This window comes from Anopheles marshallii, chromosome 2 (assembly GCF_943734725.1).
Source record: "Anopheles marshallii chromosome 2, idAnoMarsDA_429_01, whole genome shotgun sequence".
Taxonomy (NCBI): domain Eukaryota; kingdom Metazoa; phylum Arthropoda; class Insecta; order Diptera; family Culicidae; genus Anopheles; species Anopheles marshallii.
In genome coordinates, this window is record NC_071326.1 from 64,341,698 (window position 1) to 64,405,438 (window position 63,741).

At 40.7% G+C, this 63,741-nt stretch overlaps 4 protein-coding genes across 4 annotated transcripts; 3 read left to right on the plus strand and 1 right to left on the minus strand.

The window, feature by feature from the left end:
• The first annotated feature begins 1,000 nt into the window (after positions 1-1,000).
• On the plus strand, positions 1,001-2,244 carry LOC128707007 (probable rRNA-processing protein EBP2 homolog). The gene is made up of 3 exons (XM_053801951.1): positions 1,001-1,027; positions 1,117-1,224; positions 1,324-2,244. The coding sequence occupies exons 1-3, from the start codon at positions 1,001-1,003 to the stop codon at positions 2,242-2,244; spliced, it is 1,056 nt and encodes a 351-aa protein (XP_053657926.1).
• A 4,201-nt stretch (positions 2,245-6,445) lies between these two features.
• On the plus strand, positions 6,446-7,018 carry LOC128718398 (uncharacterized protein K02A2.6-like). Its single transcript, XM_053812025.1, has one exon. The coding sequence runs from the start codon at positions 6,446-6,448 to the stop codon at positions 7,016-7,018; it is 573 nt and encodes a 190-aa protein (XP_053668000.1).
• A 9,450-nt stretch (positions 7,019-16,468) lies between these two features.
• On the minus strand, positions 16,469-31,816 carry LOC128718399 (uncharacterized). The gene has a single exon (XM_053812026.1). The coding sequence runs from the start codon at positions 31,814-31,816 to the stop codon at positions 16,469-16,471; it is 15,348 nt and encodes a 5,115-aa protein (XP_053668001.1).
• Positions 31,817-43,545: 11,729 nt separating this feature from the next.
• LOC128718400 (uncharacterized) lies at positions 43,546-57,089 on the plus strand. The gene is given in 3 exon segments (XM_053812027.1): positions 43,546-51,477; positions 51,479-55,066; positions 55,068-57,089. Coding segments are annotated over 3 exon segments (13,542 nt in total).
• Positions 57,090-63,741: the final 6,652 nt, after the last annotated feature.

The following is a 63,741-nucleotide window of genomic DNA, read 5'->3' on the forward strand; positions in this document are numbered from 1 at the left end:
CCCGTGGTCACATCGATTCGCTCACACCGGGTTTGTCCCATCTTACGAGTTTTCCAACCGCATGCAGCACCGACAATCGATGTTGCGGCCAGCGGTAGCATGGTAATTGGAAAATTATGCAGATTCAAAGCTATTCCGAAGCGTTTTGGGTCTGCTACCGTTTGTTTTGCGACGCAGTCAAATGCTGGACGAGTGAGTACCGACTTTCCTCGGCCGATCAGATTAATACGATCTGGTTCTCGTTCGATATTGGTGTAGGCGATGGTCACCAGGATGGATGAAATACGAGCACTGCACGAATATGACTGCAATTAATTCTGTTACACACTCCATTTGAATCAATTCCTCAAGGAAACTGTACACCTAATCAATCGGGATAGCCGTCGACAGTTTTATGTTTTCATTGGTAGAAAAGGAAGTTGTCGTCAATTAAAATTCTCCTAAATAAAAAAAAAAATATCAAAAAATTTTAAAGATTTTTCGAAATGGTGAAGTTAATTCCACCTTAAACTTTTCTTACACGTTATTAATGATTTATAAATAGTTTGTGATTCTATCTAACTCACATTTCACTTTAAATTAATTTTTTGTTTGAAATAATGGTTTTTGGGGTAATTTCATACGTGTTATTAAATTTATTTGCTTTGTTCTTGGTTTAATTGTACTGATTTATTAATGTAAAATACCCGTGATTGTGTCTTAAATCAATTTTCCAAAGCGGAACATTTTTTTTCCTCCAACAATTTCCCGTTCATTGCAAAGCCCTACAACAGTCGCCGCTCTTTGACGTTGTAAGGCTTCCAAACGTCATTCGCTCGCTAAGCCGAAACGTCAAACCATTGTTTACATCGTTCTCAAAATAAACGTGCTCGCGTGGTGTAGCGTGCCGGTCGAATCGAATTTGTTGGATATTGTGTTAAAAAGCGAGTAATTTATCCGTCTCTTTAAAGCTGTGCTGCTGTGACACAATATTGAAGTCTTTAAATTGATTGGAAACAAAATGTTGCTCGCAGATCAACCAGTGGAAGTGAGTGTTACTGATAGATTGTCGTGGTAGAGGAATGCATTATTATTGTGTTTCTTTCGTTTATTTTACCATTTTTTTTCATCTATTAGCGCGTGGAACCTTCGAAGAATGGTGTACATGAAAAAATTAGGGCGGAATTTGCCGACAGTAGCGAAAGTGAATCAAGCTTCACAGATGAGGATGATTCCGATGAGGAGGTAAGGTTCGCCGTTGGGAGGGGAATCACATCAGAGTTGCTTTATTTGGCATTTTTCTTTCCTTTATTTGTTGCCTTTCGTTATGGTGCGGTACGGCAGTTACGACAAGCGTTTCTTCGCAACGAATTGAAGCCCGGTTTGAACGTGATAGTGCAGAATGAACGCGCCCCGCTGTATGATACGGTCAAGCTAAAGACTTCGCTAGAAGCATGCACCCTGAAAGCGCCCTGGTTGGAGCGTCTGGAGCTGGTGAACGATTTGGCCCCGCTCACACCGGAGCTGGCAATACAGATCGAAAAGCACGAGCAAAAGCGTGCCAACCAGTTCAAGGGCAACCGCAAGATACCGTACGTCGCGCCGGAAACCGACACTGTGCTGAACGACTTCAAGCGGGAGATACTTTTTCACCGGCAGGCCCAGGCCGCCACCATCGAGGGCATCCGGAAGCTGCACGAGCTCGGCATCGCGACCAAGCGCCCGGATGACTACTTTGCCGAGATGGCCAAAACGGACGAGCACATGCAACGCATCCGGAAGGTGTTGCTCGACAAGCAGGAAGGTATTGCCAAGTCGGAGCGCATTCGGCAGCTGAGGGAGCAACGCCGCATGGGCAAGCTGATACAGCGCCAGGCGACGGAGAAGCGAGACGAAGAGCGAAGAAAAATGCTGGGCGATATTAAGAAGTTCCGCAAGGGTAAACTGTCCAATCTTGACTTCCTGGACGATGACGACGGACCGCGGGGTGAGTTCCGCAAGTCGGGAAAAGAACCGGGTAAGGGGAAAAATGGGAAGCGGGCTGTCAGTGGTAAGCGGAAGGCACGCGATGCAAAGTTTGGGTTCGGCGGACGGAAGAAGGGCAAGAAGCAAAACACCCGCGAGTCGTGCATGAATGATGGTCCGCCCCGCAGCAAAGGTGGTGCGGGAAGGAGGGGAGTGAAAGGAGCGGGAGCGAAAACTCGGCCAGGAAAATCGCGCCGGGCACAGGCGAAGGGTGGTAAGGGCGGTGGTCGCAAGAAGTGAACACTTCCACCCGCCCGCTTAGGCGCTCGCCATTGTGTGCAACCTAAATATCGTTAATGGTGGCAAACACTTGACGATAATGTACATTTAACGTATTCCATAAGCCTTTTTTTGCTCGTATCTTACGTTATTTCTTCCTTTCGCATACAAAATAAAGCATAAATGCATGGTGTCCATCATGCGCTATGTAAAAAAACGGAATTGGTGTGTTAGTTAGGATGTGCTATGTGTTGTGAATATTGAGAATTTTAAAATTTACATTGTTTTTAAGCTATAAATTGATTAACAAATACTTATCAGAAATGGAAACAATTTCCTTGTAAACATGTTGGTCACGTGCTTTGCTTGTCTGTGCAAGGTTTTAACAATTAATTAAAATTTTAATCAAATAACCTCCTTGGGTTGCCGCTAAGCCTTACCTTGGTTGCCGCTAAGCCTTACCTTGGTTGCCGCTAAGCCTTACCAAAGACAGGTTATGCGTATACAAAAAGTTAACATTCTCCTAATCAATATCGGTAATGCTCTCCATCTTCATATATTTCTACTACGTCCCCCGAGGGAGTTTAACTTTCCCTTTGATGTTAAAGAACGACCATAGGGAGCATCATTTCAGCAGATGAATGAGTAGTGAATTTAAATATGTACCGCCACTAACTGGTTTGACACGAACTGCAACCGTTGACTTTAAAGTAGATTTTCGTTAAACGAAGTGTAAATCATAAGTATTGATTAAAGATACAAGACAAGCTTTCTAGATGGATTACGCTGAGGAGGCTGTTGAAGAAGTCCCTTTGCGATGTATAACAGATGTTCGCCGTGCTACGCGGAATCGAAAGCAAAAGGAAATGTAACTTCAAAATTCAACTGGTTGCGCTGACGCCTTGCAGGATGGGGAACTGAATTCAGGGAATTGCTGCTCGGATGGCTATTGATGCGCTGGTGAATTTCCTACGAAGACGCTGTGTTGTTGCTGTTGACTCTGAAGCCGTGTGTGGTAGTGTTTGTGGTCGGTTCGCCACAGATGTTTTGATTTTCCGGAATGATGATCGCCCTTCCGAACATCTCCTACGTTATCGCTTGAAAAATGGGTGGCCAGATTGAACCAAAATGCATTTTTCTGCTGCAAAGAGACCATTAGCTAGAACAAGTTTCTTCAAACTACCCTGTCGGCCAGATTGTACGAATAGGCGAGCTGTCAAACCGATTCAGCCTATGCTACCCTTGAGTAGATATGTGCGTGTCCGGGAGCGTGTGTGTAGTATATTATATCTTTATTTCAATACCTTGACGTACCATTTCAATAAACCTTGTATGATTGTTAATTGGGCTGTCAAACCTACACACACACGCAATTGACATGTGACCTGACAGGGCCGGAAAAGACATGGGGATTCACATACAGACTATCGACAGCGACGGGCACGTTACTACAATTGGCGACGAGGATTTTGGATTCGGAAGAACTAAAGGTGATTTCTTATATTAAATTCTTATTTGTTAGTTATTTCAACAGTGAGGAGGCATTTAGAAAAAAAAAATATATTTAAATTTCTGTGTATAAGCCGGTAAACGTGACACACATACAACAAAGGAAGTGAGGTTATGAGAAGCGTCAGTTTCGGGAACACGCCGATGCTTAAGAATGGGTGTTATAATGTGATAGTGAACTGAATTTTTCATGTAGGGACAGTTAGCTGGAACAGTTAAATGTGGATAGCGAAGTTAGTTTGTTGTTCGGTTGGCGTCTCTGGACACCATTCGTCACTTATGAAAAAGGAAGGCTGAATGGCGTAGTTCGTCAACGCGTTTCCAGTTAATCGGAGAATGGCAGAAACTATGGGAGGTTTTCTCAGAAGAAGTGCGAGGATTGTTTTGGAATCCTCCGGATCTGTACAAATGGATTGGCGGAATAGAGTTTCCCCAGAAGAAGCGCGAGGATTGTGTTAGAATCCTCCGGATCTGTACAATGAATCGGCGGAACTAAGGTTTCCCAGAAAAAGTGCGAGGATTGTGTTGGAATCCTCCGGATCTGTACAAATGGATTGGCGGATTAGAGTTTCCCCAGAAGAAGCGCGAGGATTGTGTTAGAATCCTCCGGATCTGTACAATTAATCGGCGGAACTAAGGTTTCCCAGAAGAAGTGCGAGGATTGTGTTGGAATCCTCCGGATCTGTAAAAATGGATTGGCGGAATAGAGTTTCCCCAGAAGAAGCGCGAGGATTGTGTTAGAATCCTCCGGATCTGTACAATTAATCGGCGGAACTAAGGTTTCCCAGAAGAAGTGCGAGGATTGTGTTGGAATCCTCCGGATCTGTAAAAATGGATTGGCGGAATAGAGTTTCCCCAGAAGAAGCGCGAGGATTGTGTTAGAATCCTCCGGGTCTGTAAAACGAATCGGCGGAACTAAGGTTTCCCAGAAGAAGTGCGAGGATTGTGTTGGAATCCTCCGGATCTGTAAAAATGGATTGGCGGAATAGAGTTTCCCCAGAAGAAGCGCGAGGATTGTGTTAGAATCCTCCGGGTCTGTAAAACGAATCGGCGGAACTAAGGTTCCCGAGGAAGTGCGAGAATTATAGTAGAATTCTCCACCTGTGTGTAAAAGTGAATTGGTGGAAATAAGGTGTTCTCTTATTTTCCCAGGAAAGGCGAGGGTTGTAGTAGAATCCTCCAGGTTGGCGTAGATTATTCGAAGGAAATGTACGGGTTTTATTTTACCCTAGTTAAAAAAAAAATGAAGAAGAAGAAAACTAGAGGAGTACGAAGTGGTTGTATTGTTTGGTTGCAAGTTGAAATAAGGTTGATTTTCACATTAGAAATGGCTGTACTGCAATATGAAGCTATTCCTGTAATCAAAATATGAGCTTATTGGGGTTGTTCTTGGTTGTTTTACTTTGTAGATGCAAGAAATACGACTAGTGCTAGTGTTTCAATGTGATAAAATCGAAGCCGGTAAACTGGCAATCGAATGGAAAGTATGGAAGGAAGCGTTACAATATTACTTTGAGGCTTTTAATGTGACGGATGAAAAGGAAAAAAGGCAAAACTTCTGCACTTCGGAGGACCGGCATTGCAGCGAGTGTTTAAGAACTTGAACGATCCCGATCATGTTCCGTTGGTGGTGTTGGAGCCGCGGTGGTATGATCAAGCAGTGGAGAAATTGGACCAGTTTTTCGGAGCACAGTATCAAGCCACAACGGAGAGACAGAATCTGCGTAAGGTAAGACAAAAACCTGGGGAACGATTTGCGGATTTCATAATTAGATTAAAACAGCAAGTGGATCAATGCGGATTTGATAAGTATAGCACGGAGGTTAGCGCAACACTCCGAGAAATCTATTTGACTGATGCAGTAGTTGAAGGATGTTCTTCAAAGGAAGTTCGTCGCAGAATTTTGTTGAAAGATTTGCCTTTTACGGATATCGAAGACTTGGGAGTGGCGCAAGAAAACGTGGACCAACAAATAGAGGAAATGTCAACCGGACTACCAACTGAAAAGGTTTTCAAAATAGAAAAAGAATGGAAGAGAGAGAAACCCAGAAGAGAAAATACAGTGTCGACAGGATCAAGACAAGCAGAAGGCAAGCGAAATGAAAGGGCTTGTTTCAATTGTGGCCGAGAGGGGCATTTAGCTGCGTCTCTTAAATGTCCAGCTCGTGGGAAAGAATGCCAAAACTGCAAGAAATTTGGACATTTCGAACAAATGTGTCGAAAGACGACTGGAAAAGATTCAAAGAAGCGCCATATCCGGGCAATTGAGAAGTCAATTGAAGAGAAACAACCTGAATCGGGCCTGGATACAATCGAAACAAAAGCATATTACGCGTTTTATTCGGGAAATGAAACAAACGTAATAACATGCACGCTTGGTGGAGTCTCATTAGATATGATGGTAGATTCCGGTGCAGACGCTAATTTGATCCCCGGTGAAACGTGGATTAGATTAAAAGCAGAAAAGGCCGTGGTAGTATCATCAAAGAAAGGAAGCTCTAAAATTTTGCGCGCATATGGAAGCCAAAACCCGTTAACCGTTTTAGGCATTTTTGTTGCGGAGATTGCAGTAGAGGACAAACGAATGCAAGCGGAGTTCTTTGTAGTGGAAGGAGGACAACGTTGTCTACTAGGTGACAAAACAGCTAAACAGCTGGGTGTTTTGAAAGTTGGGATTAACATTAACGACGTACGAGTAGACCCGTTCCCGAAAATGAAAGGCATAACAGCAAAGATTCAGATGGACCCGCAGATCATCCCAGTATATCAGCCGATGCGACGAATTCCGATACCATTAGAGGAAGCGGTTGATCGGAAGATGGATGTATTGCTAAAGCGGGACATAATTGAGATAAAGACAGGACCTACTACATGGGTTTCACCGTTGGTTGTAGTCGGGAAATCAAATGGTGAGCCTCGTTTGTGTATCGACCTGCGAAGAGTCAACGAAGCGGTGTTAAGAGAACATCATCCGATGCCTTCAGTGGATGATTACTTGGCCAAGCTAGGACGTGGGCGACTGTGGAGCAAACTCGACATCAAGGAAGCATTCCTTCAGATCGAGCTAGACGAGGACTCGCGGGACGTGACAACCTTCATAACTCGACGGGGTTTGTATCGTTTCAAACGTCTGCCATTCGGTTTGGTAACAGCTCCAGAGTTGTTTCAAAAGGCAATGGATGAGACCCTATCCGGCTGCGAAGGAACCGTTTGGTATCTTGATGATGTGCTCGTTGAAGGTCGAAATTTGCAGGAGCACGATGAACGGTTGAATAAGGTAATGTAATTATTTTGATTGATGTTGAATTAATAAATCTGTAGAATGAATTGTTATCTCTCTGTTGTAGGTTCTTAGCCGATTGAAAAACCGGGGAATTCAATTAAATTGGGAGAAATGTCAGTTTCGAGTATTAGAACTAGATTTTTTAGGACATAATCTTGGTCAAATGGGAATTATGCCGGCAAGAAGCAAAATTCAAATGATTTTATCTTTTCGGGAGCCACAATGTGAAGCGGAAGTACGCAGTTTCCTAGGGTTGGCGAATTACTTGAATAAGTTTGTACCTATGCTAGCTACTTTGGATGAACCCTTACGGCGATTGCTACATAAGGATACCAAATTTGAATGGACAACGGAACATACAAGGGCTTTTAATGCTATAAAAGAAGCTATGGGGAAAATTGACAATTTGGGATTTCATCGAGTTGAGGACCGAACTGCCATAATCACCGATGCTAGCCCGCATGGTTTAGGCGCTATTCTTATCCAGTTTGATGAAACTGACAAACATCGGGTTATCAGTTTTGCTTCTAAAGCATTAATTGACACAGAGCAGCGTTATTGTCAGACTGAGAAGGAAGCACTGGGCATTGTTTGGGGCGTGGAGCGTTTCCAATATTGGGGTAGATCACGGGATAAGTCAGTTTTTTGTATGCGTTTTGACGTTTTCAGGCTTATAAGCTTACAGCTTCCCATACAAACTGCCAAGCCAGATAAGCCTGGGAATCGATGGTTAGATTGTTTTGCTTATGAAAGTGCTCGACAGCTGCTCGACAAATATCAAAACAAAGCATTTTTCTAGCAGGTTTAAACTATGTTAGGCCATATTTCCCATAGGCTTAGGATGTTAAAAAAGGAAAAAAAAAATACATAAATACGCATAATTAATAATTTTTTTTTAATTTCTGGTGTTCTGGTGTTTAACAATAATTATTTTTATAAAAAAATCAGTTAAAAAAAATTTATCAAAAAAGGTAAATTATTATTTCAATTTACTTGCAGTTTTCCAGTTCACAGTTTATAAAGTCTAAACATCACTTAAATATTGCCTTGAAAATAACACGAAACATAAATTATGCTTTGAAACTGAACCGAAGTTTGCGTCCTCCGATTATTTCTCTCGATTATAGCATACAGATGAACATACCGTTTGTTGTTGCGTTGTGATGCGCAAGCTCATTTAATTTAGCTCACCCTCGTAGCTTCTATCCTTTTAAAAAATATGGTGATGTATTACTTTCTACTTCATGGAACTGTTTCGTGAATTTATACATTTTTACCGTTTGATGTCAAACTTCAACAACACGGAACCCAAACTAAGCGATCTAGAGTAACTAAAATTTTGTAGTCCTTTACTTTAATTAAACCCGTTGCGGTTTACCGTTGTACATGGAATTTTATATAAAAGACCCTGGCATTCTGTTAGATTCGAGATTCACCGACTGCTTTAAAATTAAGCATGTGCTGTTAAGAATAAACAGAGATCTTAATTACCTGCACCATTTGGAATGTCAGTTTTGGAAAATGGGATGCTTGAGAGTGCTATGTATCAACGCTATGTGATGCTATGCTATGTAATGTATCAATTATCGAAAATTTCAAATCTATGCTTAACACGTTAGTTGCCGGGTATTTTCTTGAAAGTCAGTCATTTGATTTACATATAACTTATATACTTTTGGCTATCAAACATAATAGCCATAGCTACCAACGTGTTTAACAATACATTAACAACCTAATTGCTTTTACTTACATGTTGTCGCTAGGATCACAAAAAGGATGTTTCTTTAATCACAGTATTTAAACGAATGAGAACGAAAGAGCGAATGAGATATAATCCTTTGATTTTTTTTTAACATGTGGCGTGACGGGTGACGGGTTAGTTGTCAGCATCGGATTGAATTCTTGAGTTCTTCGCTCGACTCAACAATTGATAATTTTTTTAGTTGAATGTTTTTTTTAATGTTGAAATAAAGGAATTTCATCCTTTATAAATCACATAAAATTGTTTTTGACTCACGATACTTGAGGAAATTTCTTAGCTTGTATTTACGTATTCCCATAAGTATGAGTATAAAAAAACGGTTTGAACATGCTTGAACCAATCTTTTGAAAGACATGTAAATACCGAGTAGGATTAATATGCTCATAAAGGTTTTTGAACCGGCTTTTCTTGTTGAGACGGCTCAATTGACTGAGATATAAATAAGGTTAATTATTATAAGTATCTATGTATATAAAAATTGTAGATACAATTTTAAACTAAAATAAAAAAAAAATATCCTGAAAATCTCGGTACAGAATACCTAATGTCATTCTTTATGTCAAAAATCTATGTCCGTATGTGATTGATGCAACCCGTTACCGATTCGCCGCTCGAAATCTGCTCGATTATTTGACACATACCGGCTTAAGCTTAAGCTTTCTAACTTTTGGGATGATCTACCTCATTATTTACTAGGAAAACGATTCGACATATTCACGGACTGTAAAGCGCTGAGCTTCCTTTTCTCAACAAGATCGAGGCTGTGCGCGCGCATAGAAAGGTGGGTTTTGCGTTTGCAAGCCTTTGATTATAGGATTGTATTTATGTCGGGGAAAAACAATGTGGCTGATGCACTTTCTCGTTTACCGGTACAAGAAGCGACACCATTTGATCCATCAGAAGAAATATTTGTTAGGGAAGTTGCTACTCATGCTGCAAACTCTTCAGCGTTGAGCTGGCGTGACATCCAAGAGGAAACCAAGTTAGATACGGAAATACAAGAAGTATTATCATTATTGACTACCGGAGCAATACAAAAGCTACCGACCGTGTGATTGCCAATGAACTATGTGAATTAGAAGGAGTACTTCTTCGTGGAGATCGAATTGTTGTTCCTGCAGCTCTAAGAATCAATGTTTTAAAAACTGGTCATGACGGACATCCAGGCATTACAATGATGAAAATCCACCTGAGATCTCATGTATGGTGGCCAAAGATGGATGGTCAAGTGGAGCAATTTGTAAAAAAACTGCCGTGGTTGTACATTGGTAGGGGCTCCAGCACCCCCGGAACCATTACAGCGAAGTCAACTGCCTGTCTGTCCTTGGCACACAATTGCATTGGATTTCCTTGGGCCGCTACCTGAAGGACAGCATCTGTTGGTAGTAATAGATTGCTACAGTCGTTTTATGGAAGTGTGTGAAATGGATACGACAACTACGAGTGATATCATAAGAGAGCTTTCAATAATGTTTAGTCGATACGGAATCCCGGTTACAATGAAAGCTGACAACGCGCCCCAACTAAGTGGAGAATGTACTGAGTGGAAAGAGTTTTGCTAGGCAAATGGGATCAAACTCCTGAATACCATTCCGTATTGGCTTCAATCAAATGGAGAGGTAGAACGACAAAACCGTTCAATTTTGAAACGGCTGCGCATATCACAAGAACTTGGACGAGATTGGCGACAGGAATTATACCTGTATCTAATATCTTATCATTCAACCAAACATCCTACAACTGGAAAATCTCCAGGGGAATTAATGTTTGGTCGGCGGATTAAAAGTAAATTGCCTACGATATCATCGTTTCAAGAAGACGCGGAAGTAAGGGATAGAGATGTTTTGGTAAAAGAAAAAGGGAAGCAATATACTGATAAACGACGAGGCGCGCAGGAAAGTTCTATCAAAGAAGGAGACCAAGTGTTGGCTAAAAGAAAACGAAAAACGAACAAACTTGATACGGAGTTCAGCAACGAAGAATTTATCGTCCGTCGTAAAACAGGTACAGACACCATTATACAATCAAAGGAAACCGGCAAGGAGTATAGAAGAAGCTCAGCACACCTTAAAAAAATAGAAGATGCCCCTGAAGCCGAATTAGTACGAACGGATTCGACTGCCAATAATATTCCCGATTCTATCAACAATCCTATTAAGTTGTTATCGAAACCAGGGTCATCTAAAAGGTTGACACAACCACCTTTAAAGCATCGGGATTATGTATCCCATTATTCAACAATAAGTTAAGTTTCATGTAGGGACGAATCGGGTAATTAAAGAGATTTCCACACGATAATATCACACTCAATGGGTAGCTTAAAACACAAATAAAAGTATTTATGGAAAGGGGGGGATTGTAGTATATTATATCTTTATTTCAATACCTTGACGTACCATTTCAATAAACCTTGTATGATTGTTAATTGGGTTGTCAAACCCACACACACACGCAATTGACATGTGACCTGACAGGGCCGGAAAAGACATGGGGATTCACATGCAGACTATCGACAGCGACGGGCACGTTACTATAGTGTGTGTCACCCAGTTCGTCATCGTATCTTTACCTTGTGTGGTTTTGTACCTAGCGTTGTTTGGCGTCAGTGGTGACTCTATGTTCGTGCCAAGTAGTTGCAGATTGTGAAAAGTTTATCAGGGAAAGGAGATCAACTGAACATAGATTGTACAACGAATATGCACCAAAAAGTAAGTACATATCACATACATTAGCTGTAACTGTAGAGAAAGTCATAATTTCTATTAAACATGTATCATAACTACATTTCCAGGTGGTACAGAAGAGAGCTCCACTGCAGGAACCAGCACCAGCCGCAGGAAGGCTATATCGACATTTTTGACGAATATCGAGGCCGAGGACAATCCAACATGGATCCTGGAAAAAGATGATTCTGCTGCGATGATCATTCCGGTGGGCATCATCATCATCATGATAGCAAGCATGGACTGCGTTCGTCGTGGCTGGAAGCTCCGGTCGTATGTTCCAGTTTCGTTTGAAAAGCGTCGCTAGACCTTTTTTGAATATTGTGCGGTAATGTATTGTAATCTTAAAATATTAAAGTGAAATAAAATAATGTTTACAAAAAAAAACAAACTAATTTTATTAATATTTAATAACCTTGAGAAATAATAATTATTATGTACCTTGGGAGAAGCATCAGAGCTGTCAATCTGAATTGTACTGATAGATCTTCTTCTCCATACGCCTAATCGTGCACTTTGTAATTGTTCTAATCGGTGTACTTTTAGCGATTTTGTGCCGCCAGGGTACGACCTACGGGTTGCATGCGGCTTTTGGGAGTGTTCAGTGCACCTAGCGACGCTATTGCTTTAATTTTGATTACAGTCATTTCCCGAGTTAGACGGCACTCGAGTTACATGAAGTTGAGATGAGCGAATCTCAAAATTTTGACAATGCGTGTCATTTTGCATGGCGAAATACAGTTTTTCCCGAGTTACGCGAATAATGCGTGCCAGAAAAGTCTGCGTACCTCAAATTTTCGCGTAACTCCCCAAATAGCCAGATTTGCTTAAGCAGCCAATTTGGAAACGCTAAAGATCGTTCTTTAAATAGGTCGTTTGCAGTAGATAACCAGCCTTAGAGTTCCGCGAACTTTTAAGTAACCTTTAAGCAGCCCTCGACCAAAACGTCAAAAAAAAACTCAATGCCTGATTACACGGTGGAATTGTTGATATTTGTGGTTTATGTTTTTTATTTCTTATTTATTAATCATCATTTATTGAGATTCGAACCTAGGATTTTGAGAAACAACAGAACAACTACTTTGTTAATTCGGCCTTTTAGCTTTATTACGTCATACCTTGCAAAATGCATATATGAATGATACCAATCGTATTGAAAAAAAAATCGTAAACATATTCGTCTACTATATTGCATGCTATGTTTATTCCGATATAAATTGATGTTTCAGATGTTCTTTAAATTATTTCAAAATTGCATATATGTATTTCAAAAACGTTGGATTCATATTATATTATTATTATTTTTTATTCAATAAGGACGGGCCTGGCCGTATTGCTTACAACTAACGGGGTAGCTTAATTTAAGATACAATTCACAATCGTTTGAAGACATTTCCTTCTCCAAACAGTGAAAGGTCACCTTATTCCGGGTGTACTCGGCCATATTTTATTATTTTATAACACAAAAACACACACCTAACATGAATGCCACTTGTTGCCACCTTTGTTGCCGGGTGCTACGAACTAACTTTGGCTGTGTGTATGAGCCTTAATTGCGGAGGAGGCGCATACACCACGAACTACGGTTGCCGGAACAGACAACCTCGCTATCGGAAGGATAAGATGATTGGAGCAAATGAGGAGAAACCTCGTCCTCCATCGTACATGAAGCCGTATGTTGCCGCACCATAAACCCTACCTTGGGCGCATTGCGCAAAGTAACTTAACAAGCTATATTAACCGGGGCTCAGCATGCCAAAGATCGGACGCAAGTGTGCATTGATTGATGATTGCCTTGTATAAAGTTTCCCGAGCACATAAAGATGATCCGTTCATGGCAGCAGTCTGAAAAATGTTAACTTGAATCATAACACATATAAACAAGCTTTTGTGTATTGCTACTCACCTTCGATATAATTATTATGTTGTCCTCTTAAGTATTAATGATTATATGCAGCACGTTTCCTATTGGATTTACCTGTACTATGATTAAAAACCTTTATTTTCACTTATAACTACCCGAAAGTGTTGAACGATAACTAGCAGAAGAACTTCCTCGTCGGAGAGCGGAGCGAAAACTAATTTTTGGTGCGGACATGGTGCCGTTTTTATACCAATTTTCGTCTGTATGTTTTGGTATGCGTTCTTTTCGTTTTTCTTGTCATATTCGTTTCGATTCCCTGTCCTATTGTCCTAGTGTTACCGGTTGTCTAGTTTGGGTTTACCTAGGAACAAAGGACTGATTGTATTCGTCGTGTCCAGGCAAAACTTCCCATCTAGCAATTTGTTTAGTACCCTCTTTTTTGCCTAGGTGGCGATTTTTTGTGTCTTGGCTAATTACAACGCTCTGGTCGCCACAGTTCCATCGCGAACCACTAAGCAACCAATAACAAGCCCTGTAATCCCATTGAGTACCGCGTGCGGTTTAAATGGCTGCAAGGGTCACAAAAGGTTCGATTTTTAGCTAAGCAACCTGTAAGCAGCGTCACAGTACGATTTCGAAAATTTTGCTTTTTGCGAAAAAAAAAAACTTTTTGATAGAATACATTAAAATAAACTAGAAGCTAATTTTTTATATGACAAAGGAAGCAATTTCAGACCAATTTAAAACCTTTTTGCTAAGATTTTGTGCTATAAACTAACTCAGCTGTCAAATTTCCAAAATCCGTGTATCTCCTAATCCGCGTATCTCCTAATCCGCGTATAAGAGGATCTGCATATTTCGGGGACTGGCTGTATATCGTGCAGCAATGAAATCATCAATTTGACCAACATCTGTGTAGGAATGCGGTCGAGTAATATGAAGCGATTTGGCAAGTAGCCACAAGTTCGTTGGACGTGATTTGACGTTTGGACGCCCTTTTCCATTCAATTGTTTTATGTGTAGTTGTGTTGATTAAACGGGCCAGCCATAGTAAGAAGATTATTACTGTTTTGGATTTGGTTTGAAATTGATGAAGCAGAATCTTTAAAACACCATTAACTGTTTTCCTTTTGATCTTGAAATACAATCAAAATGAAGGAAAACTTTAACGACCTAGCACAACTTGATACTGCACTATATATAAAGAAGCCTACTAGTAGCAAGGAAAAGGTGTCCCTAATACATTGAAACACCAAGTGTGGGGAAGCAGATCATGCATCTTCCATAGACGACCAAACGTCAAATGAAATTCAAAATGGCGAAACCCTACCATAGCTAATATTTGACCTCGTTCCTTGACCTTAACCTCGTCCTTGAATTTGAAGATAAAGATTGTTTACTATACGTCTTATCTAAAATTGTGACGTTTCAGATACGTCAAAACCATCCAACTGTCGTTACCTAGGTCTGTGTAGGAACGAGTTCAAGAGAACGAGTTAGAAAGCTTAAGCTTTAAGCCTGTATCTGCCAAATAATCCAGGTACCGGGCTGTATCATTCTGTACAGATTCGTAAAGGACATAGCATTTTGTCATAAAGAATGACACAAGGGATCATTTTTGTAAACTACAATTTGAGGAAAATCGATTTAAGTTCAGTAAATTAATTTTAATTTCAATGCAATGAAATAATATACAAGTCTGATTATTTAAATAATCTTTTTTTAGTTATTTTCGTTAAAAAAAATTTGTTTACCTTTTTCGCACAAGGGAAACATGGCCAGCAAGAAAAATTCTTTGTTTTGACATTTGTCGAGTTTGGGTTTTGGGTACTTGGGTACTTTCATTGAGAAACCAATCTAATCCTTCTTTCCTAGACTTTACTTGGCTTGCCATTTGTACGGCGAGCTGTAAGCGGATAAGCCTGGAAACGTCAAAACGCATACAAAAAACTGGCTTAGAGCGTGATCTACCCCATTATTGTTGAATTTTAACAGGTATTAAAACGGTCGTTTTGAATTTGGTTCAAGAATTGAAATTACTACATGTTGGCAGCACTGGCAGTGACAGCGCGAATGTTGTAAGTCAGTCTCGTGCAAGGAGGCTTAGGGTTTACTTTAAACGTTTTTTTCTACCTTAGTTTTTACCTCAGCGGCAACACGCGGTGCGAAGTGGTATGGACAATAGTAGCGGCGAGCTCAAACGTTGGAAGAAGCAGAGAGAGTATGGTTGAGCACGCCAACGCTTTTATACGCACAGTGCAACGTGCACCCCCTAGCTGTACTCCTGCTGTCCCTGTTTCCTAACTCCCCAAGGATCTTATTTCCCTGCTACGCGTGTTTTGCGCCAGGTGGCGTCCTGGTCGCTATGGAGGCATAGAGAAAGGGCGTATACATAAGCTTGAAGTTAATGTTTGAAGAAAAGAAATAAATACACAATGTAGGGCAACATTCAGATGAAAGAACGCGACAATTATTATTATTATCCCGTTACATTCTTTATTTATTTTCCTTTACTGGGTATACGAATTAAAAAAATTAACAACTATTCTAATCCGTTGAACTAACTAACTTTAACAACTAATCTTAGCTTAACTCTTAATAAACTAAAATTAACAGGACTACAGCAGAAACAGATGAACAATAATCAATCAAATTGGCATAACAATTATGCAAAGTGCCACATCTGCCAAACTGCGTGCCGCGTTTAGGAGTAAGGTTAAGGCAGGACGGGATCGGAGTATACGGGAAGCATCGAGCAGGATTGAGGTGATGAAAAGAGCTTAAATTCAAGCATCTACAAGTGGGACAGAAAGCGACCATACAAAACTATAATTTTCTAATATCGGATATAATATAAAGTCCTTAAACATTAGAGATCTGAGGAGCCAGAGGCTTTGCGGCGTTCAATTCTACGAACCCCAAACAATCTACTGCTTCTTGTAAATCTCAATCAGTTTATTAGTGTGTTAACTGTTATTTGTATGTTTATGTGTTTTTATATAATTTCTTTTCTGTTTAATGTCTTGTTCCATCAGTTTATTGTAAGCCAAATCTGAATACGACTTTCCTCCCAATTTGACTGCGGGGCAAAAAATAACCCGCAGTTATTGTCTCATTTTCTCAATCACTAGATTAATCTTTTTTTGTTTACGATCCTCATCCTGATCGAAATCAACGTAGTTAAAAACATCATAACCATTTCGTTGGTTAACTTCCGATGGATCAAATCCTTTGGCAATCAAACAGCGCATCATGAAGAAACATCCATTTTGAGCCGCCATATGAAGAAGGTTGCGACCCTGGTCGTCGGTACTATGCCGATCGGTCGTTTTTTCGAGAAGATATGAGAATGCATCCATCGACTTCTCATGACAAACATCATCCTGCTTCGGTAACAATCTCATGACCATCACAATGATTCTGTTGGAAATGGCCATGTCGATCTTCTGCACAATGTATTTGACCATCTGCAAGTTCCCCTCATGCACTGCTGTAGCGAGAAGAGCTTCGATAACGTAGCCTTCGTTCAGGATATCTTTCTCATCATATTCAGGCAACGACATTCCAACGTGCGCGGCACTTAGCACACAACAAGGTTTTGGATAGTGTTCTTCACGCAACGGTGGTATGCTGTCATCGTCTGGAGCATAATCACCTACTACAATGTCGGTATCGTCAACCATACGAAAGTTGAGAAGGAGGCACAGTGTGTGAAAAATGTCCTTGAATGAGCTCATTTGATTGCGATTGATACAAGACTTAAGGGCAGAGATGAGCTCAGCAACAGTTTTCATTTGGGGAAGAAGCGTATTGTTTTCATCCACAAAATATGCTTTAATATCATGTGCTTTTTGCTTCGATGCTATTTGAAACAACTTTCTCGAAAGATCGGTTGATATTCTTGCCCGAATGCTCGATTGGGACACAAGATGTTTGAATACACCGATCATATTATGCTGCGAGCAGAGCTCTAAGACTGTTAAAGATCCGAGTTCCTTATGGCGAGCAAACACGTCAAGGTGTTTTTCGTACAGCAAATATTGTACTGATCGATCGTGTAGTCGATTCGCAATCATCTTGGAGCTCTCATGAGAGTTTAAATAGTTTCCATAGTAATGTGCATTCCAAATTAAACTCCGTAAATTGTTTGACAATATCTGTTGGAGCAAGTTGTCCTCATCCACCACTGCTCCAACAGTTAGCAGGCGTTGTACTGTATGTTTGTAACGGTTTGCAAACGCGTAGTCCAAAGCGGTCCACTGGAAAAGTTCATCTTTTGTATTTACTGCCTGAAGAGGCATTTTTTCTATCAGCATATTTACTATTTGTTCCGATGGATATGTCACTGCTAAGTGAAGCGGTAATCGACCAACGGGATCCTTCTCGTGTGCAACCGTAGGATCCTCGGAGAGTAACTTACGAACTTCTGCTTCTAATTGATTGATTACGGCCATGTGAAGGTCACACCTCTTATTATTTTTTACTATCAAACGATTGAGAAAATCGCGAGTTTGGTATTTACTGCTTCCAAATGTCCAAAATGTCCACGATCGGAAAAAGCTCTCACTTCTCATGCGATGTTTATTGTCGTATATCCAGCAGGCTGCGAAATACTGTGCATATGTAGCTTGAGCAAATTTGGGAATACCATCTCGAACTTGTTGAATAATACCAGTCTTCTCATTACCCTGAATCGCTTTCTGCAAGCATTGCGTAGCTTCCTGTTGTTCCTGATCGGACAACAGCTTAGCTATGTCCTCTTGACTGAATATGGCGAACATCGCTATCAGAGCGTACTGTTGTTTGTTGAGCTTTTCTGAACTTTGTGTGTTTTGATGCGTAAATGCGTCTTGCAAATGGCTATCTGATCCGACCATACGGTCTAAATCATCATACCAATTCATGTAGCAGTTAATCAACAAGAATTTCAATATTTTATCAGTACGATCACCATCCTGATTGAAAGCAACGTAGTGAAACACGTTCCAACCGTTGCTTATGTTAGCCATTGCTGGATCAAATCCTTTGGCAATCAAACAGCGCATCATGAAGAAACATCCATTTTGAGCCGCCATATGAAGAAGGTTGCGACCCTGGTCGTCGGTACTATCCCGATCGGTCGTTTTTTCGAGAAGATATGAGAATGCATCCATCGACTTCTCATGACAAACATCATCCTGCTTCGGTAACAATCTCATGACCATCACAATGATTCTGTTGGAAATGGCCATGTCGATCTTCTGCACAATGTATTTGACCATCTGCAAGTTCCCCTCATGCACTGCTGTAGCGAGAAGAGCTTCGATAACGTAGCCTTCGTTCAGGATATCTTTCTCATCATATTCAGGCAACGACATTCCAACGTGCGCGGCACTTAGCACACAACAAGGTTTTGGATAGTGTTCTTCACGCAACGGTGGTATGCTGTCATCGTCTGGAGCATAATCACCTACTACACTGTCGGTATCGTCAACCATACGAATGTTGAGACGGAGGCACAGTGCGTGAAAAATGTCCTTGAATGAGCTCATTTGATTGCGATTGATACAAGACTTAAGGGCAGAGATGAGCTCAGCAACAGTTTTCATTTGGGGAAGAAGCGTATTGTTTTCATCCACAAAATATGCTTTAATATCATGTGCTTTGTTCTCCGAAGCTATTTGAAACAACTTTCTCGAAAGATCGGTTGATATTCTTGCCCGAATGCTCGATTGGGACACAACATGTTTGAATACACCGATCATATTATGCTGCGAGCAGTACTCTAAGACTGTTAAAGATCCGAGTTCCTTATGGCGAGCAAACACGTCAAGGTGTTTTTCGTACAGCAAATATTGTACTGATCGATCGTGTAGTCGATTCGCAATCATCTTGGAGCTCTCATGAGATTTTAAAAAGTTTCCATAGTAATGTGCAATCCAAATTAAACTCCGTAAATTGTTTGACAATATCTGTTGGAGCAAGTTGTCCTCATCCACCACTGCTCCAACAGTTAGCAGGCGTTGTACTGTATGTTTGTAACGGTTTGCAAACGCGTAGTCCAAAGCGGTCCACTGGAAAAGTTCATCTTTTGTATTTACTGCCTGAAGAGGCATTTTTTCTATCAGCATATTTACTATTTGTAGCGATGGATATGTCACTGCTAAGTGAAGCGGTAATCGACCAACGGGATCCTTCTCGTGTGCAACCGTAGGATCCTCGGAGAGTAACTTACGAACTTCTGCTTCTAATTGATTGATTACGGCCATGTGAAGGTCACACCTCTTATTATTTTTTACTATCAAACGATTGAGAAAATCGCGAGTTTGGTATTTACTGCTTCCAAATGTCCAAAATGTCCACGATCGGAAAAAGCTCTCACTTCTCATGCGATGTTTATTGTCGTATATCCAGCAGGCTGCGAAATACTGTGCATATGTAGCTTGAGCAAATTTGGGAATACCATCTCGAACTTGTTGAATAATACCAGTCTTCTCATTACCCTGAATCGCTTTCTGCAAGCATTGCGTAGCTTCCTGTTGTTCCTGATCGGACAACAGCTTAGCTATGTCCTCTTGACTGAATATGGCGAACATCGCAATCAGAGCGTACTGTCGTTTGTTGAGCTTTTCTGAACTTTGTGTGTTTTGATGCGTAAATGCGTCTTGCAAATTGCTATCTGATCCGACCATACGGTCCAAATCATCATACCAATGCATGTAGCAGTTAATCAACAAGAATTTCAATATTTTATCAGTACGATCACCATCCTGATTGAAAGCAACGTAGTGAAACACGTTCCAACCGTTGCTTATGTTAGCCATTGCTGGATCAAATCCTTTGGCAATCAAACAGCGCATCATGAAGAAACATCCATTTTGAGCCGCCATATGAAGAAGGTTGCGACCCTGGTCGTCGGTACTATCCCGATCGGTCGTTTTTTCGAGAAGATATGAGAATGCATCCATCGACTTCTCATGACAAACATCATCCTGCTTCGGTAACAATCTCATGACCATCACAATGATTCTGTTGGAAATGGCCATGTCGATCTTCTGCACAATGTATTTGACCATCTGCAAGTTCCCCTCATGCACTGCTGTAGCGAGAAGAGCTTTGATAACGTAGCCTTCGTTCAGGATATCTTTCTCATCATATTCAGGCAACGACATTCCAACGTGCGCGGCACTTAGCACACAACAAGGTTTTGGATAGTGTTCTTCATGCAACGGTGGTATGCTGCCATCGTCTGGAGCATAATCACCTACTACAATGTCGGTATCGTCAACCATACGAATGTTGAGACGGAGGCACACTGCGTGAAAAATGTCCTTGAATGAGCTCATTTGATCGCGATTGATACAAGACTTAAGGGCAGAGATGAGCTCAGTAACAGTTTTCATTTGGGGAAGAAGCGTATTGTTTTCATCCACAAAATATGCTTTAATATCATGTGCTTTGTTCTCCGAAGCTATTTGAAACAACTTTCTCGAAAGATCGGTTGATATTCTTGCCCGAATGCTCGATTGGGACACAACATGTTTGAATACACCGATCATATTATGCTGCGAGCAGTACTCTAAGACTGTTAAAGATCCGAGTTCCTTATGGCGAGCAAACACGTCAAGGTGTTTTTCGTACAGCAAATATTGTACTGATCGATCGTGTAGTCGATTCGCAATCATCTTGGAGCTCTCATGAGATTTTAAAAAGTTTCCATAGTAATGTGCAATCCTAATTAAACTCCGTAAATTGTTTGACAATATCTGTTGGAGCAAGTTGTCCTCATCCACCACTGCTCCAACAGTTAGCAGGCGTTGTACTGTATGTTTGTAACGGTTTGCAAACGCGTAGTCCAAAGCGGTCCACTGGAAAAGTTCATCTTTTGTATTTACTGCCTGAAGAGGCATTTTTTCTATCAGCATATTTACTATTTGTAGCGATGGATATGTCACTGCTAAGTGAAGCGGTAATCGACCAACGGGATCCTTCTCGTGTGCAACCGTAGGATCTTCGGAGAGTAACTTACGAACTTCTGCTTTTAATTGATTGATTACGGCCATGTGAAGGTCACACCTCTTATTATTTTTTACTATCAAACGATTGAGAAAATCGCGAGTTTGGTATTTACTGCTTCCAAATGTCCAAAATGTCCACGATCGGAAAAAGCTCTCACTTCTCATGCGATGTTTATTGTCGTATATCCAGCAGGCTGCGAAATACTGTGCATATGTAGCTTGAGCAAATTTGGGAATACCATCTCGAACTTGTTGAATAATACCAGTCTTCTCATTACCCTGAATCGCTTTCTGCAAGCATTGCGTAGCTTCCTGTTGTTCCTGATCGGACAACAGCTTAGCTATGTCCTCTTGACTGAATATGGCGAACATCGCTATCAGAGCGTACTGTTGTTTGTTGAGCTTTACTGAACTTTGTGTGTTTTGATGCGTAAATGCGTCTTGCAAATTGCTATCTGATCCAACCATACGGTCCAAATCATCATACCAATTCATGTAGCAGTTAATCAACAAGAATTTCAATATTTTATCAGTACGATCACCATCCTGATTGAAAGCAACGTAGTGAAACACGTTCCAACCGTTGCTTATGTTAGCCATTGCTGGATCAAATCCTTTGGCAATCAAACAGCGCATCATGAAGAAACATCCATTTTGAGCCGCCATATGAAGAAGGTTGCGACCCTGGTCGTCGGTACTATCCCGATCGGTCGTTTTTTCGAGAAGATATGAGAATGCATCCATCGACTTCTCATGACAAACATCATCCTGCTTCGGTAACAATCTCATGACCATCACAATGATTCTGTTGGAAATGGCCATGTCGATCTTCTGCACAATGTATTTGACCATCTGCAAGTTTCCCTCATGCACTGCTGCAGCGAGAAGAGCTTCGATAACGTAGCCTTCGTTCAGGATATCTTTCTCATCATATTCAGGCAACGACATTCCAACGTGCGCGGCACTTAGCACACAACAAGGTTTTGGATAGTGTTCTTCATGCAACGGTGGTATGCTGTCATCGTCTGGAGCATAATCACCTACTACAATGTCGGTATCGTCAACCATACGAATGTTGAGACGGAGGCACAGTGCGTGAAAAATGTCCTTGAATGAGCTCATTTGATCGCGATTGATACAAGACTTAAGGGCAGAGATGAGCTCAGCAACAGTTTTCATTTGGGGAAGAAGCGTATTGTTTTCATCCACAAAATATGCTTTAATATCATGTGCTTTGTTCTCCGAAGCTATTTGAAACAACTTTCTCGAAAGATCGGTTGATATTCTTGCCCGAATGCTCGATTGGGACACAACATGTTTGAATACACCGATCATATTATGCTGCGAGCAGTACTCTAAGACTGTTAAAGATCCGAGTTCCTTATGGCGAGCAAACACGTCAAGGTGTTTTTCGTACAGCAAATATTGTACTGATCGATCGTGTAGTCGATTCGCAATCATCTTGGAGCTCTCATGAGATTTTAAAAAGTTTCCATAGTAATGTGCAATCCTAATTAAACTCCGTAAATTGTTTGACAATATCTGTTGGAGCAAGTTGTCCTCATCCACCACTGCTCCAACAGTTAGCAGGCGTTGTACTCTACGTTCGTAACGGTTTGCAAACGCGTAGTCCAAAGCGGTCCACTGGAAAAGTTCATCTTTTGTATTTACTGCCTGAAGAGGCATTTTTTCTATCAGCATATTTACTATTTGTAGCGATGGATATGTCACTGCTAAGTGAAGCGGTAATCGACCAACGGGATCCTTCTCGTGTGCAACCGAAGAATCCTCGGAGAGTAACTTATGAACTTCTGCTTTTAATTGATTGATTACGGCCATGTGAAGGTCACACCTCTTATTATTTTTTACTATCAAACGATTGAGAAAATCGCGAGTTCGGTCTTCCCTGCTTCCGGTGCTTCCAACCCAAAATGTCCACGATCGGAAAAAGCTCTCACTTCTCATGCGATGTTTATTGTCGTATATCCAGCAGGCTGCGAAATACTGTGCATATGTAGCTTGAGCAAATTTGGGAATACCATCTCGAACTTGTTGAATAATACCAGTCTTCTCATTACCCTGAATCGCTTTCTGCAAGCATTGCGTAGCTTCCTGTTGTTCCTGATCGGACAACAGCTTAGCTATGTCCTCTTGACTGAATATGGCGAACATCGCAATCAGAGCGTACTGTCGTTTGTTGAGCTTTTCTGAACTTTGTGTGTTTTGATGCGTAAATGCGTCTTGCAAATTGCTATCTGATCCGACCATACGGTCCAAATCATCATACCAATGCATGTAGCAGTTAATCAACAAGAATTTCAATATTTTATCAGTACGATCACCATCCTGATTGAAAGCAACGTAGTGAAACACGTTCCAACCGTTGCTTATGTTAGCCATTGCTGGATTAAATCCTTTGGCAATCAAACAGCGCATCATGAAGAAACATCCATTTTGAGCCGCCATATGAAGAAGGTTGCGACCCTGGTCGTCGGTACTATGCCGATCGGTCGTTTTTTCGAGAAGATATGAGAATGCATCCATCGACTTCTCATGACAAACATCATCCTGCTTCGGTAACAATCTCATGACCATCACAATGATTCTGTTGGAAATGGCCATGTCGATCTTCTGCACAATGTATTTGACCATCTGCAAGTTCCCCTCATGCACTGCTGTAGCGAGAAGAGCTTTGATAACGTAGCCTTCGTTCAGGATATCTTTCTCATCATATTCAGGCAACGACATTCCAACGTGCGCGGCACTTAGCACACAACAAGGTTTTGGATAGTGTTCTTCACGCAACGGTGGTATGCTGTCATCGTCTGGAGCATAATCACCTACTACAATGTCGGTATTGTCAACCATACGAATGTTGAGACGGAGGCACAGTGCGTGAAAAATGTCCTTGAATGAGCTCATTTGATCGCGATTGATACAAGACTTAAGGGCAGAGATGAGCTCAGCAACAGTTTTCATTTGGGGAAGAAGCGTATTGTTTTCATCCACAAAATATGCTTTAATATCATGTGCTTTTTGCTTCGATGCTATTTGAAACAACTTTCTCGAAAGATCGGTTGATATTCTTGCCCGAATGCTCGATTGGGACACAAGATGTTTGAATACACCGATCATATTATGCTGCGAGCAGAGCTCTAAGACTGTTAAAGATCCGAGTTCCTTATGGCGAGCAAACACGTCAAGGTGTTTTTCGTACAGCAAATATTGTACTGATCGATCGTGTAGTCGATTCGCAATCATCTTGGAGCTCTCATGAGAGTTTAAATAGTTTCCATAGTAATGTGCATTCCAAATTAAACTCCGTAAATTGTTTGACAATATCTGTTGGAGCAAGTTGTCCTCATCCACCACTGCTCCAACAGTTAGCAGGCGTTGTACTGTATGTTTGTAACGGTTTGCAAACGCGTAGTCCAAAGCGGTCCACTGGAAAAGTTCATCTTTTGTATTTACTGCCTGAAGAGGCATTTTTTCTATCAGCATATTTACTATTTGTAGCGATGGATATGTCACTGCTAAGTGAAGCGGTAATCGACCAACGGGATCCTTCTCGTGTGCAACCGTAGGATCCTCGGAGAGTAACTTACGAACTTCTGCTTTTAATTGATTGATTACGGCCATGTGAAGGTCACACCTCTTATTATTTTTTACTATCAAACGATTGAGAAAATCGCGAGTTTGGTATTTACTGCTTCCAAATGTCCAAAATGTCCACGATCGGAAAAAGCTCTCACTTCTCATGCGATGTTTATTGTCGTATATCCAGCAGGCTGCGAAATACTGTGCATATGTAGCTTGAGCAAATTTGGGAATACCATCTCGAACTTGTTGAATAATACCAGTCTTCTCATTACCCTGAATCGCTTTCTGCAAGCATTGCGTAGCATCCTGTTGTTCCTGATCGGACAACAGCTTAGCTATGTCCTCTTGACTGAATATGGCGAACATCGCTATCAGAGCGTACTGTTGTTTGTTGAGCTTTTCTGAACTTTGTGTGTTTTGATGCGTAAATGCGTCTTGCAAATGGCTATCTGATCCGACCATACGGTCTAAATCATCATACCAATTCATGTAGCAGTTAATCAACAAGAATTTCAATATTTTATCAGTACGATCACCATCCTGATTGAAAGCAATGTAGTGAAACACGTTCCAACCGTTGCTTATGTTAGCCATTGCTGGATCAAATCCTTTGGCAATCAAACAGCGCATCATGAAGAAACATCCATTTTGAGCCGCCATATGAAGAAGGTTGCGACCCTGGTCGTCGGTACTATCCCGATCGGTCGTTTTTTCGAGAAGATATGAGAATGCATCCATCGACTTCTCATGACAAACATCATCCTGCTTCGGTAACAATCTCATGACCATCACAATGATTCTGTTGGAAATGGCCATGTCGATCTTCTGCACAATGTATTTGACCATCTGCAAGTTCCCCTCATGCACTGCTGTAGCGAGAAGAGCTTCGATAACGTAGCCTTCGTTCAGGATATCTTTCTCATCATATTCAGGCAACGACATTCCAACGTGCGCGGCACTTAGCACACAACAAGGTTTTGGATAGTGTTCTTCACGCAACGGTGGTATGCTGTCATCGTCTGGAGCATAATCACCTACTACAATGTCGGTATCGTCAACCATACGAATGTTGAGACGGAGGCACAGTGTGTGAAAAATGTCCTTGAATGAGCTCATTTGATTGCGATTGATACAAGACTTAAGGGCAGAGATGAGCTCAGCAACAGTTTTCATTTGGGGAAGAAGCGTATTGTTTTCATCCACAAAATATGCTTTAATATCATGTGCTTTTTGCTTCGATGCTATTTGAAACAACTTTCTCGAAAGATCGGTTGATATTCTTGCCCGAATGCTCGATTGGGACACAAGATGTTTGAATACACCGATCATATTATGCTTCGAGCAGAGCTCTAAGACTGTTAAAGATCCGAGTTCCTTATGGCGAGCAAACACGTCAAGGTGTTTTTCGTACAGCAAATATTGTACTGATCGATCGTGTAGTCGATTCGCAATCATCTTGGAGCTCTCATGAGAGTTTAAATAGTTTCCATAGTAATGTGCATTCCAAATTAAACTCCGTAAATTGTTTGACAATATCTGTTGGAGCAAGCTGTCCTCATCCACCACTGCTCCAACAGTTAGCAGGCGTTGTACTCGATGTTCGTAACGGTTTGCAAACGCATAGTCCAAAGCGGTCCACTGGAAAAGTTCATCTTTTGTATTTACTGCCTGAAGAGGCATTTTTTCTATCAGCATATTTACTATTTGTTCCGATGGATATGCCACTGCTAAGTGAAGCGGTAATCGACCAACGGGATCCTTCTCGTGTGCAACCGAAGGATCCTCGGAGAGTAACTTATGAACTTCTGCTTTTAATTGATTGATTACGGCCATGTGAAGGTCACACCTCTTATTATTTTTTACTATCAAACGATTGAGAAAATCGCGAGTTCGGTCTTCCCTGCTTCCGGTGCTTCCAACCCAAAATGTCCACGATCGGAAAAAGCTCTCACTTCTCATGCGATGTTTATTGTCGTATATCCAGCAGGCTGCGAAATACTGTGCATATGTAGCTTGAGCAAATTTGGGAATACCATCTCGAACTTGTTGAATAATACCAGTCTTCTCATTACCCTGAATCGCTTTCTGCAAGCATTGCGTAGCTTCCTGTTGTTCCTGATCGGACAACAGCTTAGCTATGTCCTCTTGACTGAATATGGCGAACATCGCAATCAGAGCGTACTGTTGTTTGTTCAGCTTTTCTGAACTTTGTGTGTTTTGATGCGTAAATGCGTCTTGCAAATTGCTATCTGATCCGACCATACGGTCCAAATCATCATACCAATGCATGTAGCAGTTAATCAACAAGAATTTCAATATTTTATCAGTACGATCACCATCCTGATTGAAAGCAATGTAGTGGAACACGTTCCAACCGTTGCTTATGTTAGCCATTGCTGGATTAAATCCTTTGGCAATCAAACAGCGCATCATGAAGAAACATCCATTTTGAGCCGCCATATGAAGAAGGTTACGACCCTGGTCGTCGGTACTCTCCCGATCGGTCGTTTTTTCGAGAAGATATGAGAATGCATCCATCGACTTCTCATGACAAACATCATCCTGCTTCGGTAACAATCTCATGACCATCACAATGATTCTGTTGGAAATGGCCATGTCGATCTTCTGCACAATGTATTTGACCATCTGCAAGTTCCCCTCATGCACTGCTGTAGCGAGAAGAGCTTCGATAACGTAGCCTTCGTTCAGGATATCTTTCTCATCATATTCAGGCAACGACATTCCAACGTGCGCGGCACTTAGCACACAACAAGGTTTTGGATAGTGTTCTTCACGCAACGGTGGTATGCTGTCATCGTCTGGAGCATAATCACTTACTACAATGTCAACCATACGAATGTTGAGACGGAGGCACAGTGCGTTAAAAATGTGTTCAAATATATAATTGTAATTTTCATGGATAGAATTTCGTACAGCAAAGATGAGTCCAGGAATACTTTCCAATTGAGGAAGAAGCGTATAAATTTGTTCAGTTAAATATACAACTATATCATGTGCTTTGTTCTCCGAGGCTATTTGATACAATTGATTGATTTCGTTCGTTGAAATCATTCTTTGTTTGTGTACACGTGATAGAAATTGCTCCAACAATCCAATCATATTGTATTTAGAGCAGAATTGTAAGATCGTAAAATTTTCAAACTCCTTATGATTTACAAGTATGTTAAGATTTTTTTCAGTTATCAAATTTTCAATTAGGTCGAAGAGAAATTGTTTTACAAATATATTGAAATGATCATGGAAATTTGGAATTTGGAAAATTACTATAACTTCGTGTGCATGGAATAAAATATTTTTTAGTTTGTTTGACAATGTCTGTTTAAGCAGTGTGCCCCCATTCACATCAGCTCCAACAGTTAGTAGAGCATTGACGGCTGCACTGGATCTTATCGCAAATGCGTAATCTAAAGCGGTCCACTCTAATAGTTCATCTTTTGTATTAATTGACTGAGGAGACATCTTTTCTATCAGTAATTTCTGTATTTTGAATGACGGGTACATCACTGCTAAGTGAAGCGGTAATCGACCAATGGCATCTTTCATGAATGCAACCGAAGAATCATTGGACAGCAGTTCACGAACCTGATGCTCCGATTGATTGATTACAGCGATGTGAATATCACTTCGCTCACTCGCACAATCTCTTACTATCAAACGATTGAGAAAATCGCGAGTGCGGTACGCCTCGAGACCCCAATATTCCCACGATCGGAAAAAGATCTCACTTCTTATGCGTTGTTTATTGTCGTATATCCAGCAGGCTGCGAAATATTCGGCGAAAATGCGATGACTAAATTTGGGTTCGCCATCTCGAATTTCTCGAATAAAACCAGCCTTTTCTTCGCTTTCTATCACTTCCTGCATAAACTCGACAGCTTGTTTGCTTTCTTCTTTGGAGAATAAGTCGTCGTTAACTTTTTTATTGAAAATTACCGACATGGCCAGCAGAGCATGACGGCTTTTTAATAGATTGTTTGTTTTATTATTCCGCGTTATTTGAATGGGAGTTGTAGATGCAAATTCTATGTTTCCCGCCTTTTCGTTATTTAGTATTCTCAATTTTTCGTCTACGAAATAGCTTATAATTTGAAACTGATCAAACTTTGTTTCTTCGAACAGTTCGGTAGATAATGTATGCTCTTGAACGTTTTGACGAGTTTTTACTTCCGATAGGGTGATATTGGCGGCCATATGGAGATAAAGTGGTATAATTTTCAAGTCTGGTATACTGTTGATTGCAAACGTGTACATATTTTTCAAAATCTGTAACTGAAGGTCTTCACTGGCTGTTTTGTACTCTTCCATTTCACGCTCCAGATGGTTGATCATAAATAGTATTCGATCGGTCTGAGAAAAGGGTACAAGTCGCCACATTTTACAACCAGAGAAAGTGTGCTTAAATTCGTATCTAAAATTGTATGGTCTAGTCGAGAGACACAAATTTCGAATGCCACGAAGAGTAGCCAATCTTGCAAAATATGCCATAACAAAATCCTTGTAATGGGGTGCTATTTCGTCAACCCCATCTAATAAACAAACTAACTGTTTCCTGTTAAACTTGCTTTGAAACAATCGCAACTGTAGCAGTTGTTCGAAAGACAGTTGTGGTTCTTTATTTCCTCCCTCATCAATTACAATTGTTCCTTTTGAAATGTTTAAATGTTGTGCTGTATTACCTACTTTCTTTCCCTCCTGCTTGGTTTCATTCATTGATAGATAATTGATGTTAGCTATGATGAGAGTCATATGCCAAAGACGATAGAAGATCCTGATTATTTCTGTATCATCGAGGGTTTTAGGGTTTAAATGCTGTAAACAATTGAAATCAGAAGCATATTGTAAAGCATTCATTCGAATGACACATAACGAAGCATTGCCTTTCGATAAAGCAGATGCCAGCCACGTGAAATAGGTGGACTTTCCATAACCGGCTTCATTAAAAAAAATATGAATTTTATCACTATTAAAAGCTTCAGGAAATCGACTAGCTTCATGTTTTCGGGATATGATTGACTGTAGCATTACTGCAGTGATTTCCTGCTCGACCAAATACGGTTCTGATTCTTGTTTGCCCTCAGAGTATGGTGCAGAGCAGCGTGGAATGTACCAAGATTGAATTTTTTCGAAGTTCTTTACGTTCAAATTTTCCGCCATTTCGGTTTTGTCACATTTATCTAAAACACAGAACAATAAGCTCAAACTATCATTATCTCGCACAAATACGTCTAGTGCAGAAGTCGTTCCAAAAAGGTTGAAGTGATCATGTTGCTGATACAACTGCGCCCTGGCTTCCTCGGTAAGATCACTAACGAGTAAACGACCTTTCGACAGGTCGTCTTCGGTTGATTCTTCTACTATGATTATTTTCGTCTTGTACAACTTTGTGCACTGCCTAATTGCTCCAAGCACAGCGCCTTCTTGCTGACCAAGAATTGTTATAATGTATTTACTGGATAGATCAACAGCTGCAAAGAACTCCATCAGTTCATAAATGACATCAAACATTTTGTTAAACTTGGATGAAGTGATGTCCATAAAAAGACACCGATCCAAACCTAAGGTTTGTGCAACAATTAAACAGTTCACTTGCATGTTCATCGTGTGACGGTAACGATAAACATCATAACGCGATGTATCATTCACGAAATCATGCAGTGCAGTATTGTTTAAACGATTTGGTTCTACATTGATATCAGAATATGAAACATGCATTGAACGAAGATAGTCATGTGTAAATGATTGAACCATGGCTAAAGATTCGTTGGTTTTGGAATCAACAAAATGTTGTTTCAAGTCCTGCCAATTTATGTCAGTTGATTTATTCATACTGTTAAATAACAAATTGTGCAGACTGCTGTATGTGCTTTCACGATTGCTCATCCACGGTGGCATTATATTGATAATCTTCGTGAAAAGTTGCGTATCATCCATGGATCCACAAACGAACATGAACTTATCAAAGAATTGTTGAATAATTACGTCAACTGTTTCATAATATTGCGCATAGCCGTATAATGAATTCTTGTTAGTGTTTCGAATGGATTCGGAAAATGATCCATCTACCATAATACTAACATTTTCCCAATTTATTTCGTTTTTCCTCGTAAGTTTTATGTACTCCTGCTCAAAACTGGATCTTAACCTTCCTATAACTGTTGATTCGTCTGCAGCACGAAACTCCTTATTGAATTGAAATGTTCCTGAACCAAGAATGTCCACACATTTAGCAATTAAATTAACGTTCATGTTAAACAAATAAATGCTTGATTGCATATGCCTTTTCTTGAAGACATGAAACGCGATCATGCATCCTAACTTTTCCAAACTAGCCATTCTTAGCTCATCCTTCAAACTTTCGATTTCTGTTTCACTATCAAAACTGTAACACGTTGCTCCTATGTCGTTGCAGAATGATAGAATGTGGTCGGTGTTAGGCTCTCGGGGAATAAAATTAGCACGAAGATTTTTATCAAATGATTGGTTGGTGCACAAAATGTATGTATGGGAACCCTTTAAAGATGGATCATATCCGTGCAAATACGACGTAAAATACTTAGGTATTGAAAATTGAGCGCTAGTGTTCCATTTCGTGAGCAAAGCATCTTTTGTAATAGATGTTTTTTTAACTTGCTTATGTTTTGCCTGAATGTAAACAGAAGCGAATTCTTTCGGTGTCGATGACAAAGGGTAGCGAAACACGACGTCATCAAATTTGCCAGCGTTAGGATCTTCCATGGAGAGCGTAAAATCGAAAAATTTACCTTCTCGACGAAGGTTGATGGCACGAAGCAATATCACCATTGCCATGCGCAGATGGTAGGAGTTCCCGTGCATGCCAGTATTTCCTCGTGTAACTTCGTTCGCTGGAGATTTGGAAACATCACTGGACGATGACTGGCCAGAAATATCCTTTCGGACGGCTGTCCTGGAGCAAGAAGCATTTCCATGCTTTGTATGTGATGGTTCCATTGTTATGCTAATAATGTAAACAGAAGAACGAAACATTAAGCGTATATTCAAATGTCATATTAAATATCAAACGTCATATCCAATGATTTTTACTATTACAGAGATGACTTAGTTCATTTCCATTACTCCAACTGTCTAAATATGGCTCAAGTATTCTTAATTTCTTCAACAATGTTCTAGCAATAATGCCTACTCTCAAATTTGGGATTGTATATCTACAATATACCTGGCTCCGATCAGATCTAGTGATCTCTGTTGCTCTCTGATCGGATGTGATGGTCCCGGATCAGAAGGGATCGTCATCGCCATGTAGTGATGATTGCGGTATAGATGAGATCGAGGTACATATGAGATCGCGATCAAATAAAAATAGAAAGCGTTGTGTTAAAAATAATAGCTGTCGCCACACTAAAAAAAACCCTTATGTTAAAGAAGTAATGTCAATCGTTGGAAGTGCTGCGCTATCCAGAAAAGGGTACGGGAGAAAACTAAATTTCTTTCTAGGATTGCTAAGCAACATGAACACATATATTCATGAAATGCATGAATGAATATAGCAACATAAAGGTCTATAGCTTTTAACTTACCCAATGAGTTAGCAAACCAAAGTTGAACTGTAAATATGTCCGAACAGGTATAACTTCGTTGGCATACACGTCAAGGCTCAAACAACTGTAGATACTTCATTTTCTTCTTCGTGGAGAGGGATGTATTCTTCAAGATGGTGCTTCAAATTTCAAACCCTTGGGAGTGGAAAAGGACAAAGAAAAAATTTTAATTCTTAATGTCACATGTCACACGAAATATTTGCACTGACTTTAAGACGTTTAACGTTTCGTTTTGCTTAACAACACTCGCTCCAATCCACGCCATTTGATTAGCAGCTGAACTGATTTAATAATGATGCACTGACGTTTGCTTGTCTTGGCAAAATCCTGATGAAAACAAAAAAACCTGATGAAAAGGTTTGGTTTATGTTGTTCGCTTGATCTTTAATTTGAAATTATTGGAGTATATATTTTCACAGTAACTGGAAATCTCCAGCCAGTCAATATGTATAATAACGTAGCCATATAATTGGCACAATTGACCTAACAACGGTTAACTGGAAAAATGCATGTATCCATGTTCTCAATGACCGCACATCCTGAACGAGAGAATATTTTTAATTCGCTGATCGTCAATCGCAAAAACGAAGTTCACCACCTAGAATTCATGCCAACCGCAGTCGTCTACTAAGAACAAGACATCATACTTGCGGCAACAAGACATCATAATCGCATCATGAGCCATCAGTCATTCTTTTGGGAGGGTTTCTACTGTTTAGATTCGGCCAGGCCAGGCCAGACTTGGACATTCGTCTATTTTGTTCAATTGGTCTTTCTTCACCGATTGCTCCGTCCTGCCGGGAGAATGGTTAGGTCATTTTACCGCTAGTGTGGATGCATATTTACGAACATTATTTTTTCCAATACATTTTATGTCTCTCAAAGCTGCAAAGTCTCCCTAACATGGCATTTTCTAAGCTGCACATGAAGTTTATACACCAATGTCTCTCTAAGGTAGCCGTGTTTTGGTGTTTGCCAATGACAGCTCGTGATGGCTGTATTTACAGAGTATGGTTGAAGACTTTTGCTATACATAAATGGTACACCAACCAAGTGTGTTTGTTTCCCAGAGCTGTAAGTCTCTCTAAGATAGCGGTCCTTTCAGCTTGCAGGCTAGAGAGACTTGACTGACGGGGTGGCCCGGTGGCATTATGTTAGCGGCACCGGTCTTCACACGAACGGACCGGACCAACAACACATCCGGACCAATCCCCCGTAGCAAGAACTGACTATCCGGCTCCGTAGTAAAAATAAGTCGATACGGCTAGGCCGTTCTAACTGAACAAAAAAAAGGCAACTTTATTCTACTAACGCCACTATTAGTACTAGCAGCACCTTTGGTACACTTACCCTACACACATGCAAACCGCAGTCACACATTTAGAGCAAGACGTCGAGCTTCGTTTACGATTATTTTTCTTAAAGTCCATTTACCGTTCTATTGGATGTATGTTACTTAGACTCGGCCGCTTGGATTTGGATCAATTAAAGTCCAACAGCGAAAAGGATTTTTTAACCGTTTGACGATTACACCAGCCTTTCGATAGAACGGTAGTCACCGCAATGCCGTAATGTCGTACTTTACGCTTATTAATGCTATCAAGTAGCTGAAACTATGTTTCTTTTCAACGCTCTCTCTTCACCAGATAAGAGACGATATTTAAAAAGCATATCACGAAAACCATATCGAATCATGAACACTAGTTGACAGAGAACTCGCACAATGCGAGTGGATCAAGACTTATTATTAGCAAAGTAAGAGAAACTTGGGTTTGCCAGACAAATTCTGTTCTGGATTTGGATTGGGCGTTCTGGATTATGCCCGCGTTCTACTCAGATATTCCGTCCCGGTGGCCTTACATTCTCTCCGCTGTCGAATGTTAGATTTAATCGGCACAGTCCTACTTCATTGCCTGTGACTTTTCCTTTGACTTCTTTTCTCACTTCTTTGTTCATTAACGCTGGCGTCGATTTCAGACAGACCTTTCATCTTTATTAGCCGTTCGGTTTTCGGCCAGAATGATTCCAGGTTAAGGACATGTTCAAAATTCAACAGGGATCATCAACGGTGTGATTTTAACCTTCCCATTTCCAACTTCCGCTCTCGGTGGTTGCATTCCACGAACCAATCCTCTTAACCATCTTCGCAAACCCCTACACCATAGCACTTTTCCTCCTTTCTTAGCATTTAAGAATACATTGTGTAACCTTTAGTTGTAGACAATTAGACGAAATAAGTCAATAAAGCGAAGCGGCCCGGTGTTGTATTGTTAGCGACACTGGTTTTTACACGACAAGATCAATCCAAAATCCAATCCCGACCAATCGCCCGTAGCATGGGCTGACTGTCAATCCGGCTACGTGGTAAAATAAGTCTACGCCTGTGTGGCAGTATATTTCATGCTGCGAGATTGGCTCAGAACTTATCACAAAAGTATATTTCGTAAAGCCATTTGACTGATATGGTCCGGTCAAAAATTCGTTTACACTCGAAGCAACATTCTTATCATCAACTGATAACGCTATAAAAGAGGGAATGAATTTCTCGGAACTATGGTACAGCTTATTTCGCCAAATATACTAAAGAGATGTAGAGCTATGTGTTTGTCACACCTCTTTACTTTTCAGGTACTTCGTTGAGCAATGTTTCCAAATATTCGAAACGGATTTATCGATTGAGAATTTCAATCATTGAATTCTGTACCAAAACTAAAAATCAATTTGCAAACTTTGTTGAGCAATATCTTTGGGCATAATCCTATGCTCCCAGCTTAACATTAACTAACAAACTAATGAACGTACCTATTCGGTAGTGAAGCCAAAGCCACGTCGTAAAACATCTGTGCACTATATTTTACTTCTACACTCGAAAACACTTTGGATCAACACTTAGGGCTGTAGGTACCTCATTGTTTATCTGTAGAGAGTGAAATGAGCTCTTTAAGTTAAACACTAGCATTTGCAAAGAACAAAACAAATGCCTTAATGCTAATGTCTCATATTACACGAAAAGGTTGGATAAATTTCACAAATCATTACTATGATACACAACCCTAGTTCCAATTAGCTGATTTTAGTTTGCAATCGTTTCGAGCAGTATTGCAAGGAACTTACGTACTTTTAACAATGTGTATCGTACACCGAATGCTCCAAGCTGATAGGTTGGGTCGAAACTGACCGTAAGTGCTTTACCGTTTTTAGCTTGATTTCAGTGTAGAAAATCCAGCCGCCTTTCTGGGGCTTATCTTATCTTTAGGAGATATATGAGAGATTGTCAAAGCTTTGCCGTTTTTAGCTTGATTTCAGTGAAGAAAATCCAGCCGCCTTTCTTGGGCTTATCCTATCATTAGAAGATATACGAGCGATTGTAAAAAAAGTGCAAACCCCTTGATTTTTACGCCGTGCTCTATCAGGTCCATTACCTTATCATAATACTCGCCAAAAATAATTCTATTTAATTTTTCTGACAAAACTGTTTCAAAACCCACTTTATTTATGGATTCAAAATATATTTATTTTACCGTAAAAAAGTTGACTAACATTTCATATGGCCACATTTGGCTTTCAGAACCTGCTGAAGGCGGTTCGACAAGCTCTCAACTATTTTTTTCAGATGTTCTTGGTCGAGTTTCTCCCAGGCATGTTCGAGGGCTTTAAAATATGTGTCTTTGTTTTTCACATCAGTTTTATCAACCCTTTTATCGAGAATCGCCCACAAATTCTCGATGGGGTTGAGGTCTGGGCTTTGCGGAGGCCATTCCATTGGTTTAATTTTACATAAACGGAAGAAGGCCTACGTTTTGTTCGCCGTGTGTTTCGGATCATTATCCTGCTGGTAGATGAATTTCTCATCAATGCCCGTCTTGATGAGAGACACTTCCAGGTTGTGACTATGTGGCGTTTTCGATCAAACAGTTCGAATTTGGATAAAACGTTCCACAAAACTGTTCTCCAAAAATCTATTGGCTTATCGGCATGGTCTTTTGCGAATTTCAGCCTCTTAGCTTTATTAGCCTTGCTTATGAATGGACGTTTCCTAGCACGCTTGTTGTTGCAACCTTGCGCTCCGGCGACGATTAGTACCGTCAGAAATAGGTAGCCGAAGGATTTCCTGGATCTGGCAGACACATCTTTGGATTGTTTTTCACCCCTCCAACGATCCTGCAGTCCGATTTGGAGTCCGTCTTGGGTTTCCTGCCCCTATCTGGCCGATCCACTACTGATCTGAACTTTGTTTTTGCTTCTGTACGATTTTTCCCGCGGCTTCTTTGCTGATGTTGTATTGTTTAGCAGCTGTGAGAAGTGAGAATATCCCTTCTCAATCGCCCGAACAACCAGCTTTCGTACACACAATTCAATTTGCTTGGAATTTTTCATAATAACCACAAAAGCCATCTATGTATCACGTATTGTTTTTCTTCTTCATGTAAAAAACATATGCTAGTGCATTTAGTATGCACCGCTTCTGAATCGTATTTTTAAACAGTTCCTGTTAGGTTCTTTTCCTACTATCTGGAAATCTGCATGGCTGATTCCGGTGCATAAGAAGGGAGATAGGGGCTATGCTCGTAACTATCGTGGTGTCTCCTTGCTTTGTGCTCCATCCGAGATTTTCGAATACGTTGTAGTTTCCTCAGTCCTTCCTTCTGTATCTAATTACATGTGGCCTCATTAGCCTGGCTTTATGCCGAAACGTTCCTCCTCGTCCAACCTAATGTCCCTTGTAGCGTCAGTTTTAGAGAACATCTCCAATGGCCATCAAGTAGACACTGTCTACACCGACTTTAAAGTAGCGTTTGACAGTATTCCAATTGATCTTTTACTTGTTGAGTCCTGTTCTGTCCTGGTTAAGTTCCTATCTTTATGATAGAACTTACAAAATTAGAATTCAGGATTCCTTTCCTGACTTATTCGACGGATCGTCTGGTGTTTCTCAGGGCAGTGTACTGAGTCCCCTGCTCTTCCTGTTGTTTGTCAATGGCTGTGCTAATGAGCTTCCCTCTTTTTTTAACAATTCAGGAATATTGATTGGACATATATTCTTATTATATTCCCGTTCCCCTTGTCCTGTCCCTGTTTCCGTCAGGGGCTGGGTTATGTGTCTCCACATCATTACATTTACATTTGTATTTCGCATTAATGCAACTGTAATCACATTAATGCATCAGTTGTGCTGAACGCTTTAACCCCTGTATCACCTTTTTCCCGTGTATCTACGAATACTAACGACCAGAGGTGGTCGCTTCAGTAATGGACAATTCGTCACTTGCTGTCAAGGGCTCGCCATTTCACGTCTTCGAAGGCGACGCCGGATGATGTCAGCCTGCGAAGGCGACGCCCGGCTTCTTCGGTTCCGACCGGGGGGGACTGGTGGCATCGTCCCGGAAAGCATTCGTTCCCGCCAAACCCGCTGCATGTACTTTCGGCGATCATACTCCTGGTGAATGATACCTGGAGACGGCTGACGCCCTCGATTCCGACGTGGAATGGGAGGGGGTGCCGTTCCAGCTGCCTCAGCCTCAGCTGCCGTCCGGAGCACATCATCCTCTCGCGCTCGTTCTGCTTCCGCAATTGCTGCCACCAACCGGATATCGGCTCGAGCAGCCGCGCGTTGCCGAGATTGACGTCCTCATGCCGCTCGCACACGATTCGCTCGTGTTCGTGCATGAGACATCTCCATTCTTGTCAACGATCTCAGACGCTGAAGGTGCTCGGGTGTTCAGCAGCACCTCTTCCTCGCGCCATATCTCCTGAAGGAGCTTGGTGATCTTTCTGACCGTCTCTTGGATAGACAGCTTCTTGCTCAGGTCTCCAACAGCTTCATGCCCAGATTGTCCGGATAGACTGAGTCATCCCAGCCGAACCCAAGGAACTCCTCACGGATTTCTGCGAATACTGCGCACTCGAAGAGGACATGGCCCCCTTGCCACGAAAACGTGCAGTCACGGAAGAGACGCAGATTTCAGGACGATGAATATGTTGCTACGAATGATAAAACTACGGATTACGCAGGCGTTGTGATCAACACCAATTTAACATCTTCCATTCGACCATCTGTCATCAGCACTAACACTAATTCAATGGCATCATCACTAATCGTTGCCAAACAAAATCCCAACACCAAACGCAAATGGATACACTTGTCCGGACTAGAAAACACCGTTACCGCCGAACATGTTGTCTCGTCAGTGGTTGAACTGCTCGGAACAGAAGATGGTCCCAGTACTTGGCCGGCTGGTCTGCATGTTAGAGATTTTATATTTGACGATCGGCATGCTAATGAGAAACCGCCAAACACAAACGCTACTACCAGGACTTTCAATATGCAACAGCACACACCATGGCAAATGGAATTCCCACGACTACACGCACCGAGCACCATTCGCACGCCAGCATCCACTACTAACACACAGAACAAGCCCAACGCACTGCCAAAGACAAATCAACCCACACTAGAGCACTTCTTTAGTAAATAAAGTTTGTGTTTCTAACACAATACAAATGCCACTTGATGTTGATCATACGACGTTAAAACTAGCACAAAACTGCGATTCGCAGTACATCATGTTTTATTACCAAAACGCACGTGGACTTAACACGAAGATGCATGAATTTTTTCTCGCTGTTTCTCTGCACGATTACGATATCATCGCATTAACGGAGATTTGGTTGGACACTTCTACACCATCTGGATTATTCTTCGATAACAATTACTCTGTTTATCGCACAGATCGCAACAAAGCAAACAGCATTCGCTCTCGCGGCGGCGGTGTTCTCACTGCTGTATCGAACAGGCTTACATCCCGCCTCTGTTACGATCAAACGGACTCGCTAGAGTGTGTATGGGTGAAAATTTCTCTATGCCAAGGGTTTCTCTATGTTGGGAATGTTTACCTACCACCGGATAAAAGTGCAGATTTAAATACGTTATCACTTTTATCGTCATCGATCGACAGTATTGCTTGTGCTGATGACAAAATGATTTTATGGGGAATTTTAACCAGCCACACATCACATGGTCTGATTTCCACCCGAACGACACACATGCATACAAAGCATTCGTGGACATAGTTAATCTGTATCTTCTGCTGCAATTGAATACAATAACCAATACACGGGGACGTATTCTGGACCTAGTGCTTGTTAATCAAAACGCGGCTAACTCGACAACTGTATCTGAACCTGTGCATGAAGAGTTTTTACTCGCTGCTTACTCACATCATCCACCGTTAGTGGTGCATTTACTTTCCTCGCAGCCTTTGAGATTCAACACTCCAGCACACTCATTCGGCAGATTGAATTTATATCGCGAACTGGGACTTCCTGTACAACTCTGCTTTGACAATAGATGAAATTGTAAACGCATTTAATGTAACGCTTACGCGCATTATATACGATAACGTGCCTTGTTGCAAGCCTCCGCGCAACCCTTCTTGGTCTAATCGAACTCTAAAACGACTCAAAAGAGATCGTAAACAGGCTCAGAAACGGCTACATCGTAACCCAGGCTTACCAAACCGACAAGAAGCTCGTCTCGCTCTCCGCACTTACAGGGCATACAATAGGCATCTGTATCACTTATACATATCTCGCGTTCAGCTTGGTCTTCGATCGAGTCCAGCTAGTTTCTGGTCCTTCATGAGATCATGATTCATGATTCATTTACCACGTAGCCGGATTGACAGTCAGCCCATGCTACGGGCGATTGGTCGGGATTGGATTTTGGATTGATCTTGTCGTGTAAAAACCAGTGTCGCTAACAATACAACACCGGGCCGCTTCGCTTTATTGACTTATTTCGTCTAATTGTCTACAACTAAAGGTTACACAATGTATTCTTAAATGCTAAGAAAGGAGGAAAAGTGCTATGGTGTAGGGGTTTGCGAAGATGGTTAAGAGGATTGGTTCGTGGAATGCAACCACCGAGAGCGGAAGTTGGAAAGTGGAAGGTTAAAATCACACCGTTGATGATCCCTGTTGAATTTTGAACATGTCCTTAACCTGGAATCATTCTGGCCGAAAACCGAACGGCTAATAAAGATGAAAGGTCTGTCTGAAATCGACGCCAGCCTTAATGAACAAAGAAGTGAGAAAAGAAGTCAAAGGAAAAGTCACAGGCGATGAAGTAGGACTGTGCCGATTAAATCTAATTAAACATTCGACAGCGGAAAGAATATAAGGCCACCGGGACGGAATATCTGAGTAGAACGCGCGCATAATCCAGAACGCCCAATCCAAATCCAGAACAGAATTTGTCTGTCAATCCCAAGTTTCTCTTACTTTGCTAATAATAAGTCTTGAGCCAAACAATGCGAGTTTTCTGTCAACTAGTGTTCATGATGCGATATGGTTTTCGTGATATGCTTTTTAAATATCGTCTCTTATCTGGTGAAGGAGCAGAGCGTTGAAAAGAAACATAGTTTCAGCTACTTGATAGCATTAATAAGCGTAAAGTACGACATTACGGCATTGCGGTGACTACCGTTCTATCGAAAGGCTGGTGTAATCGTCAAACGGTTAAAAAATCCTTTTCGCTGTTGGACTTTAATTGATCCAAATCCAAGCGGCCGAGTCTAAGTAACATACATCCAATAGAACGGTAAATGGACTTTAAGAAAAATAATCGTAAACGAAGCTCGACGTCTTGCTCTAAATGTGTGACTGCGGTTTGCATGTGTGTAGGGTAAGTGTACCAAAGGTGCTGCTAGTACTAATAGTGGCGTTAGTAGAATAAAGTTGCCTTTTTTTTGTTCAGTTAGAACGGCCTAGCCGTATCGACTTATTTTTACTACGGAGCCGGATAGTCAGTTCTTGCTACGGGGGATTGGTCCGGATGTGTTGTTGGTCCGGTCCGTTCGTGTGAAGACCGGTGCCGCTAACATAATGCCACCGGGCCACCCCGTCAGTCAAGTCTCTCTAGCCTGCAAGCTGAAAGGACCGCTATCTTAGAGAGACTTACAGCTCTGGGAAACAAACACACTTGGTTGGTGTACCATTTATGTATGGCAAAAGTCTTCAACCATACTCTGTAAATACAGCCATCACGAGCTGTCATTGGCAAACACCAAAACACGGCTACCTTAGAGAGACATTGGTGTATAAACTTCATGTGCAAGCTGCAAGAAAATGCCATGTTAGGGGGACTTTGCAGCTTTGAGAGACATAAAATGTATTGGAAATGATGGGACTGTCAAAAATGTTCGTCTTAGACAAACTTGCTATCTTTGAGAGATACTACCTTGGAGAGACTTGACTGTACATGGTTTTAGCCTGTTGACAGCAATAATGTTCGTAAAGATGCATCCACAGTAGCGGTAAAATGACCTAACCGTTCTCCTGGCAGGACGGAGAAATCGGTGAAGAAAGACCAATTGAACAAAATAGACGAATGTCCAAGTCTGGCCTGGCCTGGCCGAATCTAAACAGTAGAAACCCTCTCAAAAAAATGAGTGATGGCTCATGATGCGATTATGATGTCTTGTTGCCGCAAGTATGATGTTTTGTTCGTAGTAGACGACTGCGGTTGGCTTGGATTTTAGGTGGTGAACTTCGTTTTTGCGATTGACGATCAGCGAATCAAAAATATTCTCTCGTTCAGGATGTGTGGTCATTGAGAACATGGATACATGCATTTTTCCAGTTAACCGTTGTTAGGTCAATTGTGCCAATTATATGGCTACGTTATTATAAATATTGACTGGCTGGAGATTTCCAGTTACTGTGAAAATATATGTTAAGGAATGAATCATAGGGCATAGACGTTAAAATTATAGCAACCCGCAAAGGGCAATGTATGCGTATGAATAAAGTCAGTAGCAATCGGAAAGCCAAACGGTGAACACCTTTTTTAAAGCAAATTTCGCGTACAATATATACTCCAATAATTTCAAATTAAAGATCAAGCGAACAACATAAACCAAACCTTTTCATCAGGTTTTTTTGTTTTCATCAGGATTTTGCCAAGACAAGCGAACGTCAGTGTATCATTATTAAATCAGTTCAGCTGCTAAATCAATGGCGTTAAACGTCTTAAAGTTAGTGCAAATATTTTGTGTGACATGTGACATTAAGAATTAAAATTTTTTCTTTGTCCTTTTCCACTCCCAAGGGTTTGAAATTTGAAGCACCATCTTGAAGAATACATCCCTCTCCACGAAGAAGAAAATGAAGTATCTACAGTTGTTTGAGCCTTGACGTGTATGCCAACGAAGTTATACCTGTTCGGACATATTTACAGTTCAACTTTGGTTTGCTAACTCATTGGGTAAGTTAAAAGCTATAGACCTTTATGTTGCTATATTCATTCATGCATTTCATGAATATATGTGTTCATGTTGCTTAGCAATCCTAGAAAGAAATTTAGTTTTCTCCCGTACCCTTTTCTGGATAGCGCAGCACTTCCAACGATTGACATTACTTCTTTAACATAAGGGTTTTTTTTAGTGTGGCGACAGCTATTATTTTTAACACAACGCTTTCTATTTTTATTTGATCGCGATCTCATATGTACCTCGATCTCATCTATACCGCAATCATCACTACATGGCGATGACGATCCCTTCTGATCCGGGACCATCACATCCGATCAGAGAGCAACAGAGATCACTAGATCTGATCGGAGCCAGGTATATTGTAGATATACAATCCCAAATTTGAGAGTAGGCATTATTGCTAGAACATTGTTGAAGAAATTAAGAATACTTGAGCCATATTTAGACAGTTGGAGTAATGGAAATGAACTAAGTCATCTCTGTAATAGTAAAAATCATTGGATATGACGTTTGATATTTAATATGACATTTGAATATACGCTTAATGTTTCGTTCTTCTGTTTACATTATTAGCATAACAATGGAACCATCACATACAAAGCATGGAAATGCTTCTTGCTCCAGGACAGCCGTCCGAAAGGATATTTCTGGCCAGTCATCGTCCAGTGATGTTTCCAAATCTCCAGCGAACGAAGTTACACGAGGAAATACTGGCATGCACGGGAACTCCTACCATCTGCGCATGGCAATGGTGATATTGCTTCGTGCCATCAACCTTCGTCGAGAAGGTAAATTTTTCGATTTTACGCTCTCCATGGAAGATCCTAACGCTGGCAAATTTGATGACGTCGTGTTTCGCTACCCTTTGTCATCGACACCGAAAGAATTCGCTTCTGTTTACATTCAGGCAAAACATAAGCAAGTTAAAAAAACATCTATTACAAAAGATGCTTTGCTCACGAAATGGAACACTAGCGCTCAATTTTCAATACCTAAGTATTTTACGTCGTATTTGCACGGATATGATCCATCTTTAAAGGGTTCCCATACATACATTTTGTGCACCAACCAATCATTTGATAAAAATCTTCGTGCTAATTTTATTCCCCGAGAGCCTAACACCGACCACATTCTATCATTCTGCAACGACATAGGAGCAACGTGTTACAGTTTTGATAGTGAAACAGAAATCGAAAGTTTGAAGGATGAGCTAAGAATGGCTAGTTTGGAAAAGTTAGGATGCATGATCGCGTTTCATGTCTTCAAGAAAAGGCATATGCAATCAAGCATTTATTTGTTTAACATGAACGTTAATTTAATTGCTAAATGTGTGGACATTCTTGGTTCAGGAACATTTCAATTCAATAAGGAGTTTCGTGCTGCAGACGAATCAACAGTTATAGGAAGGTTAAGATCCAGTTTTGAGCAGGAGTACATAAAACTTACGAGGAAAAACGAAATAAATTGGGAAAATGTTAGTATTATGGTAGATGGATCATTTTCCGAATCCATTCGAAACACTAACAAGAATTCATTATACGGCTATGCGCAATATTATGAAACAGTTGACGTAATTATTCAACAATTCTTTGATAAGTTCATGTTCGTTTGTGGATCCATGGATGATACGCAACTTTTCACGAAGATTATCAATATAATGCCACCGTGGATGAGCAATCGTGAAAGCACATACAGCAGTCTGCACAATTTGTTATTTAACAGTATGAATAAATCAACTGACATAAATTGGCAGGACTTGAAACAACATTTTGTTGATTCCAAAACCAACGAATCTTTAGCCATGGTTCAATCATTTACACATGACTATCTTCGTTCAATGCATGTTTCATATTCTGATATCAATGTAGAACCAAATCGTTTAAACAATACTGCACTGCATGATTTCGTGAATGATACATCGCGTTATGATGTTTATCGTTACCGTCACACGATGAACATGCAAGTGAACTGTTTAATTGTTGCACAAACCTTAGGTTTGGATCGGTGTCTTTTTATGGACATCACTTCATCCAAGTTTAACAAAATGTTTGATGTCATTTATGAACTGATGGAGTTCTTTGCAGCTGTTGATCTATCCAGTAAATACATTATAACAATTCTTGGTCAGCAAGAAGGCGCTGTGCTTGGAGCAATTAGGCAGTGCACAAAGTTGTACAAGACGAAAATAATCATAGTAGAAGAATCAACCGAAGACGACCTGTCGAAAGGTCGTTTACTCGTTAGTGATCTTACCGAGGAAGCCAGGGCGCAGTTGTATCAGCAACATGATCACTTCAACCTTTTTGGAACGACTTCTGCACTAGACGTATTTGTGCGAGATAATGATAGTTTGAGCTTATTGTTCTGTGTTTTAGATAAATGTGACAAAACCGAAATGGCGGAAAATTTGAACGTAAAGAACTTCGAAAAAATTCAATCTTGGTACATTCCACGCTGCTCTGCACCATACTCTGAGGGCAAACAAGAATCAGAACCGTATTTGGTCGAGCAGGAAATCACTGCAGTAATGCTACAGTCAATCATATCCCGAAAACATGAAGCTAGTCGATTTCCTGAAGCTTTTAATAGTGATAAAATTCATATTTTTTTTAATGAAGCCGGTTATGGAAAGTCCACCTATTTCACGTGGCTGGCATCTGCTTTATCGAAAGGCAATGCTTCGTTATGTGTCATTCGAATGAATGCTTTACAATATGCTTCTGATTTCAATTGTTTACAGCATTTAAACCCTAAAACCCTCGATGATACAGAAATAATCAGGATCTTCTATCGTCTTTGGCATATGACTCTCATCATAGCTAACATCAATTATCTATCAATGAATGAAACCAAGCAGGAGGGAAAGAAAGTAGGTAATACAGCACAACATTTAAACATTTCAAAAGGAACAATTGTAATTGATGAGGGAGGAAATAAAGAACCACAACTGTCTTTCGAACAACTGCTACAGTTGCGATTGTTTCAAAGCAAGTTTAACAGGAAACAGTTAGTTTGTTTATTAGATGGGGTTGACGAAATAGCACCCCATTACAAGGATTTTGTTATGGCATATTTTGCAAGATTGGCTACTCTTCGTGGCATTCGAAATTTGTGTCTCTCGACTAGACCATACAATTTTAGATACGAATTTAAGCACACTTTCTCTGGTTGTAAAATGTGGCGACTTGTACCCTTTTCTCAGACCGATCGAATACTATTTATGATCAACCATCTGGAGCGTGAAATGGAAGAGTACAAAACAGCCAGTGAAGACCTTCAGTTACAGATTTTGAAAAATATGTACACGTTTGCAATCAACAGTATACCAGACTTGAAAATTATACCACTTTATCTCCATATGGCCGCCAATATCACCCTATCGGAAGTAAAAACTCGTCAAAACGTTCAAGAGCATACATTATCTACCGAACTGTTCGAAGAAACAAAGTTTGATCAGTTTCAAATTATAAGCTATTTCGTAGACGAAAAATTGAGAATACTAAATAACGAAAAGGCGGGAAACATAGAATTTGCATCTACAACTCCCATTCAAATAACGCGGAATAATAAAACAAACAATCTATTAAAAAGCCGTCATGCTCTGCTGGCCATGTCGGTAATTTTCAATAAAAAAGTTAACGACGACTTATTCTCCAAAGAAGAAAGCAAACAAGCTGTCGAGTTTATGCAGGAAGTGATAGAAAGCGAAGAAAAGGCTGGTTTTATTCGAGAAATTCGAGATGGCGAACCCAAATTTAGTCATCGCATTTTCGCCGAATATTTCGCAGCCTGCTGGATATACGACAATAAACAACGCATAAGAAGTGAGATCTTTTTCCGATCGTGGGAATATTGGGGTCTCGAGGCGTACCGCACTCGCGATTTTCTCAATCGTTTGATAGTAAGAGATTGTGCGAGTGAGCGAAGTGATATTCACATCGCTGTAATCAATCAATCGGAGCATCAGGTTCGTGAACTGCTGTCCAATGATTCTTCGGTTGCATTCATGAAAGATGCCATTGGTCGATTACCGCTTCACTTAGCAGTGATGTACCCGTCATTCAAAATACAGAAATTACTGATAGAAAAGATGTCTCCTCAGTCAATTAATACAAAAGATGAACTATTAGAGTGGACCGCTTTAGATTACGCATTTGCGATAAGATCCAGTGCAGCCGTCAATGCTCTACTAACTGTTGGAGCTGATGTGAATGGGGGCACACTGCTTAAACAGACATTGTCAAACAAACTAAAAAATATTTTATTCCATGCACACGAAGTTATAGTAATTTTACAAATTCCAAATTTCCATGATCATTTCAATATATTTGTAAAACAATTTCTCTTCGACCTAATTGAAAATTTGATAACTGAAAAAAATCTTAACATACTTGTAAATCATAAGGAGTTTGAAAATTTTACGATCTTACAATTCTGCTCTAAATACAATATGATTGGATTGTTGGAGCAATTTCTATCACGTGTACACAAACAAAGAATGATTTCAACGAACGAAATCAATCAATTGTATCAAATAGCCTCGGAGAACAAAGCACATGATATAGTTGTATATTTAACTGAACAAATTTATACGCTTCTTCCTCAATTGGAAAGTATTCCTGGACTCATCTTTGCTGTACGAAATTCTATCCATGAAAATTACAATTATATATTTGAACACATTTTTAACGCACTGTGCCTCCGTCTCAACATTCGTATGGTTGACATTGTAGTAAGTGATTATGCTCCAGACGATGACAGCATACCACCGTTGCGTGAAGAACACTATCCAAAACCTTGTTGTGTGCTAAGTGCCGCGCACGTTGGAATGTCGTTGCCTGAATATGATGAGAAAGATATCCTGAACGAAGGCTACGTTATCGAAGCTCTTCTCGCTACAGCAGTGCATGAGGGGAACTTGCAGATGGTCAAATACATTGTGCAGAAGATCGACATGGCCATTTCCAACAGAATCATTGTGATGGTCATGAGATTGTTACCGAAGCAGGATGATGTTTGTCATGAGAAGTCGATGGATGCATACTCATATCTTCTCGAAAAAACGACCGATCGGGAGAGTACCGACGACCAGGGTCGTAACCTTCTTCATATGGCGGCTCAAAATGGATGTTTCTTCATGATGCGCTGTTTGATTGCCAAAGGATTTGATCCAGCAATGGCTAACATAAGCAACGGTTGGAACGTTTTTCACTACGTTGCTTTCAATCAGGATGGTGATCGTACTGATAAAATATTGAAATTCTTGTTGATTAACTGCTACATGCATTGGTATGATGATTTGGACCGTATGGTCGGATCAGATAGCAATTTGCAAGACGCATTTACGCATCAAAACACACAAAGTTCAGAAAAGCTCAACAAACAACAGTACGCTCTGATAGCGATGTTCGCCATATTCAGTCAAGAGGACATAGCTAAGCTGTTGTCCGATCAGGAACAACAGGAAGCTACGCAATGCTTGCAGAAAGCGATTCAGGGTAATGAGAAGACTGGTATTATTCAACAAGTTCGAGATGGTATTCCCAAATTTGCTCAAGCTACATATGCACAGTATTTCGCAGCCTGCTGGATATACGACAATAAACATCGCATGAGAAGTGAGAGCTTTTTCCGATCGTGGACATTTTGGACATTTGGAAGCAGTAAATACCAAACTCGCGATTTTCTCAATCGTTTGATAGTAAAAAATAATAAGAGGTGTGACCTTCACATGGCCGTAATCAATCAATTAAAAGCAGAAGTTCGTAAGTTACTCTCCGAAGATCCTACGGTTGCACACGAGAAGGATCCCGTTGGTCGATTACCGCTTCACTTAGCAGTGGCATATCCATCGGAACAAATAGTAAATATGCTGATAGAAAAAATGCCTCTTCAGGCAGTAAATACAAAAGATGAACTTTTCCAGTGGACCGCTTTGGACTATGCGTTTGCAAACCGTTACGAACATCGAGTACAACGCCTGCTAACTGTTGGAGCAGTGGTGGATGAGGACAGCTTGCTCCAACAGATATTGTCAAACAATTTACGGAGTTTAATTTGGAATGCACATTACTATGGAAACTTTTTAAACTCTCATGAGAGCTCCAAGATTATTGTGAATCGACTACACGATCGATCAGTACAATATTTGCTGTACGAAAAACACCTTGACGTGTTTGCTCGCCATAAGGAACTCGGATCTTTAACAGTCTTAGAGTACTGCTCGCAGCATAATATGATCGGTGTATTCAAACATGTTGTGTCCCAATCGAGCATTCGGGCAAGAATATCAACCGATCTTTCGAGAAAGTTGTTTCAAATAGCATCGAAGCAAAAAGCACATGATATTAAAGCATATTTTGTGGATGAAAACAATACGCTTCTTCCCCAAATGAAAACTGTTGCTGAGCTCATCTCTGCCCTTAAGTCTTGTATCAATCGCAATCAAATGAGCTCATTCAAGGACATTTTTCACGCACTGTGCCTCCGTCTCAACATTCGTATGGTTGACGATACCGACATTGTAGTAGGTGATTATGCTCCAGACGATGACAGCATACCACCGTTGCGTGAAGAACACTATCCAAAACCTTGTTGTGTGCTAAGTGCCGCGCACGTTGGAATGTCGTTGCCTGAATATGATGAGAAAGATATCCTGAACGAAGGCTACGTTATCGAAGCTCTTCTCGCTACAGCAGTGCATGAGGGGAACTTGCAGATGGTCAAATACATTGTGCAGAAGATCGACATGGCCATTTCCAACAGAATCATTGTGATGGTCATGAGATTGTTACCGAAGCAGGATGATGTTTGTCATGAGAAGTCGATGGATGCATTCTCATATCTTCTCGAAAAAACGACCGATCGGGAGAGTACCGACGACCAGGGTCGTAACCTTCTTCATATGGCGGCTCAAAATGGATGTTTCTTCATGATGCGCTGTTTGATTGCCAAAGGTTTTAATCCAGCAATGGCTAACATAAGCAACGGTTGGAACGTGTTCCACTACGTTGCTTTCAATCAGGATGGTGATCGTACTGATAAAATATTGAAATTCTTGTTGATTAACTGCTACATGCATTGGTATGATGATTTGGACCGTATGGTCGGATCAGATAGCAATTTGCAAGACGCATTTACGCATCAAAACACACAAAGTTCAGAAAAGCTCAACAAACAACAGTACGCTCTGATAGCGATGTTCGCCATATTCAGTCAAGAGGACATAGCTAAGCTGTTGTCCGATCAGGAACAACAGGAAGCTACGCAATGCTTGCAGAAAGCGATTCAGGGTAATGAGAAGACTGGTATTATTCAACAAGTTCGAGATGGTATTCCCAAATTTGCTCAAGCTACATATGCACAGTATTTCGCAGCCTGCTGGATATACGACAATAAACATCGCATGAGAAGTGAGAGCTTTTTCCGATCGTGGACATTTTGGACATTTGGAAGCAGTAAATACCAAACTCGCGATTTTCTCAATCGTTTGATAGTAAAAAATAATAAGAGGTGTGACCTTCACATGGCCGTAATCAATCAATTAAAAGCAGAAGTTCGTAAGTTACTCTCCGAAGATCCTACGGTTGCACACGAGAAGGATCCCGTTGGTCGATTACCGCTTCACTTAGCAGTGGCATATCCATCGGAACAAATAGTAAATATGCTGATAGAAAAAATGCCTCTTCAGGCAGTAAATACAAAAGATGAACTTTTCCAGTGGACCGCTTTGGACTACGCGTTTGCAAGCCGTTACAAACATAGAGTACAACGCCTGCTAACTGTTGGAGCAGTGGTGGATGAGGACAACTTGCTCCAACAGATATTGTCAAACAATTTACGGAGTTTAATTTGGAATGCACATTACTATGGAAACTTTTTAAACTCTCATGAGAGCTCCAAGATTATTGTGAATCGACTACACGATCGATCAGTACAATATTTGCTGTACGAAAAACACCTTGACGTGTTTGCTCGCCATAAGGAACTCGGATCTTTAACAGTCTTAGAGCTCTGCTCGAAGCATAATATGATCGATGTATTCAAACATGTTGTGTCCCAATCGAGCATTCGGGCAAGAATATCAACCGATCTTTCGAGAAAGTTGTTTCAAATAGCATCGAAGCAAAAAGCACATGATATTAAAGCATATTTTGTGGATGAAAACAATACGCTTCTTCCCCAAATGAAAACTGTTGCTGAGCTCATCTCTGCCCTTAAGTCTTGTATCAATCGCAATCAAATGAGCTCATTCAAGGACATTTTTCACACACTGTGCCTCCTTCTCAACTTTCGTATGGTTGACGATACCGACATTGTAGTAGGTGATTATGCTCCAGACGATGACAGCATACCACCGTTGCGTGAAGAACACTATCCAAAACCTTGTTGTGTGCTAAGTGCCGCGCACGTTGGAATGTCGTTGCCTGAATATGATGAGAAAGATATCCTGAACGAAGGCTACGTTATCGAAGCTCTTCTCGCTACAGCAGTGCATGAGGGGAACTTGCAGATGGTCAAATACATTGTGCAGAAGATCGACATGGCCATTTCCAACAGAATCATTGTGATGGTCATGAGATTGTTACCAAAGCAGGATGATGTTTGTCATGAGAAGTCGATGGATGCATTCTCATATCTTCTCGAAAAAAACGACCGATCGGGAGAGTACCGACGACCAGGGTCGTAACCTTCTTCATATGGCGGCTCAAAATGGATGTTTCTTCATGATGCGCTGTTTGATTGCCAAAGGATTTGATCCAGCAATGGCTAACATAAGCAACGGTTGGAACGTTTTTCACTACGTTGCTTTCAATCAGGATGGTGATCGTACTGATAAAATATTGAAATTCTTGTTGATTAACTGCTACATGCATTGGTATGATGATTTGGACCGTATGGTCGGATCAGATAGCAATTTGCAAGACGCATTTACGCATCAAAACACACAAAGTTCAGTAAAGCTCAACAAACAACAGTACGCTCTGATAGCGATGTTCGCCATATTCAGTCAAGAGGACATAGCTAAGCTGTTGTCCGATCAGGAACAACAGGAAGCTACGCAATGCTTGCAGAAAGCGATTCAGGGTAATGAGAAGACTGGTATTATTCAACAAGTTCGAGATGGTATTCCCAAATTTGCTCAAGCTACATATGCACAGTATTTCGCAGCCTGCTGGATATACGACAATAAACATCGCATGAGAAGTGAGAGCTTTTTCCGATCGTGGACATTTTGGACATTTGGAAGCAGTAAATACCAAACTCGCGATTTTCTCAATCGTTTGATAGTAAAAAATAATAAGAGGTGTGACCTTCACATGGCCGTAATCAATCAATTAAAAGCAGAAGTTCGTAAGTTACTCTCCGAAGATCCTACGGTTGCACACGAGAAGGATCCCGTTGGTCGATTACCGCTTCACTTAGCAGTGGCATATCCATCGGAACAAATAGTAAATATGCTGATAGAAAAAATGCCTCTTCAGGCAGTAAATACAAAAGATGAACTTTTCCAGTGGACCGCTTTGGACTACGCGTTTGCAAGCCGTTACAAACATAGAGTACAACGCCTGCTAACTGTTGGAGCAGTGGTGGATGAGGACAACTTGCTCCAACAGATATTGTCAAACAATTTACGGAGTTTAATTTGGAATGCACATTACTATGGAAACTTTTTAAACTCTCATGAGAGCTCCAAGATTATTGTGAATCGACTACACGATCGATCAGTACAATATTTGCTGTACGAAAAACACCTTGACGTGTTTGCTCGCCATAAGGAACTCGGATCTTTAACAGTCTTAGAGTACTGCTCGCAGCATAATATGATCGGTGTATTCAAACATGTTGTGTCCCAATCGAGCATTCGGGCAAGAATATCAACCGATCTTTCGAGAAAGTTGTTTCAAATAGCATCGAAGCAAAAAGCACATGATATTAAAGCATATTTTGTGGATGAAAACAATACGCTTCTTCCCCAAATGAAAACTGTTGCTGAGCTCATCTCTGCCCTTAAGTCTTGTATCAATCGCAATCAAATGAGCTCATTCAAGGACATTTTTCACGCACTGTGCCTCCGTCTCAACATTCGTATGGTTGACGATACCGACATTGTAGTAGGTGATTATGCTCCAGACGATGACAGTATACCACCGTTGCGTGAAGAACACTATCCAAAACCTTGTTGTGTGCTAAGTGCCGCGCATGTTGGAATGTCGTTGCCTGAATATGATGAGAAAGATATCCTGAACGAAGGCTACGTTATCGAAGCTCTTCTCGCTACAGCAGTGCATGAGGGGAACTTGCAGATGGTCAAATACATTGTGCAGAAGATCGACATGGCCATTTCCAACAGAATCATTGTGATGGTCATGAGATTGTTACCAAAGCAGGATGATGTTTGTCATGAGAAGTCGATGGATGCATTCTCATATCTTCTCGAAAAAACGACCGATCGGGAGAGTACCGACGACCAGGGTCGTAACCTTCTTCATATGGCGGCTCAAAATGGATGTTTCTTCATGATGCGCTGTTTGATTGCCAAAGGATTTAATCCAGCAATGGCTAACATAAGCAACGGTTGGAACGTGTTCCACTACATTGCTTTCAATCAGGATGGTGATCGTACTGATAAAATATTGAAATTCTTGTTGATTAACTGCTACATGCATTGGTATGATGATTTGGACCGTATGGTCGGATCAGATAGCAATTTGCAAGACGCATTTACGCATCAAAACACACAAAGTTCAGTAAAGCTCAACAAACAACAGTACGCTCTGATAGCGATGTTCGCCATATCCAGTCAAGATGACATAGCTAAGCTGTTGTCCGATCAGGAACAACAGGAAGCTACGCAATGCTTGCAGAAAGCGATTCAGGGTAATGAGAAGACTGGTATTATTCAACAAGTTCGAGATGGTATTCCCAAATTTGCTCAAGCTACATATGCACAGTATTTCGCAGCCTGCTGGATATACGACAATAAACATCGCATGAGAAGTGAGAGCTTTTTCCGATCGTGGACATTTTGGACATTTGGAAACAGTGAAGACCGAACTCGCGATTTTCTCAATCGTTTGATAGTAAAAAATAATAAGAGATGTGACCTTCACATGGCCGTAATCAATCAATTAAAAGCAGAAGTTCGTAAGTTACTCTCCGAGGATCCTACGGTTGCACACGAGAAGGATCCCGTTGGTCGATTACCGCTTCACTTAGCAGTGACATATCCATCGGAACAAATAGTAAATATGCTGATAGAAAAAATGCCTCTTCAGGCAGTAAATACAAAAGATGAACTTTTCCAGTGGACCGCTTTGGACTACGCGTTTGCAAGCCGTTACAAACATAGAGTACAACGCCTGCTAACTGTTGGAGCAGTGGTGGATGAGGACAACTTGTTCCAACAGATATTGTCAAACAATTTACGGAGTTTAATTTGGAATGCACATTACTATGGAAACTTTTTAAACTCTCATGAGAGCTCCAAGATTATTGTGAATCGACTACACGATCGATCAGTACAATATTTGCTGTACGAAAAACACCTTGACGTGTTCGCTCGCCATAAGGAACTCGGATCTTTAACAGTCTTAGAGTACTGCTCGCAGCATAATATGATCGATGTATTCAAACATGTTGTGTCCCAATCGAGCATTCGGGCAAGAATATCAACCGATCTTTCGAGAAAGTTGTTTAAAATAGCATCGAAGCAAAAAGCACATGATATTAAAGCATATTTTGTGGATGAAAACAATACGCTTCTTCCCCAAATGAAAACTGTTGCTGAGCTCATCTCTGCCCTTAAGTCTTGTATCAATCGCAATCAAATGAGCTCATTCAAGGACATTTTTCACGCACTGTGCCTCCGTCTCAACATTCGTATGGTTGACGATACCGACATTGTAGTAGGTGATTATGCTCCAGACGATGACAGCATACCACCGTTGCGTGAAGAACACTATCCAAAACCTTGTTGTGTGCTAAGTGCCGCGCACGTTGGAATGTCGTTGCCTGAATATGATGAGAAAGATATCCTGAACGAAGGCTACGTTATCGAAGCTCTTCTCGCTACAGCAGTGCATGAGGGGAACTTGCAGATGGTCAAATACATTGTGCAGAAGATCGACATGGCCATTTCCAACAGAATCATTGTGATGGTCATGAGATTGTTACCAAAGCAGGATGATGTTTGTCATGAGAAGTCGATGGATGCATTCTCATATCTTCTCGAAAAAAACGACCGATCGGGAGAGTACCGACGACCAGGGTCGTAACCTTCTTCATATGGCGGCTCAAAATGGATGTTTCTTCATGATGCGCTGTTTGATTGCCAAAGGATTTGATCCAGCAATGGCTAACATAAGCAACGGTTGGAACGTTTTTCACTACATTGCTTTCAATCAGGATGGTGATCGTACTGATAAAATATTGAAATTCTTGTTGATTAACTGCTACATGCATTGGTATGATGATTTGGACCGTATGGTCGGATCAGATAGCAATTTGCAAGACGCATTTACGCATCAAAACACACAAAGTTCAGAAAAGCTCAACAAACAACAGTACGCTCTGATAGCGATGTTCGCCATATTCAGTCAAGAGGACATAGCTAAGCTGTTGTCCGATCAGGAACAACAGGAAGCTACGCAATGCTTGCAGAAAGCGATTCAGGGTAATGAGAAGACTGGTATTATTCAACAAGTTCGAGATGGTATTCCCAAATTTGCTCAAGCTACATATGCACAGTATTTCGCAGCCTGCTGGATATACGACAATAAACATCGCATGAGAAGTGAGAGCTTTTTCCGATCGTGGACATTTTGGACATTTGGAAGCAGTAAATACCAAACTCGCGATTTTCTCAATCGTTTGATAGTAAAAAATAATAAGAGGTGTGACCTTCACATGGCCGTAATCAATCAATTAAAAGCAGAAGTTCGTAAGTTACTCTCCGAAGATCCTACGGTTGCACACGAGAAGGATCCCGTTGGTCGATTACCGCTTCACTTAGCAGTGGCATATCCATCGGAACAAATAGTAAATATGCTGATAGAAAAAATGCCTCTTCAGGCAGTAAATACAAAAGATGAACTTTTCCAGTGGACCGCTTTGGACTACGCGTTTGCAAGCCGTTACAAACATAGAGTACAACGCCTGCTAACTGTTGGAGCAGTGGTGGATGAGGACAACTTGCTCCAACAGATATTGTCAAACAATTTACGGAGTTTAATTTGGAATGCACATTACTATGGAAACTTTTTAAACTCTCATGAGAGCTCCAAGATTATTGTGAATCGACTACACGATCGATCAGTACAATATTTGCTGTACGAAAAACACCTTGACGTGTTTGCTCGCCATAAGGAACTCGGATCTTTAACAGTCTTAGAGCTCTGCTCGAAGCATAATATGATCGATGTATTCAAACATGTTGTGTCCCAATCGAGCATTCGGGCAAGAATATCAACCGATCTTTCGAGAAAGTTGTTTCAAATAGCATCGAAGCAAAAAGCACATGATATTAAAGCATATTTTGTGGATGAAAACAATACGCTTCTTCCCCAAATGAAAACTGTTGCTGAGCTCATCTCTGCCCTTAAGTCTTGTATCAATCGCAATCAAATGAGCTCATTCAAGGACATTTTTCACGCACTGTGCCTCCGTCTCAACATTCGTATGGTTGACGATACCGACATTGTAGTAGGTGATTATGCTCCAGACGATGACAGCATACCACCGTTGCATGAAGAACACTATCCAAAACCTTGTTGTGTGCTAAGTGCCGCGCACGTTGGAATGTCGTTGCCTGAATATGATGAGAAAGATATCCTGAACGAAGGCTACGTTATCGAAGCTCTTCTCGCTACAGCAGTGCATGAGGGGAACTTGCAGATGGTCAAATACATTGTGCAGAAGATCGACATGGCCATTTCCAACAGAATCATTGTGATGGTCATGAGATTGTTACCGAAGCAGGATGATGTTTGTCATGAGAAGTCGATGGATGCATACTCATATCTTCTCGAAAAAACGACCGATCGGGAGAGTACCGACGACCAGGGTCGCAATCTTCTTCATATGACAGCTCAAAATGGATGTTTCTTCATGATGCACTGTTTGATTGCCAAAGGATTTGATCCATCGGAAGTTAACCAACGAAATGGTTATGATGTTTTTAACTACGTTGATTTCGATCAGGATGAGGATCGTAAACAAAAAAAGATTAATCTAGTGATTGAGAAAATGAGACAATAACTGCGGGTTATTTTTTGCCCCGCAGTCAAATTGGGAGGAAAGTCGTATTCAGATTTGACTTACAATAAACTGATGGAACAAGACATTAAACAGAAGAGAACTTATATTAAAACACATAAACATACAAATAACAGTTAACACACTGATAAACTGATTGAGATTTACAAGAAGCAGTAGATTGTTTGGGGTTCGTAGAATTGAACGCCGCAAAGCCTCTGGCTCCTCAGATCCCTAATGTTTAAGGTCTTTATATTTTATCCGATATTAGAAAATTATAGTTTTGTATGGCCGCTTTCTGTCCCACTTGTAGATGCTTGAATTTAAGCTCTTTTCATCACCTCAATCAAGGCTATTGAAGGAGACAAGGTGGTGGAATGTAGAGTATTTTGACAAGTAAGAAGACGAAAAACTAGAAGGTGCATTTGACAGGGGAGGGTGCGTTTGACAGCCTGCAAAATCCCTCAGAAAAGGTACACCGGCCATTTGAATTGCAACGGTGTTTCTCTGTTCGATTAAAATTAATCATTTCTATGTTTTTCTTATTGTACATTTACACAAAATTTTGCGCTTGAATTGGAATTAATGATAGTAACTAATGAAGTATAAAAGAGAATGTCCGTTGGGGACGGTTTATCTTGTTAACGCTATTGGTGAGTGCAAAGTTGCTACCAAGCAAAACTGTATCATTTACATCCAAAATAATTTGAGGAGTGAAAAGGCATAAGTGAAACAGTTTTTGATGATGATAACATTTCATAACATTTCGTACAATCATTATCTATCGATATCGATTAGCCACAATCGTCCGTGAAATGTCCCTTTCCACTCGATCTTAAGAAAGTGGCACTCCCAAGGATGAACTCGTGCGCAGATTCAGTTATAACGAAATGAATGCCTTCCGATTAATTGATGATTTTTAAACGAAAAGAACCATATGCACTTGGTACAGTAACATCCTTTCGTTCATATTTAGCACCGCCACAATTTGGTTTCAAGTCATACATTCGGCGAACCACACCAAAAATCTTGCTGACCACAATGCGTCTGGACATATAAATCAAGCATATACTGCAATATTCTTATTTTTTAATAGATAAGCTGGTATCAATTACCTAGCAATGAAATGAGTGATATATTCTACAAATAATTACTAAATTTCCCCTTCTCAAATGATACACGTCCTATACGCTTGAACCGCTTTAACTGTAGTTATAAACGTATGACCCCACACCCACAAACGTCAAATTATTGGAAGAAGAATTTTGCGGAAAATCGCTAATATTCAACCTTGTCTCCTTCAATAGCCTTGACCTCAATCCTGCTCGATGCTTCCCGTATACTCCGATCCCGTCCTGCCTTAACCTTACTCCTAAACGCGGCACGCAGTTTGGCAGATGTGGCACTTTGCATAATTGTTATGCCAATTTGATTGATTATTGTTCATCTGTTTCTGCTGTAGTCCTGTTAATTTTAGTTTATTAAAAGTTAAGTTAAGATTAGTTGTTAAAGTTATTTAGTTCAACGGATTGGAATAGTTGTTAATTTTTTTAATTCGTATACCCAGTAAAGGAAAATAAATAAAGAATGTAACGGGATAATAATAATAATTGTCGCGTTCTTTCACCTGAATGTTGCCCTACATTGTGTATTTATTTCTTTTCTTCAAACATTAACTTCAAGCTTATGTATACGTCCTTTCTCTATGCCTCCATAGCGACCAGGACGCCACCTGGCGCAAAACACGCGTAGCAGGGAAATAAGATCCTTGGGGAGTTAGGAAACAGGGACAGCAGGAGTACAGCTAGGGGGTGCACGTTGCACTGTGCGTATAAAAGCGTTGGCGTGCTCAACCATACTCTCTCTGCTTCTTCCCACGTTTGAGCTCGCCGCTACTATTGTCCATACCACTTCGCACCGCGTGTTGCCGCTGAGGTAAAAACTAAGGTAGAAATAAACGTTTAAAGTAAACCCTAAACTTCCTTGCACGAGACTGACTTACAACATTCGCGCTGTCACTGCCAGTGCTGCCAACATGTAGTAATTTCAATTCTTGAACCAAATTCAAAACGACCGTTTTAATACCTGTTAAAATTCAACAATAATGGGGTAGATCACGCTCTAAGCCAGTTTTTTGTATGCGTTTTGACGTTTCCAGGCTTATCCGCTTACAGCTCGCCGTACAAATGGCAAGCCAAGTAAAGTCTAGGAAAGAAGGATTAGATTGGTTTCTCAATGAAAGTACCCAAGTACCCAAAACCCAAACTCGACAAATGTCAAAACAAAGAATTTTGCTAGCTGGTCTGAGCCAGGTTAGGCCATGTTTCCCTTGTGCGAAAAAGGTAAACAATTTTTTTTTAAACGAAAACAACTAAAAAAAGATTATTTTAATAATCAGACTTGTATATTATTTCATTGCATTGAAATTAAAATTAATTTACTGAACTAAAATCGATTTTCCTCAAATTGTAGTTTACAAAAATGATCCCTTGTGTCATTCTTTATGTCAAAATGCTATGTCCTTTACGAATCTGTACAGAATGATACAGCCCGGTACCTGGATTATTTGGCAGATATAGGCTTAAAGCTTAAGCTTTCTAACTTTTGTTGTGATCTACCCCAATGTTCGTTAGGCGGGACACAACTGGAACATCGTCATCAATCAATTCCGACAGTTGGTCTGGCTTCATCGAATAAGAGATCTTAACTTCATACAGAAGATAACCCTTTCTGAATGGATTTCTTTTGCCAAAGCTATGGTATGTAGCCTCTGTATGTGGCGCCAGAGCCATAGATATAGCAAAGGTCTCGCTGACGATTATGTCCTCCCTATGGTAAGAATCTGGAGGCATACGTGTGTCTCTCTGTCTCCTCTGTGCCTCCGTCTATCACAACACACGCACTGCTAACCAACAGGTATGTCGCAGAAAAGGAGTGTCTGCGAGTCAGGGAGCAGCACATTTCATATGCTGGTAACCCCCCGAACGTTAGCATTAACTCTGTTTCTACGAAATATCCATGTCTGAAAATCGTCATTATGCAGCTAGCATCCATCCCGGCTACAACGGCTAACATCACCGCCCGAACGCTGCGTCGAATGCTTGTTGAGAGGCTCCCTGGAGCTAAAGTAGTGCAGGAATCTCAAGCGCTGGCGTTTGGTTTGGGCCAACATCAGCTCACAAAATATTTCATCTGCACAAAGATCAGTTCCCTATCTACTGACAAACAGGAAAATCAGGGAGAGTTATTTTTCAAGATGAATAAATGATCATCAGCTTGCACAGAATGCTCCGGAGTGGATACACTGGAACACAAATTTGCATTTTGTTCCAGAGTGTCGTCGGCCTGGAGTACTCTACTGCAAGCCATCCACAACATCGACCCAACCCTGATTCCTTCTTTCCAATCTCTCCGCTTACCCGCTTACATGTTGTAGACATTTTGGAAAAACATCTCTATGTATGATGGTGGTCACACACCAATTTATAACACCATCAACAGTTTTATATTTGAACTTGAAAGGCAATCAAAACAAAGGAAAACTTTAACGACCAAGCACAACGTGAAACTTCGCGATATTGAAAACAAGCAAGGAAAAGATGTCACTAATACATTGAAACACCAAGTGTGGGTGAGCAGATCATGCATCTTACGTTTGTTTAACAGTGTAGAAAACAAGCGTTTCCATCTGCAACACAATGCTCAGTTTGAACAACACAACAGTCCACGACTTGAACACAAGCTTAGCCGTTCAATATAAAGTGTCCATTTCAATAAAACAACTGTCACATTGGCTTGAACAACTTGAGCGATGTTTAATTTGGTTGGCTACAATTATGTTATGTACACAATCATGGAATGGAAAATGGAAATAATAGCAATAGGTAAAACACAGAATGGACAAATCTTTACATATATTTTACATATATTTATGTAGGCGAACAAACGTCTAATGAAATTTAACATGGCGGCACTCTACCTTGATCTCTTGAACTCGTTCCTACACAGACCTAGGTAACGACAGTTGGATGGTTTTGACGTATCTGAAACGTCACAATTTTAGATAAGACGTATAGTAAACAATCTTTATCTCCAAATTCAAGGACGAGGTTAAGGTCAAGGAACGAGGTCAAATATTAGCTGTGGTAGGGTTTCGCCATTTTGAATTTCATTTGACGTTTGGTCGTCTATGGAAGATGCATGATCTGCTTCCCCACACTTGTAGTTTCAATGTATTAGGGACACCTTTTCCTTGCTACTAGTAGGCTTCTTTATATATAGTGAAGTATCACGTTGAGCTAGGTCGTTAAAGTTTTCCTTCATTTTGATTGTATTTCACGTTCAAAAGGAAAACAGTTAATGGTGTTTTAAAGATTCTGTTTCATCAATTTCAAACCAAATCCAAAACAGTAATAATCTTCTTACTATGGCTGGCCCGTTTAATCAACACAACTACACATAAAACAATTGAATGGAAAAGGGCGTCCAAACGTCAAATCACGTCCAACGAACTTGTGGCTACTTGCCAAATCGCTTCATATTACTCGACCGCATTCCTACACAGATCTTGGTCAAATTGGTGATTTCATTGCTGTACGATATACAGGCAGTCCCCGAAATATGCAGATCCTCTTATACGCGGATTAGGAGATACGCGGTTTTTGGAAATTTGACAGCTGAGTTAGTTTATAGCACAAAATCTTAGCAAAAAGGTTTTAACTTGGTCTGAAATTGCTTCCTTTGTCATATAAAAAATTAGCTTCTAGTTTATTTTAATGTATTCTATCAAAAAGTTTTTTTTTCGCAAAAGGCAAAATTTTCGAAATCGTACTGTGACGCTGCTTACAGGTTGCTTAGCTAAAACTCGAACCTTTTGTGACCCTTGCAGCCATTTAAACCGCACGCGGTACTCAATGGGATTACAGGGCTTGTTATTGGTTGCTTAGTGGTTCGCGATGGAACTGTGGCGACCAGAGCGTTGTAATTAGCCAAGACACGAAAAAGCGCCACCTAGGCAAAAAGAGGGTACTAACCAAATTGCTAGTTGGGAAGTTTTTGCCTGGACAAGACGAATACAATGAGTTCTTTGTTCCTAGGTAAACCCAAACTAGACAACCGGTAACACTAGGACAATAGGACAGGGAATCGAAACGAATATGACAAGAAAAACGAAAAGAACGCATACCAAAACATACGGACGAAAATTGGTATAAAAACGGCACCATGTCCGTACCAAAAATTAGTTTTCGCTCCGCTCTCCGACGAGGAAGTTCTTCTGCTAGTTATCGTTCAACACTTCGACAAGAAAATCCTTCTGCTAGTAATCGTGTAGTAGGGAAGTTGTCTGGGACCTAACTCCCAGTAGTTGGAAGGAAAAATAAAAATAGGACCCAACTTCGGTTGGATACCCCTAAAAACCTTAAGACACTCTGTTAGTATATAAGCAGGAAAAATTGTTAATTAACTTCACTTGTACTTCAAACCTTAACCTGGTATCTTGAAATCATTGGGTTGACAATCGAGTTGAACGGAGGTCCACATTTAGATACTTGTTCTGATGTAATTCAGTTGCACATTTATTCGGACCTTAGTTCTATATGCAAGAATTCTTATTGAAGTTCTATATGCATAGATTCTAAATGCTTGATTGTGGCTTAAACTTTGGACATCGTATCGATACCGTCGTTGATTTACCGCCCGTAGGATTTAGGGTCTCATAAATAGAAACGTTTGGGACTTTTCTGACCTCATTTGCTTCACAAGGTGCACTTTTGCTCGTTGATAAGGTCGAGGCTGGAGTACTACTCGGTAATCTGGACACCCTCAGCAACGAATGACATCGATCTTATCGAACAGGTTCATAGGTCTTTCACCAGATTTGCTTTCCGAAAACTCCCTGGCGAACTTTCCTCTGGCCAACCTGATTACGATGCCAGATGCCGTGCTTTGGGACTGGAAACTTTGGAAGCTCGACGATCGTTAGCCCAATCCTCTTTTATTGCTGCCTTGCTTTTAGATTGTATCGATGCTCCCGATCTACTGTCTGCGATTCCTTTGTATACTCCCTCTCGTTCCCTCCATATTCGTCCTCTATTAAACATCCCTTCATACCGCAACCCTGCTAGTCGCAGCAATAGTTTGTTTCGCGTTATGCGTCTGTTGAATTCCTCATGTTATTTGTTTGATTTTCATCTCACCTATCGTCCTATCGTAATCGTCTTCGATTTTTAATAATTAAACAATTTCAATTACAATTTTACATAGAAAATCAAACCCCACACTAGACTCGGTGCAGGTGTTACCGCGATAAAAAATTAAACCTTTATATTTTTATGAAGCTCAGGGCCCCACGCGGCCGCTTAGTTCACTTACCGTTAGAGCCGCTACTGGGTCTATCTTATTCCACTAATGAAAAAAAAAAAATTAAAAAAGGCATTAGAATCTATTTCAATGTAACTGTTTTTCCTTTATTGAATAGCATATATGTATCTACAAATAGAATAATTAGGGCAATAGTTATATGCAATAAGATTAAAAATAATTATTTTGACAGACCAAACACAAACCCACACACACACACAATACGTTCCGGCGCCATCCGCTTCATCATTTCTCATACTTTATCCGACGAAAAGAAGCAAGTTAAAAAAAAATC

Excerpts from the sequence above, each read along its gene's own strand:
- LOC128707007 (XM_053801951.1), top strand. The coding sequence starts at position 1,001 with ATGTTGCTCGCAGATCAACCAGTGGAA. Across the intron at positions 1,028-1,116 it reads TCGCAGATCAACCAGTGGAA|CGCGTGGAACCTTCGAAGAA; the intron begins GTGAGTGTTACT and ends TTCATCTATTAG. Across the intron at positions 1,225-1,323 it reads AGGATGATTCCGATGAGGAG|TTACGACAAGCGTTTCTTCG; the intron begins GTAAGGTTCGCC and ends GCGGTACGGCAG.
- LOC128718399 (XM_053812026.1), bottom strand. The coding sequence starts at position 31,816 with ATGCACGGGAACTCCTACCATCTGCGCATGGCAATGGTGATATTGCTT.
- LOC128718398 (XM_053812025.1), top strand. The coding sequence starts at position 6,446 with ATGAAAGGCATAACAGCAAAGATTCAGATGGACCCGCAGATCATCCCA.